General features: G+C 57.5%; 1 protein-coding gene across 1 annotated transcript; it reads left to right on the plus strand.

The window, feature by feature from the left end:
- Nucleotides 1-4,600: 4,600 nt before the first annotated feature.
- On the plus strand, nucleotides 4,601-12,563 carry LOC142818417 (uncharacterized). The gene is made up of 10 exons (XM_075897787.1): nucleotides 4,601-5,322; nucleotides 5,608-5,711; nucleotides 6,024-6,146; nucleotides 6,699-6,766; nucleotides 7,171-7,276; nucleotides 7,549-7,644; nucleotides 7,808-7,912; nucleotides 8,301-8,436; nucleotides 8,666-8,760; nucleotides 12,528-12,563. Exons 1-10 carry the CDS (start codon nucleotides 4,896-4,898, stop codon nucleotides 12,561-12,563), a joined length of 1,296 nt encoding a protein of 431 aa, XP_075753902.1. The 5' UTR covers nucleotides 4,601-4,895.
- Nucleotides 12,564-61,953: the final 49,390 nt, after the last annotated feature.

Here is a 61,953-nt window from a genome sequence, read left to right on the forward strand (position 1 = left end):
CTCCCTGGGGACACAGTAGATGATGCCCAGCCCCCTCCCCCCGCCCCGCAACGTGAGGGCGACCATGCCCTGCACCGTCAGAGCCGCTGTGCTTGTACAGAGGCCATGGTCAGGATGTCTTGCTCTCCCCGGGACTGGGAGCTGCCCCAAGACCGCACCCATGTCCCTGTGCCATGTATAGTGTGGCCGGGGCGGTGGGCGGGCGGGGGGGGGGGGAGATGTCCCCTGCCTCCATGTAGAGGAGACGTGTGGAGGGAAAGCATCCTGCTGGGTCCCGCCCCAGGGTCAGGAGCATGTCAGGTCTCTTCAGACATGCATGTGCCTATTGGGCCACGGCCCCTGGGTGTCACGCAGCTGGAGCGTGGCATGGCATGTGCTTGCACGTGCACAGGTGTCTGTGTGATCCGTGGGAGGCATGGCCCACGTGCGCGGCCCCTGGTCTCCCTCCCGCCTCCTCCCCCGAACTACTTAATTGGAACTACTTCCCCGGTACGGTCTCCCTGGATGACCCTGCCGACTCCAGTGCTGGAACTCCTTGTGGTGGCCCCTCGGTGTGCCCAGGTCAGGGCCCTCCAGTCCCGGCTCGCTGCCTCCCGGGCTGGCACGGACCGCCCCGCCCCGCCCCCCAAGAGTCGGTCGAGGGCAGGGAAGTAGGGGCAGGTGGCAGCCCCTGCTGCGGCGCCGCCCCTGGTGGCCCTGGCGTACGCCTGCCGCAGCTGTTTTACTTTCAGGTGCACCTGCTCCTGGGTGGCCTGTGTCCCTTTCGGGCCATGGCGGCCGCTATGCGCCCGTAGACGGCCACGTTCCTCCTCCTAGTACAGAGATCATGGACGCTGGGGGCCTGCCCCCAAACCTCAATGAGGTCCATGACCTCCACACTAGACCAGGAGGGTGCGCGCCATCTACGGCCCCTGGCTGGCCCCTGGGTGCTGGGGGACTGGGCGGGGGGACGGCTCGCTGGCACCGGCTGCCTGGCTCATCCTGCAGCCGCTGGTTCGGGGCAGAGACTGCTGGCAGGGCTGGCTCTGGCAAGTGCCGTCTGGCCAGAGTCTACCCCTTTAAGTGCCCCGGGGCTGGGGAGAGGAGAGGAGTTTTCCTGGTTTGGCCCAGAGCAGCCACCAGGGGAACCTGGGAAGGGCTGGCCTCCAGCTACTTCGAATTAAGTGGCTACACAGCCCTTAATTCCAACTACTGAATTCGAATTTGGCGTTACTCCTGGTAGAATGAAGTTTACCTAGTTCGAATTAAGTCCAAACTAGCGGTTTGTATGTGTAGCACCTATGAAAGTTACTTCCAACTAACGGCTGTTAGTTCGAATTAACTTTGTAGTGTAGACATACCCATAATTCCTATACAACTAACAGCTAATGGGTAGTCTCCAGTAGTTTAAATCTTGGGGCATTTGGAAAAGGAGGGGGAGCTACATGTGTGCGGAGTGTATTGTTGCCCTCTGCTGGATGGACTGTAAATGCTTTATGTATGTATCATATGCCCTATAGTGCTAACAGTTAATGGAGATTCTCCTCTAGCTCACACCTGGCATTTTCTAAAGTAATATATGTGTGTGTATGTGCGAGAAAGAGCAAGAGCCTGGGGGCTCCCTCATGTCTCCTCCCCATCCTGATCTGCTTGGCTTAAGTGCAGGAAAGAAGAAGTAGTGAGCTTTGTGTATTTGACATCAGGTGGAAGCAGGGAAATGGAGGAGTAGTGGGAACAAGAGCACTTGGCTTCTTTTCCTGCAGACCGAGAGGGGTGGGGACTGGCTTGAGCTATATAAATCAGATGCCGCTCCATGCCTCAGTTTCCCCCTTCATACAATGCCGATGACACAGAGAATGTTTGTAAAGTGCCTTGTTGTTAGCCCATGGGGCAGAGGGGGAAACTCGGTCTCAGAAGCAGACTGGGGGGAGGTCAAACCCTACCTAGGCAGCGCTGGTTCCACTACGTCACGCTGCCAGACCGGTCTGAGTGGGTCCCTCTCTTGGCTGCTCCTCCCCCCAGGAGGAGTGGGTTCCTCTCCATCGGCTGCAGGAACCAGCATTTCAAGGTCTTTGCCAATGGGCAGCCGTTCTGCAATTCAGCTCTGCCGCGGCTTCCAGCAGATCGATACACTGGAGATCGATGGTGCCGTGGTCGGGTCCTGTGCCCAGTTCTGAGCCCGACAGGTGCCGCTGCCCAGACGGAGATGAGTGGCACACACACCACACCCCCCTACGGCCGCCCTCGCAGACCCAATAAACCTCTCCCTTTCGCAGAACGACTCTGCTCCTGCGTGGTTCTGGGGCTACTTGTGTGTGTGTCCTAGACCCCCTTTCTGCTCACCGCAGATAGAGACTCCTCTGCAGGTAGAGCTGAGTGCGACGCCTGCACTGGGATGGCGTATTGGGATAATGTACTGACAGCTCCTCTGCGCCACCCCCCCTTTTCCTGCCGCTGCAACATCAAATTAATCTTCCTGGTCTGCCCCCGTCCTCCCTCCGGTACCAGGAGACCCCACGCATGATGGGAGGGGCTGCAAACTGGGGAGCAGGCTTCTGGAGGGCTGAGGGCAGCAGACCAGCCCCCAGAGCCCTGCAGGGCCTGGCCACGGGGAAGGGGAACTGATGTGAGCAGCATTTAGAGCGGGGGGGGGGGGCTGCGGGGAGGAGGACAACGGAGCCACGAGCAGGACAGGGGGTGAGCCAGCACCAGTGAGTCTCAGGGGGTATGTCTACACTACCCCGGTAGTTCGAACTAGGGGGGTAATGTATGCATACCGAACTTGCTAATGAAGCCCGGGATTTGAATTTCCCGGGCTTCATTAGCATAAAGCCGGCACCGCCATTTTTAAAAGCCGGCTAGTGCGAACCCCGAGCCGTGGAACGAGGAGTACAGATAGTTCGGAATGGCTACGTAGTTCGAACTATCTAGCCCGTGCCGCGTGTAGCCGCGCGGCACGGGGTTCGCACTAGCCAGCTTTTAAAAATGGCGGCGCCGGCTTTATGCTAATGAAGCCCGGGAAATTCAAATCCCGGGCTTCATTAGCACATTGTCTCATAGGGTATGTCTACACTACCCCGCTAGTTCGAACTAGGAGGGTAATGTAGGCATACCGCACTTGCAAATGAAGCCCGGGATTTGAATTTCCCGGGCTCCTTTTGCATAAGCGGGGCGCCGCCATTTTTAAAACCCCGCTGGTTCGAACCCCATTCAGCGCGGCTACACAGGGCACGAACTAGGTAGTTCGAACTAGCCTTCCTAGTTCAAACTATCGTTACTCCTCGTGGAATGTAGCCGCGCGGCACGGGGTTCGCACTAGCCGGCTTTTAAAAATGGCGGCGCCGGCTTTATGCTAATGAAGCCCGGGAAATTCAAATCCCAGGCTTCATTAGCAAGTTCGGTATGCATACATTACCCCCCTAGTTCAAACTAGCGGGGTAGTGTAGAAATACATACCCAGGGGGACTAGAGCCTCCAGGCCTGGCCCCCGTTGAGAGAGAAGCTCAGAGATTGGAGCTGGGGCAGCCAGGAGCCCCCCACTGCTTTGTGGGGTGCAGAACAATGACTGCTCCCGAGGGGGGAAAGGAAGGTGCCTGCACTGCAGGGCCTCCCTGGAGAGACAGTATCGGTCCCTGGCAGACAAAGGTGGAACCAGTTCCAGGGCCTGGCCAGGAAAGAGCCCAAGTCCTGGGAGAAATCAGGCTCCATGCTCAGCTGTGAGTCCGAGTCCCATAGACAAAAGCGCCCCAGGGCAGTGGTGGATTCTCCACATGTCAATGGGTCTAGTGCAGGCCAGAGGCCTTGCTGGGATGCGCTAGGGCAAAGCCCAGGGCTGGGGCCGGACGGGAGCCCGTGAGAGGCAGCGGGGCGAGTGGGAGGCTCTAACTCTTGCTCCTGGCCAGGAAGTCCAGTGCTGGGTGACACCAAGGCCACGTCTGCACTGCAGGCATTTTGCTCAAGAACAACTGTTCTTGTGCAAAAACTTGTGGCGCGTCTACACTGCACGTGAATTCTTGTGCAAGTAAATTTGCGGTAAAGCATCAGAAAAGAGGGCTTCTTGCACAGGAGTTATTCCTCTCCCCACGAGGAATAAGCCCCTTTTGTGCAAGAGCTGTTGTGCAAGAAGGCAGCGTGGACGGGCACCAGGGGCTTCTTGAGCAAGACACTTTTATGGCTAAAATGGTCATCAGAGTTTTCTTGCACAAGAAAGCGTTCACAATGCCATGGACACTCTTGTGCAAAAGCACATGGCAGGGTGGAGGTGCTCTTGCACGAGACCTTTTGCGCAAGAACTCCGGTGTGAAAGAGTTCTTGTGCAAGAAGCCTGCAGTGTAGGGCAGGGAGCAGCCTATGGGGCTACTGGAGCTGCTGGCTGCAGGATGCCCAGTCAGGGAGTGGGGGGGACCCCTAGGAATGGCTCCAACTTCCCAGAGGGGTGGCCAGAGGCAGGACATTTGCCTGGCAGGGTGAGGTGGGGGGGGCAGTGACCTCACAGGGGCTTTGGGCAGCCCTCAGCAAATAAGGCAAAGGGCAGGTGGGGAGGTGGTGACCTCACAGAGGAACCCACATCTCAGGCTGAGAAAAGGGGGGGCGGGCCCAGGGGACTTTGGAGACCCCCGGTTGCTTTAGCTCTGGTGCGTCTCCTGCTCACAGTTGCTTTGTCCTCTGTGAGTTCCACATCCGGACAGCGTTTTGCAGAAGGTAAGAGCCCCCAGGGGTTTGGATCCCGCCCGGGGCCGGCTGGGTTCCAGGCAGGCCCAGCCCTCGGTCAAGGGCCAGAAGTGCCTGTGCAAGACCGAGCCGATAAGCAAGGGGCCATTTGGGGGCTGGGGGCAGTCGCTCTGGGGCGCTGGAACCCCTGGATTTCGCTCTGCAGGCTGCGCCCCAAGCTCCCCTTTGCTCCCCTCATTTGCAGCATGGCCAAACACATCAGGCTGTGGTTCCGGAAAGCCCTGAAGATGGCCCCAGGGCCGGTGGGAAGCAGCTCCTCCGTCCCCGCGGGTGGGGAAGCTGAATCCCACCAGCTCGGGGCGACTCGCCCACCGGCCAGGCCCCTCCGGACCTGGCTCCAGAGGCGGCTGGGAAGGCGGGACCCAGCCCAGCGGGGCAGCCGGGTAGGGGGGCTCTGGGGCCTCCTCTGTGGAGAGAAACACCTGCCCCAGGAGCCCAGCCCCCATTACCACCAGGGGGCATCGCCCTGCCCGGCCCCCGGGGACCTGCCAGTCTCCGGGAGCCCCCAGCCTCTCCGCACCAGCCCCTGCAGCTGTGGGTCCAGCTCAGTGAGCAGCAGCGCCTGGGCCTCCAGCTGCAGCTGGGCCACCTCCTGCAGCCGCTCAGACCCAGGTGAGGGGCCGTGAACATGCTGGGCCCAGGGGCTCACCCAGTACACGGGGGGGCAGCCCCAGTGTCTGCCCCGCAGCCAGGGCAATGGATGGGGGCGGGAGCTGCTGCTTGGCTCTCTTGTTCCTGGTGGGGGCTCTGCTGAGGGCGTTGGCAGATGTGAGGGTGGAAGGGGGATGGGTCCCTGCGAGGGGCGTGTGGGGCCCACCCTGCCCTGGGTCCCTGACATGGGGGCGCGTGACCCCTGCTGGCCGCTGGAGTCACCCTGGTCCCTTCCCTCCCGCACAGAGCCCCCCTGCGCCTCGGCGGAGCTCTGCCAGGAGCGGATGGACTCCCGGGTGGAGGAAGGGGCCATCTATGATATTGAAGAGCAGCTCCACACCCGGGACACGGTAGGAACCTTCTCCGCACGGGGGGGACCCGAGATTGTCCGGCCCCTTCCCAGCACGTCCCCCCCTCCGGGAGGGGCTTGTCCCTGGGGATCCCCCTGGGGCCCCTTCTCCTGCATGACCTGGGCCCCCCAAGCTGAGGTCTCTTGTCATGCACCAGCTGGGCCCCCAGAAGCCTGAGGCAGCAGTTGGGGGGGGAGTGTGGGTGCTTGGACAACCGGCAGCTCCCACCTCCACTCCTGGGAGGCCTGAGCCCTGCAGCTGTCCGTGGGGGGCAGGCAGGCCCCAGGCTCACAGACTCTCTCTGGGGTGCAGAGCCCAGCCGCCCTGCAGCGGTTCCTCCTGGCCGTCCCCCCCGCCTGCCTCGCCGCCCTCCAAAGGGGCGAGGACACCCTGGCGCCGCGCTGCTGCAAGGACACCATGATGGCCAGGATCGTGGTGAGCGAGTGGCGGCGGCCGGGAGGAGGGGAGGGGATACGTGGGGTGGACAGGGGTCTGCCTGGGCCATGGCGGCGGGTGGGGGTGCTGGAAATGGGATGGGTGGGGCCAGGAGTGCTGGAGGGGGAGGGGGAGGTGGACATGGGGAGGGTGGGTGGGGATGCTGGAGGAGGGAGGGACACAGAAATGGGGCAGGTCTGGGGTGCTGGACAGGGAGGGGGATTCGGAACAGGGAGGGGTCTCCCCGGGCCATGGGGGGGGAGCTGGAAGGTTAGCAGAGCGGGCTGCTGAGGATGCGCCTGGGGAGCAGGGATGAGGAGGTTCAGAGGCTGGTCACCAGGGCAGTGAGGGGCAGGAGACGGCCTGGGGACAAGGATTGAGCTGGTCCCGGTTTGGGAGGGGGGTGCTGGGAGGGGCCCTGTGCCAGGCAGGGGGGCTACAGGCCAGCGGGAGGCAGTGGGGTTGGATCCTGCAGGGTGGGGGCGCTGGCCGTGTGAGCGTCTCTTGGGGGCCCCAGCCTCACACGCCCCTTTGTCTCCTTGGGTCTCACAGGAGATCATGGAGGACTCCCCCCCCCCACTGGTCTTGGCCGACTGCCTCAACGCCGCCTGCAGCCTCAGGTACCGACCCCCCCCCCCCCCGCCGACTCCCCCCCAGAGCAGATCCCCTGACCAGGGAGTGGGAAAGTCTCTGTCTCCTGGGCTATGTCTAGACTGCAAGCCTCTTTCGAAAGAGAGCACCCAGTGAGTCTGGATGCTCTCTTTCGAAGAAGCCCTAGTTACATTCAAGAACGCCTTCGTTCGAAAGAAGCACTTTCCAAAGAAGGCGTTCTTCCTCGTGAAATGAGGTTTCCCGCCGTGGAAAGAAAAGCCGCGTTCTTTCGATTTAATTTCGAAAGAACGCGACTGCAGTCTAGACGCAGGTGAAATTTTTTCGGAAAAAGGCTACTTTTCCCGAAAAAACCCCTGAGTCTGGACACAGCCCTGCTGCTGAATTAACAGTCTCTGCCCCTCTCTCCTGCCAGCACCTTGCAGCCTCCCCTACAGGCCCAGCTCCTGAGCCCCCTGCTGAGGGCGGCCGTGGGACAGACTGTGTCTGGGGACTGGCAGCAGGAGCCCATCCACACGCAGGTACGTCCCTCCGGGCCCTGCTCCCGGGCTGGGCTGGAGCTCCAGAGAGGAGTGGGGGTGGGGGCAGAGGGAGAGAAGAAGCTGCAGGTTTGGATCCTTCCCTCCAGGTTTCCCGTTGCTCTCCCTGGGGGCCCGTCCCTTCCATGCCCAGCCTGGGCTCCTCCCTGCTCTGCGAGGCGGCTCAGACCCTGCTCAAGGCTGCACCCCGGGGCCAGCGGGTGGCCTGGATTCCCCAACCCCCCTCTGACCCAGGGCTCCCCCTTGTCTTGCAGCAGTTCATCCGGGCCCTTCCCGTCGACCTCCAGGCCCTACTGGCAAGCCTCCTCGCCGAGTCCCCAGACACCGCCAGGCTGCAGCTGATCATGGAGGTGAGCCCCGTGGGGGGGACGGGGCCATTGTCCCTGCTTCCTCGGGGGGCCGAGAGAGGAGCTGTGTCAGTGGCTGGGGGGGGGCACAGTCTGAGAGGAGCCCCAGGCTCTGCCCAGAACCGGCGCCTCCCTACGGGTCCTGACCTGCCTCTTTCCCCCCCAGCACCTGAGCCCGTGGCTGGAGTCCCGCCTGCCCCAGGAGCGAGCCAGGGCCCTTGGCAGCACCACGGCCCTGCTGGGAGTCGCCACCACCCTCCCGGGGTTTGAGGTAAGTGACCTCGGAGCCGGGAGCTCTGGGGCTGCAGGGCGCGGGGCTGGGAGCGTCCCCGGGAGGCAGAGCTGGGAATGGGCCGGGAATGGGCCGCGTTCTCCTTTCCCCGGGGAGGGGCGACCCTGGGCCTTTCCGGGGGGCACCTGGGCCCCAGACTGGGGAGTGGCCGTCAGTGGATCCCCTTGTTCCACCCCCGGAGTGACCCGTCAGTCGGGGCCATTGCTCAGGGTTGTCTCCTCGCAAGGCCGGCCCCGCCCCGCCCCGCCCCGCCCCGCCCCGGGAGGTGTCTCTGTCCGTCCCCGAGCTCAGAACCGCCTCGGCGGCCGTTAGCATGGGACGTGCAGCCCCAGGATGCTGAGGGACCCCCCCTCTTCTCTCCCCGCAGAACTCCGCCGACTGGCCGAGGATGGGTCACCACGTGGCCCAGCTGGGCCTTTTTATTTCGGACCCATCCGAAGACGTCAGCCGGCTGGCCCGGGAGGGGGTGCACAGCCTGTACCGACTCCTCCTGCACCACAGGGGTAAGGAACCCAGCCGGGACCTGGGCCCCAGGGACACCCTGAGGGTGCCGGCGGCGGGGGGAGGGGACCCAGCCCTTTTCCCCCAGACTGGCCCAAGGGGGGATGCGTCCCTCTGTGGTCCCCTTCTGCCCCCTGTGCCCCTCCATTTGCCCAGGGATGCCTGCAGGGACCCGTGGGAGGGGAAGGGCTCAGACCTGCCAGCAGAATCACCCTGGTTTGTCTCTTGCAGGCCTCAACATCCACCAGGCAGAGGACCTGTGGTGCAGGCACTACTATAAGGAGAGATGGGTCCTGGCGCATAGCAACACCGTCAGGGTGGGAGAGGTAAGGACGCGCTGCCAGGGCAGGGCAGGGCTCGGGGGTGGGGCTGGCTGGGGCCCTCGTGCGGGTAGGACGCGGGGTGGGAAGCAGGGAGTCGCTGATCGAATGGTCGATGCATTTTCCCTCGACTATTCGAGCCGTGGACAGGGCGGCGCTGCCCCTTTGTGACGCTGTCCCGGCGTTTCAAAGGGGCGGCGCTTCCTAGGGGCAGCGACGCACCTTGCCCCGGATCTCCCGCAGAAGGGGAAGCAGGGCGGGGGGGGGGGCAACACTTTTTGATGGAGGTCGCTCCAAGATGTTGGCCAGTGGCCTAGGGCTGCTCTGTTGTGCGGAGGGGGGTGAGGTCTGGGAGGGTCTTGGGGGCAGGAGGAAGGTGTGACCTGGGGCAGGGGTTAGGGTGCAGGGTGAGGAGAGCGTCTGGGTGCAGGGTCTGGAAGGGAGTTTGCAGAAGGAGGAAGCTGTTTTAGCCCCAGGAGTTGGGGCCGGGCTCTGGGCCATCAGCTGAAACCTCCCGTGCTCTTGATTTCAGGTCTTTGGGCAGCTCTTCACCCCAGAGCAGGAGAACTGCTTTTTAGACAAGGCTCTGCTCGCTGCCCGCTCCCCCCTGAGGCGCCCCAGCCAGGCCGGGCTGGTCCTGGCCCACGCCCTGCATGGGCAGGCCCATCAGCTCCTGGGATACATGGTGAGCAGCCGGAGCAGATGCAGGAGAGTGGGGCAGGGCCAGGGTCTCCTTCCCATCCCCTCAGGGAGCCCCCCGCCCCTTTCCTCATGCTGCCCCCACCCCACGTCCCTGCTGGGTGGGTCAGAAGCTCACCCTGCGGGCCTGACGGGGGGTGAGCAGAGAGCAGAACAAGTCTCAGCGCAGGGGGGAGGAGGGTGGAAATGCTGGGGGGGCCCAGTACCCCTGAGTCCCCAGGGATGAATGTGACGGATTCTGCTTCCCTTGCAGCAGGAAGACAGCCAGTGAGAGCACAAGGAGCTGAGGAGCCAGCAGCTGCGTCCCCCTCCCCCCAACCCTCCCAATTGTATAGAATGTATTTAAATTCGGATTAAAGAACGTTTCAAAAAACATTTGGATCAGGCTTTGTCAATAATTTTTAATGGGGGGGGGGCATTTTGGCAAGTGGTCAAGGGCCACATTTCTACCGAGGAGTTTGGGGTCTGGGACGGGGCGGTTGGGTGCAGAAGAGAGCTGAGGGTAGGAGCCTGGGTGCGCACCGTCCATTGCATCATCACGCGGCGCCATTGTGCTAGTGCTGGAGCTTGGGTGACTGGTTTAATTTGAATGTTTACACAGATTAGGTGTTTTAACTTTAGGAAACTTCATTTTAAATAAGGTAAAATGTTAATTTCTGTCTACCACAAAGGGTTTCAAAGTTTTCTTTATTAAAGGCAGGGATGAGGAACCTTTTTTGTCTCCAGGGCAACTGACCCCCAGAAAAACCAGTTGGGGACCACACACAAGAAAAGCAAAATACAAAAACCCTTCTTCCAAAACCCACAAGCCTCACTGAGATGGCCCCCAACTGGGGCACCTCACTGCTCTGGCGCTTCAGCCCCACTGGGGTGAGGGGAAGGGACAGGGAGGACTGAGGTTCGGGGATCCCTCATTTTTGGCCCCCCCTCAGATTGAGAGGGACCCGCAAATGCCACTCTCCCTGGAACCCAGGAGAGTTAATCTGTGCTGGGGCTGGAGTGCCAGGGGAGTGAGATGTCTCAGTCGGGGCCACATTCGTGAGGCTTGGGGGGGTGGAGGCGCCAGGGACGCATTCAGATAGAGCAGGGGAGCCGGCAGGGACCCTGAGAGGAGAAGTGGGAGTGAGAGCCCAGCCGGGGAGACACAAGGAAACCAGAGTCAGTCTAGTATCTCTCAGGCAGCTGGGGTAGACACCCCTCACCCCAAACCCCAGCCTCCTGTTGGATCCTCCTCCCACAGTTAACTGCCTCTGAGTCTGCACCCAAACTCCCATCGCTGCCCTGAACCTGTCCCAGAGCCTGCAACCCGCAGCCTCTCCCGCGCCCCACTCCCCAGCCATCCTGCACCGTAACCCCAGCCTCAGGCCAGCGAACCTGAGTGAGGGTGGGGGAGCCCAAGCAGGAGAGGGAGGGGGGAGTGGAATGAGTGGGGGCGTGGCCTCAGAACAGGGGCAGGGGTAGGTGCGGGGAAGGGGGCGGGGCAATGGTAGTGGCCTCTAATGCCCACACCCCTCCCTTCGGCATCGCTTATGTCCCATGTCCGCCCCCTCCTGAGCCCACAGCCGGTGCCAAGGCCTCGTGCCCAGGGCGGGGTCGCCCCTGTGAGCTGCCAGCCATACTGGGGAGAGGCGAGAGGGTCTGGGCTGCTGTGTCCGTTGCTGGCTCCTGTCAGGCCTTTGCACCGAGTCCTGGTGCAGCCTGAGCAAACCTGGGTCCTTCCCTGCTCCTCCAACACAACCTGGGCAAAGGGAGGAGAGTCCCCAACAGCCTCTGTCATTTCGGCCTCCTGTCGGGGGAACATGCCCCCTGCAGCATGATCCCCCGTAGATCTAGCCCTCTGGGCACTCACACAAGGTCTCTACACGGCAGCTGCTCTGTGCCTAGTGCTGGCACTGCAGAGCCATTTGCCACTTTGCACCCGACTGTCACCAGGTCCTTTCCATTTGCAGGGCCGGCCACATCTCCTGCCCCCTAGGCCATTGGCTGCACCCTCGTCTCGCTCCTCCTGGTGTCTGTATCCGTCATCACCTTGGTGCTGGAGAGATGGGGCCTGCCCCAGCCTGCTGGGCTGCAAGGGACTCCTGTTGGGAGCAGCTGCATGGGAACCAGAGGCCCAAGAATGGGAGAACCCTATTGACCTGCTGTGAGCAGGAGACGGGGATGGGGAGGGGGCTGGGGAGGTACCTGTACTCAGCTCTGAATGGGGGCTGGGGAGACACAGACACTGCTGATGATTGCTGCACTGTGGGCCCCTGGGTTACAGTCTATGCCCAGGCAGCTCCTCCAGTCACTGCCTGTCACATTACTGGATCTAGAGGGGAGCAGCCAGATCACTGCTGCACCCATAGGTGGGGGTGTTGGCCCCAGAAAATGGTAGAAAAGGGGGCCATGTGGGGTGCTGAATAGAAGCTTATTATCTGATAGTCCTATGTAAGCTATTTATGTGGTTGTATAACGTCTGTGTGTGTAGTTAGGAATCTGTAGTCTGTGTGGATCCTGAATATTTCTCTGCATGTGGTTGAGCATTGGGCAGAGCCCGGCCTGTGGACATGCTAATTAGCGAGGCCCTGTGGGACAATGGCACTGAATGGGCCAAGGACACACCTAAAGCATGAGGGCGGACACCTAAGAGCGGCCAGCAGAGAGAGGCTGAGGACCAGGTGATCTCCTGCAGCCAAGAAGAGGCCAGGAAGGAGGGATAAATAGGCCATGTGGTCGATGCCATCTTGGTTCTCAGCTCAGCACTTCATCCCAGAGGCAGCATTGCAGGGATCGAAGAGCCTGGAAGACCTGTGAACCCATCCTGACCCTAGGATGTGCAACAAGAACTCTTAAACCAGCAGCTGTAACATCTCTGCTAGAGGCTGCATCGAGAACTGGGAGATTCGGTGCATGTAACATACTATTCCTTTAACAACTTTACTCTCATGCTTTTCTTTATTGTAATAATAAACCTTTAGGTGTTAGATGCTAAAGGATTGGCTCAGCGTTATTTGTGGGTAAGATCCAGAGGGTAAATTGACCAGGGATCTGTGGCTGGTTTCTTGGGACCAGACAGAACTTGTTCGGGGTAGGTGGGATTGGGTGCTAGGACCTCCACCGGTGTCTGAGTCCCGGGGCCATCGGGGGCATGGATATTGCTGGGGTGCCGGAGGGGTTTTGCTCGTGAGGCTTCAGGCAGGCAGCTGAAGCGCTCTGTGGGACTGGTTTGTGGCCTGTGTGGAGAGGTCACCAGTCTGGGGGCTGTAAGGAGCCCCAGATTTGAGCAATTCGCCCTGAGCAGACGCCCTCAGCTGTGCCCAGACACGGCTCGGTCCGTCACACTGCCCCTCAGCCTGCAGGCCTCTCCTCGCTCTCAGCCAGGCCAAGGGCTGAGCCGTGCTGTGGCCTGCCCCAGCCAGCCAGCCAGCCCAGCTCCTCCTCCTCCTCCTGCACAAACAGTCCCGCCTGCTCCTTTAGCAAAGCAGAGCGGGCTGGTTGTGGAACTTCTGGGAGACTGAGGTTCAAGTCCCAGGTCTGCTGCAGAGCCCTTGGCCCTGCCACTCCCCTGAGTGGGCCTCAGCTCCCGTCTGTGAAATGGGGACACTGATTCTAACTCGTCTAAGGGGAGCATTTTCAAAGCCCTAAGGGAGTTGGGAGCACAAGTGTGTGACTGTGCTTTGTGCCCACTGCTTGGTGCTCCTAAATCCCCCAGGTGCTTAGCTTGGGAGCTTTTCCGGGCAGGGGCTGCGGCTAGGGTTGCCAGGTGTCCCGTTTGAACCGGACAGTCCAGTATTTGAGCTTTCTGTCCAGGAGATAAATTGAGAAAATATCTCAATTTTCTAAATAAGATGTACTCTAGGTTGTGATGCAATGGCAAGTATGTCTGGTATTTTTATTGACCATCTGGCAACTCTGGCTGCGGCTGCCTCTCACTACTCTGGTGTGGACAAAGCACTGCAGTCATCCTGGGACAACGCCCCCAGAGACGCTCTCCCTCTGGGGCAGGGTCCTTTAATGCTTTTCACACTGACATAGGCTACGGGACAGCCCCTTGGACACGGGCATGAGTGTCCCCGCGGGGCGGTATCCCCCGAACGCTGCGCAATGCAGAGAAGAGGGGTGAGTCCTGGGGGTTGGTGGGACAAGAGACGTTCCGTTATTTTAACCCCACCCGCTATAAAGCAGCAAAACCCTGGGTCCAGGTACTCAAAAGTGCAGGGCTCTGCTTCTGCGGGATTAGCCGCCCCTTCTCGGCTGGGAACACGCAGGCGAAGCATCAAAGGGCTCCCACCTCACTGAGATGGTGACTGCATGTCTCGGGAAGGGAAGAATCCAGCCATGGGGGGGGGGAGGGATCCCCTCTGGCACTGACAGAGAGGCCCAGAGACATGCAGAAGGAAAGTTCGGGAGGGAGGGGGCAGAGATACCAGGTAGGGAGGAGGACGGAGGTGCAGCTAACTCTGGTACTCGTTAGGCCAGGGGTGAAGCAGGAGCCATTCTGCTGGGCACTCTGCAAACACCGAACAAGGACAGTCCCAGCCCCACACATCTGGCCCTTGAAGAACAAACCCAGAGGCAGAGGGATCTGGACAGACGGGATGGTGGGGGGCAATTTCCCTCAGCAGCTTGGGCCGTCCTGGCAGAATGTTGTCTCAGTCTCCTAGGAGATCACGGTAGTGGGAACCAACTGTCCATGATGTGCTAGACAAGGGCGATAGGAAGCCGCTCTGGGGTGCCCCACTAAGCCTGGCGGGCTGGGGGCGGGGCTTTGGGAGCTGTCAGCACGCTGGGCTTCACAGCCACAGTGTACTCCAGGGATCTGGTGGCCAAGTAGTGTAGTGGCTGCACTCCCAGTCCCCTGCCCTGAGCCTCCAAACACCCCCCCCCACCTACCCCTGACTCCTTCACCACAATCCCTGCACTGCGCCCCCCCTCACTCCTGGACTCCCTGCCCTGAGCTCCCCACACCCATACACTCCCCAGCCCCTGTCCTGAGCTCCACCATACCCCTGCCCTGAGCTCCCCATCCTCCCACACTCCCCACACCCTGCCCTGAGCACCCCACATCCTCACACTCCTCATCCCCCGCCCTGAGCTCCCCATACTCCCACATTCCCCATCCCACTGTTCACCAGGTCCTGATGAAGTGCATCCCAGGATACTCAAGGAGCTGATAGAGGAGCTATCTGAGCCTTTAGCTATGATTTTTGAAAAATCATGGCAGACAGGGGAGATTCCAGAAGACTGGAAAAGGGCAAATATTGTGCCCATCTATAAAAAGGGGAATAAGAACAACCCAGGAAACTACAGACCGGTCAGTTTAACGTCTGTCCCAGGGAAGATAATGGAGCAGGTAATTAAGGAAATCATATGCAAACACTTGGAAGGTAATAAAGTGATAGGGAATAGCCAGCATGGGTTTGTGAAGAACAAGTCATGCCAAACTAATCTGATAGCTTTCTTTGATAGGATAACGAGCCTTGTGGATAAGGGAGAAGCGGTGGATGTCATATACCTAGACTTTAGTAAGGCATTTGATACGGTCTCGCATGATATTCTTATTGATAAACTAGGCAAATATAACTTCGATAGGGCCACGATAAGGTGGGTGCATAATTGGTTGGATAACCGTAGTCAGAGAGTTGTTGTTAACGGTTCTAAATCCTGCTGGAAAGGGATAACAAGTGGAGTTCCTCAAGGGTCTGTTTTGGGACCCGTACTGTTCAATATCTTCATCAATGATGTAGATATTGGGATAGAGAGTACGCTTATTAAGTTTGCAGATGATACCAAACTGGGTGGGGTTGCAACTTCTTTGGAGGAGAGGGACATAATTCAAAATGACCGTAGCAAGTTAGGGAAATGGTCAGAGGTAAACAGGATGAGGTTTAATAAAGAGAAATGCAAAGTGCTCCACTTAGGAAGGAACAATCAGTTCCATACATACAAGATGGGAAGCGACTGTCTAGGAAGGAGCATGGTGGAAAGAGATCTAGGGGTCATAGTGGACCACAAGTTGAATATGAGTCAACAGTGTGATGCTGTTGCAAAAAAAGCAAATATGATTCTAGGTTGTATCAACAGGTGTGTTGTAAGCAAAACTCGTGAAGTCATTCTGCCGCTCTACTCTGCACTAGTTAGGCCTCAGCTGGAGTACTGTGTCCAGTTCTGGGCGCCACATTTCAAGAAAGAAGTGGAGAAATTGGAAAGGGTACAGAGAAGAGCGACAAGAATGATTAAAGGTTTAGAGAACATGACCTATGAAGCCAGGCTTCATGAACTGGGCTTGTTTAGTTTGGAAAAAAGAAGATTAAGGGGGGACATGATAGCGGTTTTCAAATATCTAAAAGGGTGTCACAAGGAGGAAGGAGAAAATTTGTTCCTCTTGGTTTCTGAGGACAGGACAAGGAGTAATGGGCTTAAAGTGCAGCAGGGGAGGTTTAGATTGGACATTAGGAAAAAATTCCTAACTGTCAGGGTGGTCAAATATTGGAATAAATTGCCAAGGGAGGTGGTGGAATCTCCCTCTCTGGAGTTATTTAAGAACAGGTTAGATAGACATCTGTCAGGGATGGTGTAGACTGAGCTTGGTCCTGCCTTGAGGGCGGGAGGCTGGACTCGATGACCTCTTGAGGTCCCTTCCAGTCCTATTATTCTATGATTCTGTGATTCAAGCTCTTGCCTTGACCTCCACAAAGGGAGGTGTGGTACCACAGTACCTGTAAGAATTTTAAGTTGCTTTCACTCCTGACGCTAGACACAGAAAGTGAGGGGGGATTTTTAGGAAACAATGTGGGGGAGGGGAAAGCAACTTTTCCTCCCTGCCCCCAGTCATGTTACTGGATGTTGAGGGGAGCAGCCAGATCACTGCTGCACCCATGTGGGGGTGTTGGCCCCAAAAGTGGCACAAAGGGGGGCCACGTGAGGTGTCCAGTAGAAGCCTACTTTCTTCTGATTCCATATATGCTATTCATGTGATTGTATAATGTTGGTATGTGAAGTTATAAGCATGTATTTTGTGTGGATACCAAATGTTTCTCTGTATGTGGTTGAACTATGGGCAAAGCAGCTCAGCCTATGGATATGCTAACGAGTAAAGCTCTGGAACAATAGCCCTCTTTAGGCCAAGGACACACCTCAAGAGTGGTGACTCATACCTAGTGGCTACCAGCAGGGAACACAGGGATAGGCCATGGGCCAGGTGACCTGCTGTAGCCAAGAAGAGGCCAGGAAGGAGGGATAAATAGGCCATGTGGTCGACTCCATCTTGGTACTCAGCTCAGCACTTCATCCCAGAGGCAGCAGTGCAGGGATCGAAGAGCCAGGAAGAACTGTGTGCCCATCCTGACCCTAGGATGAGCAACAAGGACTTGTAAGCCAGCAGCTGTAACATCTCTGCTAGAGGCTGCATCCAGAACCGGGAAATTTGATGCATGTAATGTACTATCCTTTAACAACCTTACTCTCATGCTTTTCTTTATTGTAATAATAGACCTTTAGATGTTAGATGCTAAAGGATTGGCTCAGCATGATTTGTGGGTAAGGTCCAGAGGGTAAAGTGACCAGGGATCTGTGGCTGGTTTCTTGGAACCGGACAGTACTTGTTCGGGCTAGGTGGGATTGGGTGCTAAGACCCCCCCACCGGTGTATGAGGCATGGGCCATCTGGGGCATGGATATTGCTGGGGTTTCGGAGGGGTTTTGCTCGTGAGGCTTCAGGCAGGCAGCTGAAGCACTCTGTGAGACTGGTTTGTGGCCTGTTTGGAGAGGTAACCAGTCTGGGGACTGTAAGGAGCCCCGAAGTTGAGCAATTCGCCCTGAGCGGACGCCCTCAGCTGTGCCCAGACACAGTCCGGTCTGTCACAGCCCCAGCCAAGCCGTTTGCTGCGCCGTGAGGAGAACCGCCCTGTGCTGGGCACCTGATCAGTGAAGAGAAGTTCAGCGCCCAGACTGCCTGGGAGGGCAGCACAAGGAGTCATCGTCTCCAGGAAAGGCAGTGGTCTCATCACACCATCAGCCCCACGGTTCTCCTGGCTTTGCAGGCGTCATGGAGACGGGGAGTGCTACGGAGGGAAGGGATGATGAGGCAGCTCAATGGATGTTTTCGGGGAGTTCGTTCAGAGCAGCGAGGCAGAAAGCACAGAGCCCTGGAGGGGCAGGGCGTCAAGAAACCCCCTGAAATCTTCAAGTCTGAGCTGTGAGGGGAGCACGTCACCCTGGACCATTCCTCACAGGTGTCTGCCCAGCCTCTTTTTAAACGCCTCCAGCGACAGCGATTCCACAGCCTCCTTTGGGAGCCTCTTCCAGAGCTTAACTGCCCTTAGGGACAGAAAGTTCCCCTAAATCTCCCTCGGTGCAGGTAAAGTCCCTCACACATTGTCCAACTTCAGTGGACATAGAGACAAGTGATCATCAGCCCCTTTAGAAGAGCCCGTAACACACGGGAAGGCCTGTTATCGGCCCTCCCTACCTTTTCTTTTCTCAAGACTGTCTATGGCGTTCTCATGGGTCAGGTATTTTACACCTTTTATCATTTTTGTGACTCTCCCCTGGACTCGCTCCACCTGGCCCACATCTTCCCTACAGTGTGGCAGCCAGAACCCAACAGAGTCCGTCAGCTGAGACTGGTGGAGGAGGACAGGCACCGCCCAGGTCTGACAAGCCAGAGCCCTGTTTAGACAAACCCTTTTTTGCAGCTGTATTACCTTGTTGACTCATATGCCCATTTGTGATCTTGGATAACCCCCAGATCGTGTTCAGCAGCACTGTCCCCAGCCCATGGGCCATCCTCAGCTGGAGCAATTGCACAATCTGGCCTGGGACTTCCTGTCCATTACTGCCCCATGCCCTGCTCTTTCCCACCATCACCCCGCCCTCTCCCTGCGTGGCATCTTGTACCCTAGGATGCAGCTTTGGGGATCACTGGGGGGCTGGCACCACATGGAGGCAGCAGTCATGCCCCCTCTCTTCTCTGTGTGGCAGGAGCCATGGCGGAGTCAGACAGCACTGGACAAATGCACTTGCTCTGTTGTGCTCTGCTTCCCCGTGGCTCCTACTGATGTGGGGAGTGTGTGTGGGGCCCGACTGCTGCCTCTGCACAGCACCAGGCCCCCCAGTGACCTCCAAAGCCACGTCCTCCCTCTTCCCAAGCAGAGATATCCGATCCCAGACAGGAGATGCCACGGCTGAGGATGGCACAACTATGAGGAGCTGCCGGTGTGGGATGCTGGCTCCTGGGAACTTCTTCAGAGGGGTATCCCAAGCTCTGCTACCACTAGCAAGCTTGAAGAAAACCCAATAATCTCTGATAGCTGACCTCTCAGTCTTAGTCATGCACTCACCCACCTCCTATTACTTTCCAGGACACAAGAATCAGATCCTAGTCTTTAAAAGGGTGTTCTTATTAACAAAACAAAAAGATATTCTTGATAAAGGATACTTCATTGCTAGGTGTTATAGAGCAGCTGAGAAAAGAATAGATTAAAACACAGAGAATTGCTTCCCTGGGATTCAGTTTTAGTTACAGCGTAAGGGGGGTTTAACTAAACACCAAAACAAAGAAAATTGTGTATAACTATAAACATTCCCTATCTACTCACATGTTTGTACTTCCAAAGTCTAGTCCATTTCTAGGCATGGGTATTCATCTCCCTTCCCCCCAGTTCTTGGTTTGAATGCCCAAAGGAAAAGCAGCAGGCAGATTCCCTTTCAAGCCAACTCTAACACATTCTTCCTATTGGTTCTCCTGGCTACCTGCCAACACTTCCTGGTCACCCACTTTCCATGGTGAACCCTTTAGTTACTGAATGCTGAACTGTTTCTGCAGACAACGAGGGTGAGAAAGGCCAATCTGTACCTCTCTCCTTCACTCTCTTACCAGAACATTGCTTCTCTTTTTAAGCTGTAATATTTTACTAGAAGACTTACTTGGCCTTGCTCGGGTCCTTCAGGGCAGGGGGCTGGCGGTGTGGGGAGTGCAGGAGTCAGAGCTAAGTGGGATGGGCCCTGCCAGCAAGGAGGAGACAGGAAGCCTGCACCTCGTACTCCTGCGAAAAGCCTGCCTGGGGGAAACTCAGCTCTGGAGGGAAGAAGGAAGCCACAGGCTGGCGCACACAGGGCTCTGTGGGCTTGTCGGAGGCTATGGGTGTCAGGCTGTGAGCCCAGCAGCAGAGCATTTAAGGCACCCAGAGTTCCAGGGCAGACGATGACACAACACCTCACTCCCAGAACATGCACCTCAGTCTGTAGAGCGGTGCCGGTAAGGTTCAGGGAGGTGTCACAGGCCGAGGGAGCGAGCTGCAGTGGCTGGAGGCTGACCCTGGAGGTGCTCCCTGTGGCAATAAGAGGCCAGGCTGATTATGGAACCTGGTGGGAGGGAGGGCAAGGGCATGGCAGGTAGCACTGGCATGAAATGCCCAAGCCAGGCAACGCTCCTCAGCCTGGTCCATCCTGCCAGGCCGGAGCCATTCCCTCCCATAGGCTGTGTGAACCACGGCAGCCAGCCACTCCCAGCAACTCAGCCCTGGCTCCTCGTGGTCTCCTGGATGCTTTATTCCCTCTGTTCAATCCCAGGGCGCATCCCAGGGGAACGCCCCCAGGAGGCCTCCCATGCGGTCCCGGTAGATCCCGTCAAAGGCCTTGCTCTGCGCCGCTGTGAAATGGTTCTTCCAGTCCCCACAGATGCCTGTGGAATGCGAGTGGCGCTGCTCAGGATTCGCACCATGGCCATCGTGGGGACTGGGACTCGCCTCCCACCCTGCAGATCGCGGGGCGCTTGCTGCTGCAAGGGGGGTTGAGCCCACCCTGCTCCCAGTGCACAATCCTGGCTCTGCCCCCGGCTCATCCCCCACAAGGGCTCGATGGGATCTGTGAAGCTTCCCAATGATGGGGCTGCCTGACAGCAGCCTCCTCACTATAATTTTTTGCTGGGCCCTGACTGAGCTCCCAGGCAGCCTTCTTATAGTCCTAGTCCCGCCCTTTGACTTCCGGTCAGGTGAGGGGGCGGGGCTAGGCTGGGCCCAAAATGGCTCCCAGAGGGGTTCCTCCGCCTCCGGCTCAGTGGGTGGCCATTCCACCCCCCTACACTCCTCCCCCCTTAAGTCCAGCTCCCAATCTCCGGGACCGGGATTCTGCTCTTCCTCCCTGCGGGACAGGACATCGACATTGTCCCTCCCTGCTCGGTGTTTCACTGTGAATACATACGGTTGGAGGGACAGGTACCATCTCATGATGCGACTGTTGGTATCCCGCATCTGATGGAGCCATTGTAGGGGTGCATGGTCTGTAAAAAGAATAAAAGAGTCTCCAAGGAGGTAATACCGCAGCGCCTCGATGGCCCACTTTATCGCTAGGGCCTCCTTCTCAATTGCGGCGTAGCGGCGCTCTCGAGGAAATAGCTTTCGGCTGATATACAGCACTGGGTGTTCTTCTCCCTCAATTTCCTGGGACAGTACTGCCCCCAGTCCGCAGTCTGACGCGTCCGTCTGGACAATGAAGGGCCGGGAGAAATCGGGGCTGAACAGAACTGGCTCGCTGCACACAGCGGCTTTTAGGTCCTGAAAAGCTGTCTCGCATTCCGGCGACCACCTGATCCTTTGAGGACTGTCTTTCTTGAGGAGCGCCGTGAGAGGCGCGGCTCGAGTTGCAAAGTGTGGCACAAAACGGCGATAGTAGCCTGCCAACCCTAAAAACTGTCTTACTTTCTTCTTGGAGTTGGGTGCCGGGTAGTTTTGGACCGCCTCCACCTTCCCTACTAGAGGCCGGACTAGGCCCCACCCCAGCTGGTACCCGAGGTAGGTGGTTTCCTGCCAGCCAAGTTTACATTTCGTGGTCAGGCCGGCATCCCGCAATGTTCGCATTACGGCCGCTACCCGCTCGAGATGTTCCTCCCAATCTTGGCTGTAAATTACCACATCATCTAGGTACGCGGCGGCATACGCCGTATGCGGGGATAGCAAGCGGTCCATCATTCGCTGAAATGTTGCAGGGGCCCCATGGAGTCCGAATGGCATCCTTATACAATGGAACAATCCCGGGGGAGTTGAAAAGGCAGTTTTTTCTCTCGATTCGGAGTCCAGGGGGATCTGCCAATATCCCTCTGTAAGATCTAGGGTGGTTATAAAGTCGGCTCTCCCCAAGCGTTCTAACAGTGCGTCTGTTCGCGGCATGGGGTAGGCGTCAAATTTTGAAATTTCATTTACTCGTCTGAAATCGATGCAGAAGCGGACACTGCCATCTGGCTTCGGCACCAAGACGATTGGGCTACGCCACTCGCTCTGGGAGCGCTCTATCACTCCCAGTTGCAGCATCGACTGGACTTCCTCCTCGACTACCTTCCACATCTGGCGGGGGAGAGGCCGAGTACCTTCTCGTACCACTTAGCCTGGAGGGGTCCAAATGTTATGTGTTATTACCCCAGTATGGCCGGGTTGGGTTGTGAAGGTCTTTCGAAATGTCTCTCTGGGTATGTCTACACTACCCTCCTAGTTCAAACTAGGAGGGTAATGTAGGCATACCGCACTTGCAGATGAAGCCCGGGATTTGAATTTCCCGGGCTTCATTTGCATAAGCGGGGCGCCGCCATTTTTAAAAGCCAGCTGGTTCGAACCCCATGCAGCGCGGCTACACGGGGCACGAACTAGGTAGTTCGAACTAGGCTTCCTAGTTCGAACTACCGTTACTCCTCATTCCACGAGGAGTAATGGTAGTTTGAACTAGGAAGCCTAGTTCGAACTACCTAGTTCATGCCCCGTGTAGCCGTGCTGCACGGGGTTCGAACCAGCGGGGTTTTAAAAATGGCGCCGGCCGGCTTATGCAAATGAAGCCCGGGAAATTCAAATCCCGGGCTTCATTTGCAAGTGCGGTATGCCTACATTACCCCGCTAGTTCGAACTAGCGGGGTAGTGTCGACATACCCTATGAGATAATGTGCTTGTTTCACCTGGGTTGCAGAGAGGGTGTTTCCCAGCTGTGGCTCTCTTTCCTCCCCCAGATCAGGTATTTCCGGCCCTAGAGTGGGCTCCGCTGGCTAGGGGGTAATGATCAGGGCCTCCCGTTCTCGCCAGTGCTTCAAGAAATTTACATGAAATATTTGGGTTTTCTTCTTCCGATCCGGTTGATAGATCTTGTAGTTCACCGGCCCGACCAGACGAGTGACCTCACCGGTGTATGAGGCCCGGGGCCATCTGGGGCACGGATATTGCTGGGGTGTCGGAGGGGTTTTGCTCGGGAGGCTTCAGGCAGGCTGCTGAAGCGCTCCGTGAGACTGGTTTGTGGCCTGTTTGGAAAGGTCACCAGTCTGGGGGCTGTAAGGAGCCCCGAATTTGAGCAATTCGCCCTGAGCGGACGCCCTCAGCTGTGCCCAGACACGGCCCGGTCCGGTCCGTCACACATGGCAATGGATGCCAAAGGAAATATGATGACGCAACAGGGGGGGGCGGGCTTGTCCAATGAGATGCTTTGTCTCCATGCCCCTTTCCTAGGCTTCGCCCAGCATGACTGAGCCTGGAAATGTCTTTTCAGGGCAGGAAAGTGGCTCTTTCCGAGGGGGAATCCCAAACCCTTCTGCTGGGCGAGTTTCTTCTGGAATTCCCTGCCCCTGTCGTAACCCGGCAGCCAGTGAGTTATTGCCTCCTCTGCACTCACTGGGTGGGGGGTTGCTGTGGCAGGAGGCACCAGACGTATCATCCCACCTGGGCTTCTATTTGACATTTTCCTTTGTTTTGAGTTTTTTGCAAATGAAAGGAGACAGAACGGTCAGTTAGAAGCACAAATGGCTTGTGTGAGGTTTAGTTTCAAATAGACATTTTCCTGCCAGTTTGGATTTGGATGCCCAAATCCAAATTGTCACCGCAAAGCACAGGAAAAGATCGCCTTTCAATGCTAAATTATTGTGTGGAATGCCCAAGATCATTGCACGTGAAGTGTTGAGGGCAAAGATTTAACTTAAATTAAACGATTTGTGCTTTAAAAATGTTGGTAAAATATTGTAGAAAAACTTCAATAAGCTTTTTTTTTCATACGCAACGTTTTCGGTGCAGTCTGTTGCCCTCTGTTGCATGGCATCAGAACTGCAAGAGTGTGTCATTAATGGGAATGTCTACACTACAGCACTAATTCGAACTAACTTAATTCGAATTAGTTCATTCGAACTAAGCTAATTTGAACTAGTGTATCTAGACCTAAAAGCTAATTTGAATTCAATCGGGGGACTGTCAGGATCCAGGAGGCCCTGCAGGAGAGCTTCCACCCCAAGGAGCCCGCAGAGCTACCCTAGTCCTCCCCATCGGGGGCTCATGCCCCATTCCTCCCTCACCTTCTTCCACTTACCCCTCCCTAGCCCCCCTTCCTGATGTAAAAAAATAAAATACAAACTCTCTTTATTTAACAAAACTGGGGAGGGGAAATAAAACTGTGGGGAGACGGGGGAAAGGAGGCAGGAAAGGGCAGGAGAGAGTGTGGGAGAGGGGAGGGGGAAAACTGGGAGGAGGGAGCTGGAAGGGGAAAGCAAGGGGAAAGAGGGGGAGGGGAAACTCAGGGATCGGGGTGGGGGTGTCGCCGGGCCAGCCGCCTCCCAGCACGGCAAGGGAGGGGGCCTCGGCGTCCCCGGGGGGATGGGGTGGAGGGTGCAGAGGTTGAGGTGGGGGGTGTGGACATTGAGGAGGAGGAGGGTGTGGGGGTTGAGGAGGAAGAGGTGGGAGGGGGGCAGGAGTGGGAGGAGGGACAGTTGTTGGGGGGGCAGCAGGCGCAGGATCAGCACAGGGCACCATGCTCTGCAGCAGGGCCTGCAGATTTGCATTTCTGGCTCGGTCCTCAGCCAGCTGCTCCTGGCGGAGCTGCAGGTCTTCCCACATCCAGGCCTTGACGGTGTGGTGCAGGGCTCGCAAGGACCCCAGGTGCTGGTCCCAGTACTCCTGCTCTGTGGTGGCGGACCGGAGCAGGCCATGGGTGCGGGAGCATGTCCCGGGTGGGGTGGTGCGCCCTGCAGGAGCAGCTGGTGCAGCTGTAGAGAAAGAGAGTGGTCACTTCTCCCTGGGGACACAGTAGATGATGCCCAGCCCCCTCCCCCCGCCCCGCAACGTGAGGGCGACCATGCCCTGCACCGTCAGAGCCGCTGTGCTTGTACAGAGGCCATGGTCAGGATGTCTGGCTGTCCCCGGGACTGGGAGCTGCCCCAAGACCGCACCCATGTCCCTGTGCCATGTATAGTGTGGCCGGGGCGGTGGGCGGGCGGGGGGGGGAGATGTCCCCTGCCTCCATGTAGAGGAGACGTGTGGAGGGAAAGCATCCTGCTGGGTCCCGCCCCAGGGTCAGGAGCATGTCAGGTCTCTTCAGACATGCATGTGCCTATTGGGCCACGGCCCCTGGGTGTCACGCAGCTGGAGCGTGGCATGGCATGTGCTTGCACGTGCACAGGTGTCTGTGTGATCCGTGGGAGGCATGGCCCACGTGCGCGGCCCCTGGTCTCCCTCCCGCCTCCTCCCCCGAACTACTTAATTGGAACTACTTCCCCGGTACGGTCTCCCTGGATGACCCTGCCGACTCCAGTGCTGGAACTCCTTGTGGTGGCCCCTCCGGTGTGCCCAGGTCAGGGCCCTCCAGTCCCGGCTCGCTGCCTCCCGGGCTGGCACGGACCGCCCCGCCCCGCCCCCCAAGAGTCGGTCGAGGGCAGGGAAGTAGGGGCAGGTGGCAGCCCCTGCTGCGGCGCCGCCCCTGGTGGCCCTGGCGTACGCCTGCCGCAGCTGTTTTACTTTCAGGTGCACCTGCTCCTGGGTGGCCTGTGTCCCTTTCGGGCCATGGCGGCCGCTATGCGCCCGTAGACGGCCACGTTCCTCCTCCTAGTACAGAGATCATGGACGCTGGGGGCCTGCCCCCAAACCTCAGTGAGGTCCATGACCTCCACACTAGACCAGGAGGGTGCGCGCCATCTACGGCCCCTGGCTGGCCCCTGGGTGCTGGGGGACTGGGCGGGGGGACGGCTCGCTGGCACTGGCTGCCTGGCTCATCCTGCAGCCGCTGGTTCGGGGCAGAGACTGCTGGCAGGGCTGGCTCTGGCAAGTGCCGTCTGGCCAGAGTCTACCCCTTTAAGTGCCCCGGGGCTGGGGAGAGGAGAGGAGTTTTCCTGGTTTGGCCCAGAGCAGCCACCAGGGGAACCTGGGGAGGGCTGGGCTCCAGCTACTTCGAATTAAGTGGCTACACAGCCCTTAATTCCAACTACCGAATTCGAATTTGGCGTTACTCCTGGTAGAATGAGGTTTACCTAGTTCGAATTAAGTCCAAACTAGCGGTCTGTATGTGTAGCACCTATGAAAGTTAATTCCAACTAACGGCTGTTAGTTCGAATTAACTTTGTAGTGTAGACATACCCATAGTTCCTATACAAGTAACAGCTAATGGGTAGTCTCCAGTAGTTTAAATCTTGGGGCATTTGGAAAAGGAGGGGGAGCTACATGTGTGCGGAGTGTATTGTTGCCCTCTGCTGGATGGACTGTAAATGCTTTATGTATGTATCATATGCCCTATAGTGCTAACAGTTAATGGAGATTCTCCTCTAGCTCACACCTGGCATTTTCTAAAGTAATATATGTGTGTGTATGTGCGAGAAAGAGCAAGAGCCTGGGGGCTCCCTCATGTCTCCTCCCCATCCTGATCTGCTTGGCTTAAGTGCAGGAAAGAAGAAGTAGTGAGCTTTGTGTATTTGACATCAGGTGGAAGCAGGGGAATGGAGGAGTAGTGGGAACAAGAGCACTTGGCTTCTTTTCCTGCAGACCGAGAGGGGTGGGGACTGGCTTGAGCTATATAAATCAGATGCCGCTCCATGCCTCAGTTTCCCCCTTCATACAATGCCGATGACACAGAGAATGTTTGTAAAGTGCCTTGTTGTTAGCCCATGGGGCAGAGGGGGAAACTCGGTCTCAGAAGCAGACTGGGGGGAGGTAAAACCCTAGCTAGGCAGCGCTGGTTCCACTACGTCACGCTGCCAGACCGGTCTGAGTGGGTCCCTCTCTTGGCTGCTCCTCCCCCCAGGAGGAGTGGGTTCCTTTCCATCGGCTGCAGGAACCAGCATTTCAAGGTCTTTGCCAATGGGCAGCCGTTCTGCAATTCAGCTCTGCCGCGGCTTCCAGCAGATCGATACACTGGAGATCGATGGTGCCGTGGTCGGGTCCTGTGCCCAGTTCTGAGCCCGACCGGTGCCGCTGCCCAGACGGAGATGAGTGGCACACACACCACACCCCCCTACGGCCGCCCTCGCAGACCCAATAAACCTCTCCCTTTCGCAGAACGACTCTGCTCCTGCGTGGTTCTGGGGCTACTTGTGTGTGTGTCCTAGACCCCCTTTCTGCTCACCGCAGATAGAGACTCCTCTGCAGGTAGAGCTGAGTGCGACGCCTGCACTGGGATGGCGTATTGGGATAATGTACTGACAGCTCCTCTGCGCCACCCCCCCTTTTCCTGCCGCTGCAACATCAAATTAACCTTCCTGGTCTGCCCCCGTCCTCCCTCCGGTACCAGGAGACCCCACGCATGATGGGAGGGGCTGCAAACTGGGGAGCAGGCTACTGCAGGGCTGAGGGCAGCAAACCAGCCCCCAGAGCCCTGCAGGGCCTGGCCACGGGGAAGGGGAACTTATGTGAGCAGCATTTAGAGCTGGGGCGGGCTGCGGGGAGGAGGACAACGGAGCCACGAGCAGGACACGGGGTGAGCCAGCACCAGTGAGTCTCAGGGGGTATGTCTACACTACCCCGCTAGTTCGAACTAGGGGGGTAATGTATGCATACCGAACTTGCTAATGAAGCCCGGGATTTGAATTTCCCGGGCTTCATTAGCATAAAGCCGGCGCCGCCATTTTTAAAAGCCGGCTAGTGCGAACCCCGTGCCGTGGAACGAGGAGTACAGATATTTCGGAATGGCTACGTAGTCCGAACTATCTAGCCCGTGCCGCGTGTAGTCGCACGGCACGGGGTTCGCACTAGCCGGCTTTTAAAAATGGCGGCGCCGGCTTTATGCTAATGAAGCCCGGGAAATTCAAATCCCGGGCTTCATTAGCAAGTTCGGTATGCATACATTACCCCGCTAGTTCAAACTAGCAGGGTAGTGTAGAAATACATACCCAGGGGGACTAGAGCCTCCAGGCCTGGCCCCCGTTGAGAGAGAAGCTCAGAGATTGGAGCTGGGGCAGCCAGGAGCCCCCCACTGCTTTGTGGGGTGCAGAACAATGACTGCTCCCGAGGGGGGAAAGGAAGGTGCCTGCACTGCAGGGCCTCCCTGGAGAGACAGTATCGGTCCCTGGCAGACAAAGGTGGAACCAGTTCCAGGGCCTGGCCAGGAAAGAGCCCAAGTCCTGGGAGAGATCAGGCTCCATGCTCAGCTGTGAGTCCGAGTCCCATAGACAAAAGCGCCCCAGGGCAGTGGTGGATTCTCCACATGTCAATGGGTCTAGTGCAGGCCAGAGGCCTTGCTGGGATGCGCTAGGGCAAAGCCCAGGGCTGGGGCCGGACGGGAGCCCGTGAGAGGCAGCGGGGCGAGTGGGAGGCTCTAACTCTTGCTCCTGGCCAGGAAGTCCAGTGCTGGGTGACACCAAGGCCACGTCTGCACTGCAGGCATTTTGCTCAAGAACAACTGTTCTTGTGCAAAAACTTGTGGCGCGTCTACACTGCACGTGAATTCTTGTGCAAGTAAATTTGCAGTAAAGCATCAGAAAAGAGGGCTTCTTGCACAGGAGTTATTCCTCTCCCCACGAGGAATAAGCCCCTTTTGTGCAAGAGCTGTTGTGCAAGAAGGCAGCGTGGACGGGCACCAGGGGCTTCTTGAGCAAGACACTTTTATGGCTAAAATGGTCATCAGAGCTTTCTTGCACGAGAAAGCGTTCACAGTGCCATGGACACTCTTGTGCAAAAGCACATGGCAGGGTGGAGGTGCTCTTGCACGAGACCTTTTGCGCAAGAACTTCGGTGTGAAACAGTTCTTGTGCAAGAAGCCTGCAGTGTAGGGCAGGGAGCAGCCTATGGGGCTACTGGAGCTGCTGGCTGCAGGATGCCCAGTCAGGGAGTGGGGGGGACCCCTAGGAATGGCTCCAACTTCCCAGACGGATTCTGCTTCCCTTGCAGCAGGAAGACAGCCAGTGAGAGCACAAGGAGCTGAGGAGCCAGCAGCTGCGTCCCCCTCCCCCCAACCCTCCCAATTGTATAGAATGTATTTAAATTCGGATTAAAGAACGTTTCAAAAAACATTTGGATCAGGCTTTGTCAATAATTTTTAATGGGGGGGGGCATTTTGGCAAGTGGTCAAGGGCCACATTTCTACCGAGGAGTTTGGGGTCGGGGACGGGGCGGTTGGGTGCAGAAGAGAGCTGAGGGTAGGAGCCTGGGTGCGCACCGTCCATTGCATCATCACGCGGAGCCATTGTGCTAGTGCTGGAGCTTGGGTGACGGGTTTAATTTGAATGTTTACACAGATTAGGCGTTTTAACTTTAGGAAACTTCATTTTAAATAAGGTAAAATGTTAATTTCTGTCTACCACAAAGGGTTTCAAAGTTTTCTTTATTAAAGGCAGGGATGAGGAACCTTTTTTGTCTCCAGGGCAACTGACCCCCAGAAAAACCAGTTGGGGACCACACACGAGAAAAGCAAAATACAAAAACCCTTCTTCCAAAACCCACAAGCCTCACTGAGATGGACCCCAACTGGGGCACCTCACTGCTCTGGCGCTTCAGCCCCACTGGGGTGAGGGGAAGGGACAGGGAGGACTGAGGTTCGGGGATCCCTCATTTTTGGCCCCCCCTCAGATTGAGAGGGACCCGCAAATGCCACTCTCCCTGGAACCCAGGAGAGTTAATCTGTGCTGGGGATGGAGTGCCAGGGGAGTGAGATGTCTCAGTCGGGGCCACATTCGTGAGGCTTGGGGGGGTGGAGGCGCCAGGGACGCGTTCAGATAGAGCAGGGGAGCCGGCAGGGACCCTGAGAGGAGAAGTGGGAGTGAGAGCCCAGCTGGGGAGACACAAGGAAACCAGAGTCAGTCTAGTATCTCTCAGGCAGCTGGGGTAGACACCCCCCACCCCAAACCCCAGCCTCCTGTTGGATCCTCCTCCCACAGTTAACTGCCTCTGAGTCTGCACCCAAACTCCCATCGCTGCCCTGAACCTGTCCCAGAGCCTGCAACCCGCAGCCTCTCCCGCGCCCCACTCCCCAGCCATCCTGCACCGTAACCCCAGCCTCAGGCCAGCGAACCTGAGTGAGGGTGGGGGAGCCCAAGCAGCAGAGGGAGGGGGGAGTGGAATGAGTGGGGGCGTGGCCTCAGAACAGGGGCAGGGGTAGGTGCGGGGAAGGGGGCGGGGCAATGGTAGTGGCCTCTAATGCCCACACCCCTCCCTTCGGCATCGCTTATGTCCCATGTCCGCCCCCTCCTGAGCCCACAGCCGGTGCCACGGCCTCGTGCCCAGGGCGGGGTCGCCCCTGTGAGCTGCCAGCCATACTGGGGGAGGCGAGAGGGTCTGGGCTGCTGTGTCCGTTGCTGGCTCCTGTCAGGCCTTTGCACCGAGTCCTGGTGCAGCCTGAGCAAACCTGGGTCCTTCCCTGCTCCTCCAACACCACCTGGGCAAAGGGAGGAGAGTCCCCAACAGCCTCTGTCATTTCGGCCTCCTGTCGGGGGAACATGCCCCCTGCAGCATGATCCCCCGTAGATCTAGCCCTCTGGGCACTCACACAAGGTCTCTACACGGCAGCTGCTCTGTGCCTAGTGCTGGCACTGCAGAGCCATTTGCCACTTTGCACCCGACTCTCACCAGGTCCTTTCCATTTGCAGGGCCGGCCACATCTCCTGCCCCCTAGGCCATTGGCTGCACCCTCGTCTCGCTCCTCCTGGTGTCTGTATCCGTCATCACCTTGGTGCTGGAGAGATGGGGCCTGCCCCAGCCTGCTGGGCTGCAAGGGACTCCTGTTGGGAGCAGCTGCATGGGAACCAGAGGCCCAAGAATGGGAGAACCCTATTGACCTGCTGTGAGCAGGAGACGGGGGTGGGGAGGGGGCTGGGGAGGTACCTGTACTCAGCTCTGAATGGGGGCTGGGGAGACACAGACACTGCTGATGATTGCTGCACTGTGGGCCCCTGGGTTACAGTCTATGCCCAGGCAGCTCCTCCAGTCACTGCCTGTCACATTACTGGATCTAGAGGGGAGCAGCCAGATCACTGCTGCACCCATAGGTGGGGGTGTTGGCCCCAGAAAATGGTAGAAAAGGGGGCCATGTGGGGTGCTGAATAGAAGCTTATTATCTGATAGTCCTATGTAAGCTATTTATGTGGTTGTATAACGTCTGTGTGTGTAGTTAGGAATCTGTAGTCTGTGTGGATCCTGAATATTTCTCTGCATGTGGTTGAGCATTGGGCAGAGCCCGGCCTGTGGACATGCTAATTAGCGAGGCCCTGTGGGACAATGGCACTGAATGGGCCAAGGACACACCTAAAGCATGAGGGCGGACACCTAAGAGCGGCCAGCAGAGAGAGGCTGAGGACCAGGTGATCTCCTGCAGCCAAGAAGAGGCCAGGAAGGAGGGATAAATAGGCCATGTGGTCGATGCCATCTTGGTTCTCAGCTCAGCACTTCATCCCAGAGGCAGCATTGCAGGGATCGAAGAGCCTGGAAGACCTGTGAACCCATCCTGACCCTAGGATGTGCAAGAAGAACTCTTAAACCAGCAGCTGTAACATCTCTGCTAGAGGCTGCATCGAGAACTGGGAGATTCGGTGCATGTAACATACTATTCCTTTAACAACTTTACTCTCATGCTTTTCTTTATTGTAATAATAAACCTTTAGGTGTTAGATGCTAAAGGATTGGCTCAGCGTTATTTGTGGGTAAGATCCAGAGGGTAAATTGACCAGGGATCTGTGGCTGGTTTCTTGGGACCAGACAGAACTTGTTCGGGGTAGGTGGGATTGGGTGCTAGGACCTCCACCGGTGTCTGAGTCCCGGGGCCATCGGGGGCATGGATATTGCTGGGGTGCCGGAGGGGTTTTGCTCGTGAGGCTTCAGGCAGGCAGCTGAAGCGCTCTGTGGGACTGGTTTGTGGCCTGTGTGGAGAGGTCACCAGTCTGGGGGCTGTAAGGAGCCCCAGATTTGAGCAATTCGCCCTGAGCAGACGCCCTCAGCTGTGCCCAGACACGGCCCGGTCCGTCACACTGCCCCTCAGCCTGCAGGCCTCTCCTCGCTCTCAGCCAGGCCAAGGGCTGAGCCCTGCTGTGGCCTGCCCCAGCCAGCCAGCCAGCCCAGCTCCTCCTCCTCCTCCTGCACAAACAGTCCCGCCTGCTCCTTTAGCAAAGCAGAGCGGGCTGGTTGTGGAACTTCTGGGAGACTGAGGTTCAAGTCCCAGGTCTGCTGCAGAGCCCTTGGCCCTGCCACTCCCCTGAGTGGGCCTCAGCTCCCGTCTGTGAAATGGGGACACTGATTCTAACTCGTCTAAGGGGAGCATTTTCAAAGCCCTAAGGGAGTTGGGAGCACAAGTGTGTGACTGTGCTTTGTGCCCACTGCTTGGTGCTCCTAAATCCCCCAGGTGCTTAGCTTGGGAGCTTTTCCGGGCAGGGGCTGCGGCTAGGGTTCCCAGGTGTCCCGTTTGAACCGGACAGTCCAGTATTTGAGCTTTCTGTCCAGGAGATAAATTGAGAAAATATCTCCATTTTCTAAATAAGATGTACTCTAGGTTGTGATGCAATGGCAAGTATGTCTGGTATTTTTATTGACCATCTGGCAACTCTGGCTGCGGCTGCCTCTCACTACTCTGGTGTGGACAAAGCACTGCAGTCATCCCGGGACAACGCCCCCAGAGACGCTCTCCCTCTGGGGCAGGGTCCTTTAATGCTTTTCACACTGACATAGGCTACGGGACAGCCCCTTGGACACGGGCATGAGTGTCCCCGCGGGGCGGTATCCCCCGAACGCTGCGCAATGCAGAGAAGAGGGGTGAGTCCTGGGGGTTGGTGGGACAAGAGACGTTCCGTTATTTTAACCCCACCCGCTATAAAGCAGCAAAACCCTGGGTCCAGGTACTCAAAAGTGCAGGGCTCTGCTTCTGCGGGATTAGCCGCCCCTTCTCGGCTGGGAACACGCAGGCGAAGCATCAAAGGGCTCCCACCTCACTGAGATGGTGACTGCATGTCTCGGGAAGGGAAGAATCCAGCCATGGGGGGGGGGGAGGGATCCCCTCTGGCACTGACAGAGAGGCCCAGAGACATGCAGAAGGAAAGTTCGGGAGGGAGGGGGCAGAGATACCAGGTAGGGAGGAGGACGGAGGTGCAGCTAACTCTGGTACTCATTAGGCCAGGGGTGAAGCAGGAGCCATTCTGCTGGGCACTCTGCAAACACCGAACAAGGACAGTCCCAGCCCCACACATCTGGCCCTTGAAGAACAAACCCAGAGGCAGAGGGATCTGGACAGACGGGATGGTGGGGGGCAATTTCCCTCAGCAGCTTGGGCCGTCCTGGCAGAATGTTGTCTCAGTCTCCTAGGAGATCACGGTAGTGGGAACCAACTGTCCATGATGTGCTAGACAAGGGCGATAGGAAGCCGCTCTGCGGTGCCCCACTAAGCCTGGCGGGCTGGGGGCGGGGCTTTGGGAGCTGTCAGCACGCTGGGCTTCACAGCCACAGTGTACTCCAGGGATCTGGTGGCCAAGTAGTGTAGTGGCTGCACTCCCAGTCCCCTGCCCTGAGCCTCCAAACACCCCCCCCACCTACCCCTGACTCCTTCACCACAATCCCTGCACTGCGCCCCCCCTCACTCCTGGACTCCCTGCCCTGAGCTCCCCACACCCATACACTCCCCAGCCCCTGTCCTGAGCTCCACCATACCCCTGCCCTGAGCTCCCCATCCTCCCACACTCCCCACACCCTGCCCTGAGCACCCCACATCCTCACACTCCTCATCCCCCGCCCTGAGCTCCCCATACTCCCACATTCCCCATCCCACTGTTCACCAGGTCCTGATGAAATGCATCCCAGGATACTCAAGGAGCTGATAGAGGAGCTATCTGAGCCTTTAGCTATGATTTTTGAAAAATCATGGCAGACAGGGGAGATTCCAGAAGACTGGAAAAGGGCAAATATTGTGCCCATCTATAAAAAGGGGAATAAGAACAACCCAGGAAACTACAGACCGGTCAGTTTAACGTCTGTCCCAGGGAAGATAATGGAGCAGGTAATTAAGGAAATCATATGCAAACACTTGGAAGGTAATAAAGTGATAGGGAATAGCCAGCATGGGTTTGTGAAGAACAAGTCATGCCAAACTAATCTGATAGCTTTCTTTGATAGGATAACGAGCCTTGTGGATAAGGGAGAAGCGGTGGATGTCATATACCTAGACTTTAGTAAGGCATTTGATACGGTCTCGCATGATATTCTTATTGATAAACTAGGCAAATATAACTTCGATAGGGCCACGATAAGGTGGGTGCATAATTGGTTGGATAACCGTAGTCAGAGAGTTGTTGTTAACGGTTCTAAATCCTGCTGGAAAGGGATAACAAGTGGAGTTCCTCAAGGGTCTGTTTTGGGACCCGTACTGTTCAATATCTTCATCAATGATGTAGATATTGGGATAGAGAGTACGCTTATTAAGTTTGCAGATGATACCAAACTGGGTGGGGTTGCAACTTCTTTGGAGGAGAGGGACATAATTCAAAATGACCGTAGCAAGTTAGGGAAATGGTCAGAGGTAAACAGGATGAGGTTTAATAAAGAGAAATGCAAAGTGCTCCACTTAGGAAGGAACAATCAGTTCCATACATACAAGATGGGAAGCGACTGTCTAGGAAGGAGCATGGTGGAAAGAGATCTAGGGGTCATAGTGGACCACAAGTTGAATATGAGTCAACAGTGTGATGCTGTTGCAAAAAAAGCAAATATGATTCTAGGTTGTATCAACAGGTGTGTTGTAAGCAAAACTCGTGAAGTCATTCTGCCGCTCTACTCTGCACTAGTTAGGCCTCAGCTGGAGTACTGTGTCCAGTTCTGGGCGCCACATTTCAAGAAAGAAGTGGAGAAATTGGAAAGGGTACAGAGAAGAGCGACAAGAATGATTAAAGGTTTAGAGAACATGACCTATGAAGCCAGGCTTCATGAACTGGGCTTGTTTAGTTTGGAAAAAAGAAGATTAAGGGGGGACATGATAGCGGTTTTCAAATATCTAAAAGGGTGTCACAAGGAGGAAGGAGAAAATTTGTTCCTCTTGGTTTCTGAGGACAGGACAAGGAGTAATGGGCTTAAAGTGCAGCAGGGGAGGTTTAGATTGGACATTAGGAAAAAATTCCTAACTGTCAGGGTGGTCAAATATTGGAATAAATTGCCAAGGGAGGTGGTGGAATCTCCCTCTCTGGAGTTATTTAAGAACAGGTTAGATAGACATCTGTCAGGGATGGTGTAGACTGAGCTTGGTCCTGCCTTGAGGGCGGGAGGCTGGACTCGATGACCTCTTGAGGTCCCTTCCAGTCCTATTATTCTATGATTCTGTGATTCAAGCTCTTGCCTTGACCTCCACAAAGGGAGGTGTGGTACCACAGTACCTGTAAGAATTTTAAGTTGCTTTCACTCCTGACGCTAGACACAGAAAGTGAGGGGGGATTTTTAGGAAACAATGTGGGGGAGAGGAAAGCAACTTTTCCTCCCTGCCCCCAGTCATGTTACTGGATGTTGAGGGGAGCAGCCAGATCACTGCTGCACCCATGTGGGGGTGTTGGCCCCAAAAGTGGCACAAAGGGGGGCCACGTGAGGTGTCCAGTAGAAGCCTACTTTCTTCTGATTCCATATATGCTATTCGTGTGATTGTATAATGTTGGTATGTGAAGTTATAAGCATGTATTTTGTGTGGATACCAAATGTTTCTCTGTATGTGGTTGAACTATGGGCAAAGCAGCTCAGCCTATGGATATGCTAACGAGTAAAGCTCTGGAACAATAGCCCTCTTTAGGCCAAGGACACACCTCAAGAGTGGTGACTCATACCTAGTGGCTACCAGCAGGGAACACAGGGATAAGCCATGGGCCAGGTGACCTGCTGTAGCCAAGAAGAGGCCAGGAAGGAGGGATAAATAGGCCATGTGGTCGACTCCATCTTGGTACTCAGCTCAGCACTTCATCCCAGAGGCAGCAGTGCAGGGATCGAAGAGCCAGGAAGAACTGTGTGCCCATCCTGACCCTAGGATGAGCAACAAGGACTTGTAAGCCAGCAGCTGTAACATCTCTGCTAGAGGCTGCATCGAGAACCGGGAAATTTGATGCATGTAATGTACTATCCTTTAACAACCTTACTCTCATGCTTTTCTTTATTGTAATAATAGACCTTTAGATGTTAGATGCTAAAGGATTGGCTCAGCATGATTTGTGGGTAAGGTCCAGAGGGTAAAGTGACCAGGGATCTGTGGCTGGTTTCTTGGAACCGGACAGTACTTGTTCGGGCTAGGTGGGATTGGGTGCTAAGACCCCCCCACCGGTGTATGAGGCATGGGCCATCTGGGGCATGGATATTGCTGGGGTTTCGGAGGGGTTTTGCTCGTGAGGCTTCAGGCAGGCAGCTGAAGCACTCTGTGAGACTGGTTTGTGGCCTGTTTGGAGAGGTAACCAGTCTGGGGACTGTAAGGAGCCCCGAAGTTGAGCAATTCGCCCTGAGCGGACGCCCTCAGCTGTGCCCAGACACAGTCCGGTCTGTCACAGCCCCAGCCAAGCCGTTTGCTGCGCCGTGAGGAGAACCGCCCTGTGCTGGGCACCTGATCAGTGAAGAGAAGTTCAGCGCCCAGACTGCCTGGGAGGGCAGCACAAGGAGTCATCGTCTCCAGGAAAGGCAGTGGTCTCATCACACCATCAGCCCCACGGTTCTCCTGGCTTTGCAGGCGTCATGGAGACGGGGAGTGCTACGGAGGGAAGGGATGATGAGGCAGCTCAATGGATGTTTTCGGGGAGTTCGTTCAGAGCAGCGAGGCAGAAAGCACAGAGCCCTGGAGGGGCAGGGCGTCAAGAAACCCCCTGAAATCTTCAAGTCTGAGCTGTGAGGGGAGCACGTCACCCTGGACCATTCCTCACAGGTGTCTGCCCAGCCTCTTTTTAAACGCCTCCAGCGACAGCGATTCCACAGCCTCCTTTGGGAGCCTCTTCCAGAGCTTAACTGCCCTTAGGGACAGAAAGTTCCCCTAAATCTCCCTCGGTGCAGGTAAAGTCCCTCACACATTGTCCAACTTCAGTGGACATAGAGACAAGTGATCATCAGCCCCTTTAGAAGAGCCCGTAACACACGGGAAGGCCTGTTATCGGCCCTCCCTACCTTTTCTTTTCTCAAGACTGTCTATGGCGTTCTCATGGGTCAGGTATTTTACACCTTTTATCATTTTTGTGACTCTCCCCTGGACTCGCTCCACCTGGCCCACATCTTCCCTACAGTGTGGCAGCCAGAACCCAACAGAGTCCGTCAGCTGAGACTGGTGGAGGAGGACAGGCACCGCCCAGGTCTGACAAGCCAGAGCCCTGTTTAGACAAACCCTTTTTTGCAGCTGTATTACCTTGTTGACTCATATGCCCATTTGTGATCTTGGATAACCCCCAGATCGTGTTCAGCAGCACTGTCCCCAGCCCATGGGCCATCCTCAGCTGGAGCAATTGCACAATCTGGCCTGGGACTTCCTGTCCATTACTGCCCCATGCCCTGCTCTTTCCCACCATCACCCCGCCCTCTCCCTGCGTGGCATCTTGTACCCTAGGATGCAGCTTTGGGGATCACTGGGGGGCTGGCACCACATGGAGGCAGCAGTCATGCCCCCTCTATTCTCTGTGTGGCAGGAGCCATGGCGGAGTCAGACAGCACTGGACAAATGCACTTGCTCTGTTGTGCTCTGCTTCCCCGTGGCTCCTACTGATGTGGGGAGTGTGTGTGGGGCCCGACTGCTGCCTCTGCACAGCACCAGGCCCCCCAGTGACCTCCAAAGCCACGTCCTCCCTCTTCCCAAGCAGAGATATCCGATCCCAGACAGGAGATGCCACGGCTGAGGATGGCACAACTATGAGGAGCTGCCGGTGTGGGATGCTGGCTCCTGGGAACTTCTTCAGAGGGGTATCCCAAGCTCTGCTACCACTAGCAAGCTTGAAGAAAACCCAATAATCTCTGATAGCTGACCTCTCAGTCTTAGTCATGCACTCACCCACCTCCTATTACTTTCCAGGACACAAGAATCAGATCCTAGTCTTTAAAAGGGTGTTCTTATTAACAAAACAAAAAGATATTCTTGATAAAGGATACTTCATTGCTAGGTGTTATAGAGCAGCTGAGAAAAGAATAGATTAAAACACAGAGAATTGCTTCCCTGGGATTCAGTTTTAGTTACAGCGTAAGGGGGGTTTAACTAAACACCAAAACAAAGAAAATTGTGTATAACTATAAACATTCCCTATCTACTCACATGTTTGTACTTCCAAAGTCTAGTCCATTTCTAGGCATGGGTATTCATCTCCCTTCCCCCCAGTTCTTGGTTTGAATGCCCAAAGGAAAAGCAGCAGGCAGATTCCCTTTCAAGCCAACTCTAACACATTCTTCCTATTGGTTCTCCTGGCTACCTGCCAACACTTCCTGGTCACCCACTTTCCATGGTGAACCCTTTAGTTACTGAATGCTGAACTGTTTCTGCAGACAACGAGGGTGAGAAAGGCCAATCTGTACCTCTCTCCTTCACTCTCTTACCAGAACATTGCTTCTCTTTTTAAGCTGTAATATTTTACTAGAAGACTTACTTGGCCTTGCTCGGGTCCTTCAGGGCAGGGGGCTGGCGGTGTGGGGAGTGCAGGAGTCAGAGCTAAGTGGGATGGGCCCTGCCAGCAAGGAGGAGACAGGAAGCCTGCACCTCGTACTCCTGCGAAAAGCCTGCCTGGGGGAAACTCAGCTCTGGAGGGAAGAAGGAAGCCACAGGCTGGCGCACACAGGGCTCTGTGGGCTTGTCGGAGGCTATGGGTGTCAGGCTGTGAGCCCAGCAGCAGAGCATTTAAGGCACCCAGAGTTCCAGGGCAGACGATGACACAACACCTCACTCCCAGAACATGCACCTCAGTCTGTAGAGCGGTGCCGGTAAGGTTCAGGGAGGTGTCACAGGCCGAGGGAGCGAGCTGCAGTGGCTGGAGGCTGACCCTGGAGGTGCTCCCTGTGGCAATAAGAGGCCAGGCTGATTATGGAACCTGGTGGGAGGGAGGGCAAGGGCATGGCAGGTAGCACTGGCATGAAATGCCCAAGCCAGGCAACGCTCCTCAGCCTGGTCCATCCTGCCAGGCCGGAGCCATTCCCTCCCATAGGCTGTGTGAACCACGGCAGCCAGCCACTCCCAGCAACTCAGCCCTGGCTCCTCGTGGTCTCCTGGATGCTTTATTCCCTCTGTTCAATCCCAGGGCGCATCCCAGGGGAACGCCCCCAGGAGGCCTCCCATGCGGTCCCGGTAGATCCCGTCAAAGGCCTTGCTCTGCGCCGCTGTGAAATGGTTCTTCCAGTCCCCACAGATGCCTGTGGAATGCGAGTGGCGCTGCTCAGGATTCGCACCATGGCCATCGTGGGGACTGGGACTCGCCTCCCACCCTGCAGATCGCGGGGCGCTTGCTGCTGCAAGGGGGGTTGAGCCCACCCTGCTCCCAGTGCACAATCCTGGCTCTGCCCCCGGCTCATCCCCCACAAGGGCTCGATGGGATCTGTGAAGCTTCCCAATGATGGGGCTGCCTGACAGCAGCCTCCTCACTATAACTTTTTGCTGGGCCCTGACTGAGCTCCCAGGCAGCCTTCTTATAGTCCTAGTCCCGCCCTTTGACTTCCGGTCAGGTGAGGGGGCGGGGCTAGGCTGGGCCCAAAATGGCTCCCAGAGGGGTTCCTCCGCCTCCGGCTCAGTGGGTGGCCATTCCACCCCCCTACACTCCTCCCCCCTTAAGTCCAGCTCCCAATCTCCGGGACCGGGATTCTGCTCTTCCTCCCTGCGGGACAGGACATCGACATTGTCCCTCCCTGCTCGGTGTTTCACTGTGAATACATACGGTTGGAGGGACAGGTACCATCTCATGATGCGACTGTTGGTATCCCGCATCTGATGGAGCCATTGTAGGGGTGCATGGTCTGTAAAAAGAATAAAAGAGTCTCCAAGGAGGTAATACCGCAGCGCCTCGATGGCCCACTTTATCGCTAGGGCCTCCTTCTCAATTGCGGCGTAGCGGCGCTCTCGAGGAAATAGCTTTCGGCTGATATACAGCACTGGGTGTTCTTCTCCCTCAATTTCCTGGGACAGTACTGCCCCCAGTCCGCAGTCTGACGCATCCGTCTGGACAATGAAGGGCCGGGAGAAATCGGGGCTGAACAGAACTGGCTCGCTGCACACAGCGGCTTTTAGGTCCTGAAAAGCTGTCTCGCATTCCGGCGACCACCTGATCCTTTGAGGACTGTCTTTCTTGAGGAGCGCCGTGAGAGGCGCGGCTCGAGTTGCAAAGTGTGGCACAAAACGGCGATAGTAGCCTGCCAACCCTAAAAACTGTCTTACTTTCTTCTTGGAGTTGGGTGCCGGGTAGTTTTGGACCGCCTCCACCTTCCCTACTAGAGGCCGGACTAGGCCCCACCCCAGCTGGTACCCGAGGTAGGTGGTTTCCTGCCAGCCAAGTTTACATTTCGTGGTCAGGCCGGCATCCCGCAATGTTCGCATTACGGCCGCTACCCGCTCGAGATGTTCCTCCCAATCTTGGCTGTAAATTACCACATCATCTAGGTACGCGGCGGCATACGCCGTATGCGGGGATAGCAAGCGGTCCATCATTCGCTGAAATGTTGCAGGGGCCCCATGGAGTCCGAATGGCATCCTTATACAATGGAACAATCCCGGGGGAGTTGAAAAGGCAGTTTTTTCTCTCGATTCGGAGTCCAGGGGGATCTGCCAATATCCCTCTGTAAGATCTAGGGTGGTTATAAAGTCGGCTCTCCCCAAGCGTTCTAACAGTGCGTCTGTTCGCGGCATGGGGTAGGCGTCAAATTTTGAAATTTCATTTACTCGTCTGAAATCGATGCAGAAGCGGACACTGCCATCTGGCTTCGGCACCAAGACGATTGGGCTACGCCACTCGCTCTGGGAGCGCTCTATCACTCCCAGTTGCAGCATCGACTGGACTTCCTCCTCGACTACCTTCCACATCTGGCGGGGGAGAGGCTGAGTACCTTCTCGTACCACTTAGCCTGGAGGGGTCCAAATGTTATGTGTTATTACCCCAGTATGGCCGGGTTGGGTTGTGAAGGTCTTTCGAAATGTCTCTCTGGGTATGTCTACACTACCCTCCTAGTTCAAACTAGGAGGGTAATGTAGGCATACCGCACTTGCAGATGAAGCCCGGGATTTGAATTTCCCGGGCTTCATTTGCATAAGCGGGGCGCCGCCATTTTTAAAAGCCAGCTGGTTCGAACCCCATGCAGCGCGGCTACACGGGGCACGAACTAGGTAGTTCGAACTAGGCTTCCTAGTTCGAACTACCGTTACTCCTCATTCCACGAGGAGTAACGGTAGTTTGAACTAGGAAGCCTAGTTCGAACTACCTAGTTCATGCCCCGTGTAGCCGTGCTGCACGGGGTTCGAACCAGCGGGGTTTTAAAAATGGCGCCGGCCGGCTTATGCAAATGAAGCCCGGGAAATTCAAATCCCGGGCTTCATTTGCAAGTGCGGTATGCCTACATTACCCCGCTAGTTCGAACTAGCGGGGTAGTGTCGACATACCCTATGAGATAATGTGCTTGTTTCACCTGGGTTGCAGAGAGGGTGTTTCCCAGCTGTGGCTCTCTTTCCTCCCCCAGATCAGGTATTTCCGGCCCTAGAGTGGGCTCCGCTGGCTAGGGGGTAATGATCAGGGCCTCCCGTTCTCGCCAGTGCTTCAAGAAATTTACATGAAATATTTGGGTTTTCTTCTTCCGATCCGGTTGATAGATCTCGTAGTTCACCGGCCCGACCAGACGAGTGACCTCACCGGTGTATGAGGCCCGGGGCCATCTGGGGCACGGATATTGCTGGGGTGTCGGAGGGGTTTTGCTCGGGAGGCTTCAGGCAGGCTGCTGAAGCGCTCCGTGAGACTGGTTTGTGGCCTGTTTGGAAAGGTCACCAGTCTGGGGGCTGTAAGGAGCCCCGAATTTGAGCAATTCGCCCTGAGCGGATGCCCTCAGCTGTGCCCAGACACGGCCCGGTCCGGTCCGTCACACATGGCAATGGATGCCAAAGGAAATATGATGACGCAACAGGGGGGGGCGGGCTTGTCCAATGAGATGCTTTGTCTCCATGCCCCTTTCCTAGGCTTCGCCCAGCATGACTGAGCCTGGAAATGTCTTTTCAGGGCAGGAAAGTGGCTCTTTCCGAGGGGGAATCCCAAACCCTTCTGCTGGGCGAGTTTCTTCTGGAATTCCCTGCCCCTGTCGTAACCCGGCAGCCAGTGAGTTATTGCCTCCTCTGCACTCACTGGGTGGGGGGTTGCTGTGGCAGGAGGCACCAGACGTATCATCCCACCTGGGCTTCTATTTGACATTTTCCTTTGTTTTGAGTTTTTTGCAAATGAAAGGAGACAGAACGGTCAGTTAGAAGCACAAATGGCTTGTGTGAGGTTTAGTTTCAAATAGACATTTTCCTGCCAGTTTGGATTTGGATGCCCAAATCCAAATTGTCACCGCAAAGCACAGGAAAAGATCGCCTTTCAATGCTAAATTATTGTGTGGAATGCCCAAGATCATTGCACGTGAAGTGTTGAGGGCAAAGATTTAACTTAAATTAAACGATTTGTGCTTTAAAAATGTTGGTAAAATATTGTAGAAAAACTTCAATAAGCTTTTTTTTTCATACGCAACGTTTTCGGTGCAGTCTGTTGCCCTCTGTTGCATGGCATCAGAACTGCAAGAGTGTGTCATTAATGGGAATGTCTACACTACAGCACTAATTCGAACTAACTTAATTCGAATTAGTTCATTCGAACTAAGCTAATTTGAACTAGTGTATCTAGACCTAAAAGCTAATTTGAATTCAATCGGGGGACTGTCAGGATCCAGGAGGCCCTGCAGGAGAGCTTCCACCCCAAGGAGCCCGCAGAGCTACCCTAGTCCTCCCCATCGGGGGCTCATGCCCCATTCCTCCCTCACCTTCTTCCACTTACCCCTCCCTAGCCCCCCTTCCTGATGTAAAAAAATAAAATACAAACTCTCTTTATTTAACAAAACTGGGGAGGGGAAATAAAACTGTGGGGAGACGGGGGAAAGGAGGCAGGAAAGGGCAGGAGAGAGTGTGGGAGAGGGGAGGGGGAAAACTGGGAGGAGGGAGCTGGAAGGGGAAAGCAAGGGGAAAGAGGGGGAGGGGAAACTCAGGGATCGGGGTGGGGGTGTCGCCGGGCCAGCCGCCTCCCAGCACGGCAAGGGAGGGGGCCTCGGCGTCCCCGGGGGAATGGGGTGGAGGGTGCAGAGGTTGAGGTGGGGGGTGTGGACATTGAGGAGGAGGAGGGTGTGGGGGTTGAGGAGGAAGAGGTGGGAGGGGGGCAGGAGTGGGAGGAGGGACAGTTGTTGGGGGGGCAGCAGGCGCAGGATCAGCACAGGGCACCATGCTCTGCAGCAGGGCCTGCAGATTTGCATTTCTGGCTCGGTCCTCAGCCAGCTGCTCCTGGCGGAGCTGCAGGTCTTCCCACATCCAGGCCTTGACGGTGTGGTGCAGGGCTCGCAAGGACCCCAGGTGCTGGTCCCAGTACTCCTGCTCTGTGGTGGCGGACCGGAGCAGGCCATGGGTGCGGGAGCATGTCCCGGGTGGGGTGGTGCGCCCTGCAGGAGCAGCTGGTGCAGCTGTAGAGAAAGAGAGTGGTCACTTCTCCCTGGGGACACAGTAGATGATGCCCAGCCCCCTCCCCCCGCCCCGCAACGTGAGGGCGACCATGCCCTGCACCGTCAGAGCCGCTGTGCTTGTACAGAGGCCATGGTCAGGATGTCTGGCTGTCCCCGGGACTGGGAGCTGCCCCAAGACCGCACCCATGTCCCTGTGCCATGTATAGTGTGGCCGGGGCGGTGGGCGGGCGGGGGGGGGGGAGATGTCCCCTGCCTCCATGTAGAGGAGACGTGTGAAGGGAAAGCATCCTGCTGGGTCCCGCCCCAGGGTCAGGAGCATGTCAGGTCTCTTCAGACATGCATGTGCCTATTGGGCCACGGCCCCTGGGTGTCACGCAGCTGGAGCGTGGCATGGCATGTGCTTGCACGTGCACAGGTGTCTGTGTGATCCGTGGGAGGCATGGCCCACGTGCGCGGCCCCTGGTCTCCCTCCCGCCTCCTCCCCCGAACTACTTAATTGGAACTACTTCCCCGGTACGGTCTCCCTGGATGACCCTGCCGACTCCAGTGCTGGAACTCCTTGTGGTGGCCCCTCCGGTGTGCCCAGGTCAGGGCCCTCCAGTCCCGGCTCGCTGCCTCCCGGGCTGGCACGGACCGCCCCGCCCCGCCCCCCAAGAGTCGGTCGAGGGCAGGGAAGTAGGGGCAGGTGGCAGCCCCTGCTGCGGCGCCGCCCCTGGTGGCCCTGGCGTACGCCTGCCGCAGCTGTTTTACTTTCAGGTGCACCTGCTCCTGGGTGGCCTGTGTCCCTTTCGGGCCATGGCGGCCGCTATGCGCCCGTAGACGGCCACGTTCCTCCTCCTAGTACAGAGATCATGGACGCTGGGGGCCTGCCCCCAAACCTCAGTGAGGTCCATGACCTCCACACTAGACCAGGAGGGTGCGCGCCATCTACGGCCCCTGGCTGGCCCCTGGGTGCTGGGGGACTGGGCGGGGGGACGGCTCGCTGGCACTGGCTGCCTGGCTCATCCTGCAGCCGCTGGTTCGGGGCAGAGACTGCTGGCAGGGCTGGCTCTGGCAAGTGCCGTCTGGCCAGAGTCTACCCCTTTAAGTGCCCCGGGGCTGGGGAGAGGAGAGGAGTTTTCCTGGTTTGGCCCAGAGCAGCCACCAGGGGAACCTGGGGAGGGCTGGCCTCCAGCTACTTCGAATTAAGTGGCTACACAGCCCTTAATTCCAACTACCGAATTCGAATTTGGCGTTACTCCTGGTAGAATGAGGTTTACCTAGTTCGAATTAAGTCCAAACTAGCGGTTTGTATGTGTAGCACCTATGAAAGTTACTTCCAACTAACGGCTGTTAGTTCGAATTAACTTTGTAGTGTAGACATACCCATAGTTCCTATACAACTAACAGCTAATGGGTAGTCTCCAGTAGTTTAAATCTTGGGGCATTTGGAAAAGGAGGGGGAGCTACATGTGTGCGGAGTGTATTGTTGCCCTCTGCTGGATGGACTGTAAATGCTTTATGTATGTATCATATGCCCTATAGTGCTAACAGTTAATGGAGATTCTCCTCTAGCTCACACCTGGCATTTTCTAAAGTAATATATGTGTGTGTATGTGCGAGAAAGAGCAAGAGCCTGGGGGCTCCCTCATGTCTCCTCCCCATCCTGATCTGCTTGGCTTAAGTGCAGGAAAGAAGAAGTAGTGAGCTTTGTGTATTTGACATCAGGTGGAAGCAGGGGAATGGAGGAGTAGTGGGAACAAGAGCACTTGGCTTCTTTTCCTGCAGACCGAGAGGGGTGGGGACTGGCTTGAGCTATATAAATCAGATGCCGCTCCATGCCTCAGTTTCCCCCTTCATACAATGCCGATGACACAGAGAATGTTTGTAAAGTGCCTTGTTGTTAGCCCATGGGGCAGAGGGGGAAACTCGGTCTCAGAAGCAGACTGGGGGGAGGTAAAACCCTAGCTAGGCAGCGCTGGTTCCACTACGTCACGCTGCCAGACCGGTCTGAGTGGGTCCCTCTCTTGGCTGCTCCTCCCCCCAGGAGGAGTGGGTTCCTTTCCATCGGCTGCAGGAACCAGCATTTCAAGGTCTTTGCCAATGGGCAGCCGTTCTGCAATTCAGCTCTGCCGCGGCTTCCAGCAGATCGATACACTGGAGATCGATGGTGCCGTGGTCGGGTCCTGTGCCCAGTTCTGAGCCCGACCGGTGCCGCTGCCCAGACGGAGATGAGTGGCACACACACCACACCCCCCTACGGCCGCCCTCGCAGACCCAATAAACCTCTCCCTTTCGCAGAACGACTCTGCTCCTGCGTGGTTCTGGGGCTACTTGTGTGTGTGTCCTAGACCCCCTTTCTGCTCACCGCAGATAGAGACTCCTCTGCAGGTAGAGCTGAGTGCGACGCCTGCACTGGGATGGCGTATTGGGATAATGTACTGACAGCTCCTCTGCGCCACCCCCCCTTTTCCTGCCGCTGCAACATCAAATTAACCTTCCTGGTCTGCCCCCGTCCTCCCTCCGGTACCAGGAGACCCCACGCATGATGGGAGGGGCTGCAAACTGGGGAGCAGGCTACTGCAGGGCTGAGGGCAGCAAACCAGCCCTCAGAGCCCTGCAGGGCCTGGCCACGGGGAAGGGGAACTTATGTGAGCAGCATTTAGAGCTGGGGCGGGCTGCGGGGAGGAGGACAACGGAGCCACGAGCAGGACACGGGGTGAGCCAGCACCAGTGAGTCTCAGGGGGTATGTCTACACTACCCCGCTAGTTCGAACTAGGGGGGTAATGTATGCATACCGAACTTGCTAATGAAGCCCGGGATTTGAATTTCCCGGGCTTCATTAGCATAAAGCCGGCGCCGCCATTTTTAAAAGCCGGCTAGTGCGAACCCCGTGCCGTGGAACGAGGAGTACAGATATTTCGGAATGGCTACGTAGTCCGAACTATCTAGCCCGTGCCGCGTGTAGTCGCACGGCACGGGGTTCGCACTAGCCGGCTTTTAAAAATGGCGGCGCCGGCTTTATGCTAATGAAGCCCGGGAAATTCAAATCCCGGGCTTCATTAGCAAGTTCGGTATGCATACAGTACCCCCCTAGTTCAAACTAGCGGGGTAGTGTAGAAATACATACCCAGGGGGACTAGAGCCTCCAGGCCTGGCCCCCGTTGAGAGAGAAGCTCAGAGATTGGAGCTGGGGCAGCCAGGAGCCCCCCACTGCTTTGTGGGGTGCAGAACAATGACTGCTCCCGAGGGGGGAAAGGAAGGTGCCTGCACTGCAGGGCCTCCCTGGAGAGACAGTATCGGTCCCTGGCAGACAAAGGTGGAACCAGTTCCAGGGCCTGGCCAGGAAAGAGCCCAAGTCCTGGGAGAGATCAGGCTCCATGCTCAGCTGTGAGTCCGAGTCCCATAGACAAAAGCGCCCCAGGGCAGTGGTGGATTCTCCACATGTCAATGGGTCTAGTGCAGGCCAGAGGCCTTGCTGGGATGCGCTAGGGCAAAGCCCAGGGCTGGGGCCGGACGGGAGCCCGTGAGAGGCAGCGGGGCGAGTGGGAGGCTCTAACTCTTGCTCCTGGCCAGGAAGTCCAGTGCTGGGTGACACCAAGGCCACGTCTGCACTGCAGGCATTTTGCTCAAGAACAACTGTTCTTGTGCAAAAACTTGTGGCGCGTCTACACTGCACGTGAATTCTTGTGCAAGTAAATTTGCAGTAAAGCATCAGAAAAGAGGGCTTCTTGCACAGGAGTTATTCCTCTCCCCACGAGGAATAAGCCCCTTTTGTGCAAGAGCTGTTGTGCAAGAAGGCAGCGTGGATGGGCACCAGGGGCTTCTTGAGCAAGACACTTTTATGGCTAAAATGGTCATCAGAGCTTTCTTGCACGAGAAAGCGTTCACAATGCCATGGACACTCTTGTGCAAAAGCACATGGCAGGGTGGAGGTGCTCTTGCACGAGACCTTTTGCGCAAGAACTCCGGTGTGAAACAGTTCTTGTGCAAGAAGCCTGCAGTGTAGGGCAGGGAGCAGCCTATGGGGCTACTGGAGATGCTGGCTGCAGGATGCCCAGTCAGGGAGTGGGGGGGACCCCTAGGAATGGCTCCAACTTCCCAGAGGGGTGGCCAGAGGCAGGACATTTGCCTGGCAGGGTGAGGTGGGGGGGGGCAGTGACCTCACAGGGGCTTTGGGCAGCCCTCAGCAGATCAGGCAAAGGGCAGGTAGGGAGGTGGTGACCTCACAGAGGAACCCACATCTCAGGCTGAGAAAAGGGGGGGGCGGGCCCAGGGGACTTTGGAGACCCCCGGTTGCTTTAGCTCTGGTGCGTCTCCTGCTCACAGTTGCTTTGTCCTCTGTGAGTTCCACATCCGGACAGCGTTTTGCAGAAGGTAAGAGCCCCCAGGGGTTTGGATCCCGCCCGGGGCCGGCTGGGTTCCAGGCAGGCCCAGCCCTCGGTCAAGGGCCAGAAGTGCCTGTGCAAGACCGAGCCGATAAGCAAGGGGCCATTTGGGGGCTGGGGGCAGTCGCTCTGGGGCGCTGGAACCCCTGGATTTCGCTCTGCAGGCTGCGCCCCAAGCTCCCCTTTGCTCCCCTCATTTGCAGCATGGCCAAACACATCAGGCTGTGGTTCCGGAAAGCCCTGAAGATGGCCCCAGGGCCGGTGGGAAGCAGCTCCTCCGTCCCCGCGGGCGGGGAAGCTGAATCCCACCAGCTCGGGGCGACTCGCCCACCGGCCAGGCCCCTCCGGACCTGGCTCCAGAGGCGGCTGGGAAGGCGGGACCCAGCCCAGCGGGGGAGCCGGGTAGGGTGGCTCTGGGGCCTCCTCTGTGGAGAGAAACACCTGCCCCAGGAGCCCAGCCCCCATTACCACCAGGGGGCATCGCCCTGCCCGGCCCCCGGGGACCTGCCAGTCTCCGGGAGCCCCCAGCCTCTCCGCACCAGCCCCTGCAGCTGTGGGTCCAGCTCAGTGAGCAGCAGCGCCTGGGCCTCCAGCTGCAGCCGGGCCACCTCCTGCAGCCGCTCAGACCCAGGTGAGGGGCCGTGAACATGCTGGGCCCAGGGGCTCACCCAGTACACGGGGGGGGGGGAGGGGCAGCCCCAGTGTCTGCCCCGCAGCCAGGGCAATGGATGGGGGCGGGAGCTGCTGCTTGGCTCTCTTGTTCCTGGTGGGGGCTCTGCTGAGGGCGTTGGCAGATGTGAGGGTGGAAGGGGGATGGGTCCCTGCGAGGGGCGTGTGGGGCCCAACCTGCCCTGGGTCCCTGACATGGGGGCGCGTGACCCCTGCTGGCCGCTGGAGTCACCCTGGTCCCTTCCCTCCCGCACAGAGCCCCCCTGCGCCTCGGCGGAGCTCTGCCAGGAGCGGATGGACTCCCGGGTGGAGGAAGGGGCCATCTATGATATTGAAGAGCAGCTCCACACCCGGGACACGGTAGGAACCTTCTCCACACGGGGGGGACCCGAGATTGTCCGGCCCCTTCCCAGCACGTCCCCCCCTCCGGGAGGGGCTTGTCCCTGGGGATCCCCCTGGGGCCCCTTCTCCTGCATGACCTGGGCCCCCCAAGCTGAGGTCTCTTGTCATGCACCAGCTGGGCCCCCACAAGCCTGAGGCAGCAGTTGGGGGGGGAGTGTGGGTGCTTGGACAACCGGCAGCTCCCACCTCCACTCCTGGGAGGCCTGAGCCCTGCAGCTGTCCGTGGGGGGCAGGCAGGCCCCAGGCTCACAGACTCTCTCTGGGGGGCAGAGCCCAGCCGCCCTGCAGCGGTTCCTCCTGGCTGTCCCCCCCGCCTGCCTCGCCGCCCTCCAAAGGGGCGAGGACACCCTGGCGCCGCGCTGCTGCAAGGACACCATGATGGCCAGGATCGTGGTGAGCGAGTGGCGGCGGCCGGGAGGTGGGGAGGGGATACGTGGGGTGGACAGGGGTCTGCCTGGGCCATGGCGGCGGGTGGGGGTGCTGGAAATGGGATGGGTGGGGCCAGGAGTGCTGGAGGGGGAGGGGGAGGTGGACATGGGGAGGGTGGGTGGGGATGCTGGAGGAGGGAGGGACACAGAAATGGGGCAGGTCTGGGGTGCTGGACAGGGAGGGGGATTCGGAACAGGGAGGGGTCTCCCCGGGCCATGGGGGGGGAGCTGGAAGGTTAGCAGAGCGGGCTGCTGAGGATGCGCCTGGGGAGCAGGGATGAGGAGGTTCAGAGGCTGGTCACCAGGGCAGTGAGGGGCAGGAGACGGCCTGGGGACAAGGATTGAGCTGGTCCCGGTTTGGGAGGGGGGTGCTGGGAGAGGCCCTGTGCCAGGCAGGGGGGCTACAGGCCAGCGGGAGGCAGTGGGGTTGGATCCTTCTGGGTGGGGGCGCTGGCCGTGAGAGCGTCTCTTGGGGGCCCCAGCCTCACACGCCCCTTTGTCTCCTTGGGTCTCACAGGAGATCATGGAGGACTCCCCCCCCCCACTGGTCTTGGCCGACTGCCTCAACGCCGCCTGCAGCCTCAGGTACCGACCCCCCCCCGCCGACTCCCCCCCAGAGCAGATCCCCTGACCAGGGAGTGGGAAAGTCTCTGTCTCCTGGGCTATGTCTAGACTGCAAGCCTCTTTCGAAAGAGAGCACCCAGTGAGTCTGGATGCTCTCTTTCGAAGAAGCCCTAGTTACATTCAAGAACGCCTTCGTTCGAAAGAAGCACTTTCCAAAGAAGGCGTTCTTCCTCGTGAAATGAGGTTTACCGCCGTGGAAAGAAAAGCCGCGTTCTTTCGATTTAATTTCGAAAGAACGCGGCTGCAGTCTAGACGCAGGTGAAGTTTTTTCGGAAAAAGGCTACTTTTCCCGAAAAAACCCCTGAGTCTGGACACAGCCCTGCTGCTGAATTAACAGTCTCTGCCCCTCTCTCCTGCCAGCACCTTGCAGCCTCCCCTACAGGCCCAGCTCCTGAACCCCCTGCTGAGGGCGGCCGTGGGACAGACTGTGTCTGGGGACTGGCAGCAGGAGCCCATCCACACGCAGGTACGTCCCTCCGGGCCCTGCTCCCGGGCTGGGCTGGGCTGGAGCTCCAGAGAGGAGTGGGGGTGGGGGCAGAGGGAGAGAAGAAGCTGCAGGTTTGGATCCTTCCCTCCAGGTTTCCCGTTGCTCTCCCTGGGGGCCCGTCCCTTCCATGCCCAGCCTGGGCTCCTCCCTGCTCTGCGAGGCGGCTCAGACCCTGCTCAAGGCTGCACCCCGGGGCCAGCGGGTGGCCTGGATTCCCCAACCCCCCTCTGACCCAGGGCTCCCCCTTGTCTTGCAGCAGTTCATCCGGGCCCTTCCCGTCGACCTCCAGGCCCTACTGGCAAGCCTCCTCGCCGAGTCCCCAGACACCGCCAGGCTGCAGCTGATCATGGAGGTGAGCCCCGTGGGGGGGACGGGGCCATTGTCCCTGCTTCCTCGGGGGGCCGAGAGAGGAGCTGTGTCAGTGGCTGGGGGGGGGGGCACAGTCTGAGAGGAGCCCCAGGCTCTGCCCAGAACCGGCGCCTCCCTACGGGTCCTGACCTGCCTCTTTCCCCCCCAGCACCTGAGCCCGTGGCTGGAGTCCCGCCTGCCCCAGGAGCGAGCCAGGGCCCTTGGCAGCACCACGGCCCTGCTGGGAGTCGCCACCACCCTCCCGGGGTTTGAGGTAAGTGACCTCGGAGCCGGGGGCTCTGGGGCTGCAGGGCGCGGGGCTGGGAGCGTCCCCGGGAGGCAGAGCTGGGAATGGGCCGGGAATGGGCCGCGTTCTCCTTTCCCCGGGGAGGGGCGACTCTGGGCCTTTCCGGGGGGCACCTGGGCCCCAGACTGGGGAGTGGCCGTCAGTGGATCCCCTTGTTCCACCCCCGGAGTGACCCTTCAGTCGGGGCCATTGCTCAGGGTTGTCTCCTCGCAAGGCCGGCCCCGCCCCGCCCCGCCCTGCCCCGCCCCGGGAGGTGTCTCTGTCCGTCCCCGAGCTCAGAACCGCCTCGGCGGCCGTTAGCATGGGACGTGCAGCCCCAGGATGCTGAGGGACCCCCCCTCTTCTCTCCCCTCAGAACTCCGCCGACTCGCCGAGGATGGGTCACCACGTGGCCCAGCTGGGCCTTTTTATTTCGGACCCATCCGAAGACGTCAGCCGGCTGGCCCGGAAGGGGGTGCACAGCCTGTACCGACTCCTCCTGCACCACAGGGGTAAGGAACCCAGCCGGGACCTGGGCCCCAGGGACACCCTGAGGGTGCCGGCGGCGGGGGGAGGGGACCCAGCCCTTTTCCCCCAGACTGGCCCAAGGGGGGATGCGTCCCTCTGTGTTCCCCTTCTGCCTCCTGTGCCCCTCCATTTGCCCAGGGATGCCTGCAGGGACCCGTGGGAGGGGAAGGGCTCAGACCTGCCAGCAGAATCACCCTGGTTTGTCTCTTGCAGGCCTCAACATCCACCAGGCAGAGGACCTGTGGTGCAGGCACTACTATAAGGAGAGATGGGTCCTGGCGCATAGCAACACCGTCAGGGTGGGAGAGGTAAGGACGCGCTGCCAGGGCAGGGCAGGGCTCGGGGGTGGGGCTGGCTGGGGCCCTCGTGCGGGTAGGACGCGGGGTGGGAAGTGGGGAGTCGCTGATCGAATGGTCGATGCATTTTCCCTCGACTATTCGAGCCGTGGACAGGGCGGCGCTGCCCCTTTGTGATGCTGTCCCGGCGTTTCAAAGGGGCGGCGCTTCCTAGGGGCAGCGCCGCACCTTGCCCCAGATCTCCCATAGAAGGGGAAGCAGGGCGGGGGGGGGCAACACTTTTTGATGGAGGTCGCTCCAAGATGTTGGCCAGTGGCCTAGGGCTGCTCTGTTGTGCGGAGGGGGGTGAGGTCTGGGAGGGTCTTGGGGGCAGGAGGAAGGTGTGACCTGGGGCAGGGGTTAGGGTGCAGGGTGAGGAGAGCGTCTGGGTGCAGGGTCTGGAAGGGAGTTTGCAGAAGGAGGAAGCTGTTTTAGCCCCAGGAGTTGGGGCCGGGCTCTGGGCCGTCAGCTGAAACCTCCCGTGCTCTTGATTTCAGGTCTTTGGGCAGCTCTTCACCCCAGAGCAGGAGAACTGCTTTTTAGACAAGGCTCTGCTCGCTGCCCGCTCCCCCCTGAGGCGCCCCAGCCAGGCCGGGCTGGTCCTGGCCCACGCCCTGCATGGGCAGGCCCATCAGCTCCTGGGATACATGGTGAGCAGCCGGAGCAGATGCAGGAGAGTGGGGCAGGGCCAGGGTCTCCTTCCCATCCCCTCAGTGAGTCCCCCGCCCCTTTCCTCATGCTGCCCCCACCCCACGTCCCTGCTGGGTGGGTCAGAAGCTCACCCTGCGGGCCTGACGGGGGGTGAGCAGAGAGCAGAACAAGTCTCAGCGCAGGGGGGAGGAGGGTGGAAATGCTGGGGGGGCCCAGTACCCCTGAGTCCCCAGGGATGAATGTGACGGATTCTGCTTCCCTTGCAGCAGGAAGACAGCCAGTGAGAGCACAAGGAGCTGAGGAGCCAGCAGCTGCGTCCCCCTCCCCCCAACCCTCCCAATTGTATAGAATGTATTTAAATTCGGATTAAAGAACGTTTCAAAAAACATTTGGATCAGGCTTTGTCAATAATTTTTAATGGGGGGGGGGCATTTTGGCAAGTGGTCAAGGGCCACATTTCTACCGAGGAGTTTGGGGTCTGGGACGGGGCGGTTGGGTGCAGAAGAGAGCTGAGGGTAGGAGCCTGGGTGCGCACCGTCCATTGCATCATCACGCGGCGCCATTGTGCTAGTGCTGGAGCTTGGGTGACTGGTTTAATTTGAATGTTTACACAGATTAGGTGTTTTAACTTTAGGAAACTTCATTTTAAATAAGGTAAAATGTTAATTTCTGTCTACCACAAAGGGTTTCAAAGTTTTCTTTATTAAAGGCAGGGATGAGGAACCTTTTTTGTCTCCAGGGCCACTGACCCCCAGAAAAACCAGTTGGGGACCACACCCGAGAAAAGCAAAATACAAAAACCCTTCTTCCAAAACCCACAAGCCTCACTGAGATGGCCCCCAACTGGGGCACCTCACTGCTCTGGCGCTTCAGCCCCACTGGGGTGAGGGGAAGGGACAGGGAGGACTGAGGTTCGGGGATCCCTCATTTTTGGCCCCCCCTCAGATTGAGAGGGACCCGCAAATGCCACTCTCCCTGGAACCCAGGAGAGTTAATCTGTGCTGGGGCTGGAGTGCCAGGGGAGTGAGATGTCTCAGTCGGGGCCACATTCGTGAGGCTTGGGGGGGTGGAGGCGCCAGGGACGCATTCAGATAGAGCAGGGGAGCCGGCAGGGACCCTGAGAGGAGAAGTGGGAGTGAGAGCCCAGCCGGGGAGACACAAGGAAACCAGAGTCAGTCTAGTATCTCTCAGGCAGCTGGGGTAGACACCCCCCACCCCAAACCCCAGCCTCCTGTTGGATCCTCCTCCCACAGTTAACTGCCTCTGAGTCTGCACCCAAACTCCCATCGCTGCCCTGAACCTGTCCCAGAGCCTGCAACCCGCAGCCTCTCCCGCGCCCCACTCCCCAGCCATCCTGCACCGTAACCCCAGCCTCAGGCCAGCGAACCTGAGTGAGGGTGGGGGAGCCCAAGCAGCAGAGGGAGGGGGGAGTGGAATGAGTGGGGGCGTGGCCTCAGAACAGGGGCAGGGGTAGGTGCGGGGAAGGGGGCGGGGCAATGGTAGTGGCCTCTAATGCCCACACCCCTCCCTTCGGCATCGCTTATGTCCCATGTCCGCCCCCTCCTGAGCCCACAGCCGGTGCCAAGGCCTCGTGCCCAGGGCGGGGTCGCCCCTGTGAGCTGCCAGCCATACTGGGGAGAGGCGAGAGGCTCTGGGCTGCTGTGTCCGTTGCTGGCTCCTGTCAGGCCTTTGCACCAAGTCCTGGTGCAGCCTGAGCAAACCTGGGTCCTTCCCTGCTCCTCCAACACCACCTGGGCAAAGGGAGGAGAGTCCCCAACAGCCTCTGTCACTTCGGCCTCCTGTCGGGGGAACATGCCCCCTGCAGCATGATCCCCTGTAGATCTAGCCCTCTGGGCACTCACACAAGGTCTCTACACGGCAGCTGCTCTGTGCCTAGTGCTGGCACTGCAGAGCCATTTGCCACTTTGCACCCGACTGTCACCAGGTCCTTTCCATTTGCAGGGCCGGCCACATCTCCTGCCCCCTAGGCCATTGGCTGCACCCTCGTCTCGCTCCTCCTGCTGTCTGTATCCGTCATCACCTTGGTGCTGGAGAGATGGGGCCTGCCCCAGCCTGCCGGGCTGCAAGGGACTCCTGTTGGGAGCAGCTGCATGGGAACCAGAGGCCCAAGAATGGGAGAACCCTATTGACCTGCTGTGAGCAGGAGACGGGGGTGGGGAGGGGGCTGGGGAGGTACCTGTACTCAGCTCTGAATGGGGGCTGGGGAGACACAGACACTGCTGATGATTGCTGCACTGTGGGCCCCTGGGTTACAGTCTATGCCCAGGCAGCTCCTCCAGTCACTGCCTGTCACATTACTGGATCTTGAGGGGAGCAGCCAGATCACTGCTGCACCCATAGGTGGGGGTGTTGGCCCCAGAAAATGGTAGAAAAGGGGGCCATGTGGGGAGCTGAATAGAAGCTTAGTATCTGATAGTCCTATGTAAGCTATTTATGTGGTTGTATAACGTCTGTGTGTGTAGTTAGGAATCTGTAGTCTGTGTGGATCCTGAATATTTCTCTGCATGTGGCTGAGCATTGGGCAGAGCCCGGCCTGTGGACATGCTAATTAGCGAGTCCCTGTGGGACAATGGCACTGAATGGGCCAAGGACACACCTAAAGCATGAGGGCGGACACCTAAGAGCGGCCAGCAGAGAGAGGCTGAGGACCAGGTGATCTCCTGCAGCCAAGAAGAGGCCAGGAAGGAGGGATAAATAGGCCATGTGGTCGATGCCATCTTGGTTCTCAGCTCAGCACTTCATCCCAGAGGCAGCATTGCAGGGATCGAAGAGCCCGAGAGACCTGTGAACCCATCCTGACCCTAGGATGTGCAACAAGAACTCTTAAACCAGCAGCTGTAACATCTCTGCTAGAGGCTGCATCGAGAACTGGGAGATTCGGTGCATGTAACATACTATTCCTTTAACAACCTTACTCTCATGCTTTTCTTTATTGTAATAATAAACCTTTAGGTGTTAGATGCTAAAGGATTGGCTCAGCGTGATTTGTGGGTAAGATCCAGAGGGTAAATTGACCAGGGATCTGTGGCTGGTTTCTTGGGACCAGACAGAACTTGTTCGGGGTAGGTGGGATTGGGTGCTAGGACCCCCACCGGTGTATGAGGCCCGGGGCCATCGGGGGCATGGCTATTGCTGGGGTGCCGGAGGGGTTTTGCTCGTGAGGCTTGAGGCAGGCAGCTGAAGCGCTCTGTGGGACTGGTTTGTGGCCTGTGTGGAGAGGTCACCAGTCTGGGGGCTGTAAGGAGCCCCGGATTTGAGCAATTCGCCCTGAGCAGACGCCCTCAGCTGTGCCCAGACACGGCCCGGTCCGTCACACTGCCCCTCAGCCTGCAGGCCTCTCCTCGCTCTCAGCCAGGCCAAGGGCTGAGCCCTGCTGTGGCCTGCCCCAGCCAGCCAGCCAGCCCAGCTCCTCCTCCTCCTCCTGCACAAACAGTCCCGCCTGCTCCTTTAGCAAAGCAGAGCGGGCTGGTTGTGGAACTTCTGGGAGACTGAGGTTCAAGTCCCAGGTCTGCTGCAGAGCCCTTGGCCCTGCCACTCCCCTGAGTGGGCCTCAGCTCCCGTCTGTGAAACGGGGACACTGATTCTAACTCGTCGAAGGGGAGCATTTTCAAAGCCCTAAGGGAGTTGGGAGCACAAGTGTGTGACTGTGCTTTGTGCCCACTGCTTGGTGCTCCTAAATCCCCCAGGTGCTTAGCTTGGGAGCTTTTCCGGGCAGGGGCTGTGACTAGGGTTGCCAGGTGTCCCGTTTGAACCGGACCGTCCAGTATTTGAGCTTTCTGTCCAGGAGATAAATTGAGAAAATATCTCCATTTTCTAAATAAGATGTACTCTAGGTTGTGATGCAATGGCAAGTATGTCTGGTATTTTTATTGACCATCTGGCAACCCTGGCTGCGGCTGCCTCTCACTACTCTGGTGTGGACAAAGCACTGCAGTCATCCCGGGACAACGCCCCCAGAGACGCTCTCCCTCTGGGGCAGGGTCCTTTAATGCTTTTCACACTGACATAGGCTACGGGACAGCCCCTTGGACACGGGCATGAGTGTCCCCGCGGGGCGGTATCCCCCGGACGCTGCGCAATGCAGAGAAGAGGGGTGAGTCCTGGGGGATTGGTGGGACAAGAGACGTTCCGTTATTTTAACCCCGCCCGCTATAAAGCAGCAAAACCCTGGGTCCAGGTACTCAAAAGTGCAGGGCTCTGCTTCTGCGGGATTAGCCGCCCCTTCTCGGCTGGGAACACGCAGGCGAAGCATCAAAGGGCTCCCACCCCACTGAGATGGTGACTGCATGTCTCGGGAAGGGAAGAATCCAGCCATGGGGAGGGGAGGGATCCCCTCTGGCACTGACAGAGAGGCCCAGAGACATGCAGAAGGAAAGTTCCGGAGGGAGGGGGCAGAGATACCAGCTAGGGAGGAGGACGGAGGTGCAGCTAACTCTGGTACTCGTGACACCCAGACCCCATCTCTCCCCACCTCCTTGGACCCAGGCAGCACCTGCTCCTTATTGTCTCCTCTCCCATTGACTGCCGCCCTCCTCACCACCAGGTCTCCCAAAAGTTCCTCTCCCCAAATGTTTCCCACTCCCCTCCCACTGTTCCTCGCTCCCAAATCCCTGGGGTCCTGTCAAACAAACGTCTCTTCCTCCCTCCTGTCGCTGGCACCTCCATGTCCTGTAGCCTGGCCCCCCTCCCTTTACTCCATCCTTCACCAACCCTTCCAGCTCCTTGAGTTCCATTTCTTCCAGCCTCCACCCCAACTCCCTACATCTGCATCTCCACCCCAGCCCTGCCTCCCAGCCCCGCCTCTTAGCCCCCGGCCCCAAACCTTCCCTTCCCTGGTTCTTCCCTCCCCAAACTGCCTGTTCTGGTTATTTCTAGGCCAGGGGTGAAGCAGGAGCCATTCTGCTGGGCACTCTGCAAACACAGAACAAGGACAGTCCCAGCCCCACACATCTGGCCCTTGAAGAACAAACCCAGAGGCAGAGGGATCTGGACAGACGGGGTGGTGGGGGGCAATTTCCCTCAGCAGCTTGGGCCGTCCTGGCAGAATGGTGTCTCAGTCTCCTAGGAGATCACGGTAGTGGGAACCAACTGTCCATGATGTGCTAGACAAGGGCGATAGGAAGCCCCTCTGGGGTGCCCCACTAAGCCTGGCGGGCTGGGGGCGGGGCTTTGGGTGCTGTCAGCACGCTGGGCTGCACAGCCACAGTGTACTCCAGGGATCTGGTGGCCAAGTAGTGTAGTGGCTGCACTCCCAGTCCCCTGCCCTGAGCCTCCAAACACCCCCCCCCACCTACCCCTGACTCCTGCACCACAATCCCTGCACTGCGCCCCCCCTCACTCCTGGACTCCCTGCCCTGAGCTCCCCACACCCATACACTCCCCAGCCCCTGTCCTGAGCTCCACCATACCCCTGCCCTGAGCTCCCCATCCTCCCACACTCCCCACCCCCTGCCCTGAGCTCCCCCACATCCTCACACTCCTCATCCCCCGCCCTGAGCTCCCCATACTCCCACATTCCCCATCCCACTGTTCACCAGGTCCTGATGAAATGCATCCCAGGATACTCAAGGAGCTGATAGAGGAGCTATCTGAGCCTTTAGCTATGATTTTTGAAAAATCATGGCAGACAGGGGAGATTCCAGAAGACTGGAAAAGGGCAAATATTGTGCCCATCTATAAAAAGGGGAAGAAGAACAACCCAGGAAACTACAGACCGGTCAGTTTAACGTCTGTCCCAGGGAAGATAATGGAGCAGGTAATTAAGGAAATCATATGCAAACACTTGGAAGGTAATAAAGTGATAGGGAATAGCCAGCATGGGTTTGTGAAGAACAAGTCATGCCAAACTAATCTGATAGCTTTCTTTGATAGGATAACGAGCCTTGTGGATAAGGGAGAAGCGGTGGATGTCATATACCTAGACTTTAGTAAGGCATTTGATACGGTCTCGCATGATATTCTTATTGATAAACTAGGCAAATATAACTTAGATAGGGCCACGATAAGGTGGGTGCATAATTGGTTGGATAACCGTAGTCAGAGAGTTGTTGTTAACGGTTCTAAATCCTGCTGGAAAGGGATAACAAGTGGAGTTCCGCAAGGGTCTGTTTTGGGACCCGTACTGTTCAATATCTTCATCAATGATGTAGATATTGGGATAGAGAGTACGCTTATTAAGTTTGCGCTGGGGGCCTGCCCCCAAACCTCAATGAGGTCCATGACCTCCGCACTAGACCAGGAGGGTGCGCGCCATCTACGGCCCCTGGCTGGCCCCTGGGTGCTGGGGGACTGGGCGGGGGGACGGCTCGCTGGCACTGGCTGCCTGGCTCATCATGCAGCCCCTGGTTCGGGGCAGAGACTGCTGGCAGGGCTGGCTCTGGCAAGTGCCGTCTGGCTAGAGTCTACCCCTTTAAGGGCCCCAGGGCTGGGGAGAGGAGAGGAGTTTTCCTGGTTTGGCCCAGAGCAGCCACCAGGGGAACCTGGGGAGGGCTGGCCTCCAGCTACTTCGAATTAAGTGGCTACACAGCCCTTAATTCCAACTACTGAATTCGAATTTGGCGTTACTCCTGGTAGAATGAGGTTTACCTAGTTCGAATTAAGTCCAAACTAGCGGTTTGTATGTGTAGCACCTATGAAAGTTAATTCCAACTAACGGCTGTTAGTTCGAATTAACTTTGTAGTGTAGACATACCCATAGTTCCTATACAACTAACAGCTAATGGGTCGTCTCCAGTAGTTTAAATCTTGGGGCATTTGGAAAAGGAGGGGGAGCTACATGTGTGCGGGGTGTATTGTTGCCCTCTGCTGGATGGACTGTAAATGCTTTATGTATGTATCATATGCCCTATAGTGCTAACAGTTAATGGAGATTCTCCTCTAGCTCACACCTGGCATTTTCTAAAGTAATATATGTGTGTGTATGTGCGAGAAAGAGCAAGAGCCTGGGGGCTCCCTCATGTCTCCTCCCCATCCTGATCTGCTTGGCTTAAGTGCAGGAAAGAAGAAGTAGTGAGCTTTGTGTATTTGACATCAGGTGGAAGCAGGGGAATGGAGGAGTAGTGGGAACAAGAGCACTTGGCTTCTTTTCCTGCAGACCGAGAGGGGTGGGGACTGGCTTGAGCTATATAAATCAGATGCCGCTTGTGACGGACCAGGCCGTGTCTGGGCACAGCTAAGGGCATCCGCTCAGGGCGAATTGCTCAAATCCGGGGCTCCTTACAGCCCCTGACTGGCGACCTCTCCACACAGGCCACAAACCAGTCCCACAGAGCGCTTCAGCTGCCTGCCTGAAGCCTCCCGAGCAAAACCCCTCCGACACCCCAGCAATATCCGTGCCTCAGGTGGCCCCGGGCCTCCTACACAGGTGGGGGGTCCTAACACCCAATCCCACCTACCCCGAACAAGTCCTGTCCGGTTCCAAGAAACCAGCCACAGATCCCTGGTCAATTTACCCTCTGGATCTTACCCACAAATCACGCTGGGCCAATCCTTTAGAATCTATATCTAAAGGTTTATTATCACAAGAAAGAAAAGCATGAGAGTAAGGTTGTTAAAGTACAGTACGTTACATGCACCGAATCTCCCAGTCCTCGATGCAGGCTCTAGCAGAGATGTACAGCTGCTGGTTTAAAAGTCCTTATTGCACATCCTACGATCAGGATGGGTCCACAGGTCTTCCGGGCTCTTCAATCCCTGCAGTGCTGCCTCTGGGATGAAGTGCTGAGCTGAGAACAAAATGGCATCGACCACATGGCCTCTTTATACTCCTTCCTGGCCTCTTCCAGTATGCAGCAAGTCACCTGGTCAGGTTTCCTGCTGGCTGCCCTCAGGTGACAAATCCCATTCTTTGGGTGTGTCCATAGCCTATTGAGAGTCATTGTTCCACAGGGCTTTGCTACTCAGCCTGTCCATAGCCATGCTTAACCACATTCACAGAAATATTCAGCTTCTACACAGATTACAGATCTACACACACAGACATTATATATTCACATAAACAGTGTACACAGGATCAGAAAACAACAAGCTCCCATTCAATACCCCACATGGCTCCCTTTCATACAGATTTCTGGGGCCAACACCCCCACCTAGGGGTGCAGCAGCGATCTGGCTGCTTCCCTCCAATTTGGTAATGTGACACCGCTCCATGCCTCAGTTTCCCCCTTCATACAATGCCGATGACACAGAGAATGTTTGTAAAGTGCCTTGTTGTTAGCCCATGGGGCAGAGGGGGAAACTCGGTCTCAGAAGCAGACTGGGGGGAGGTAAAACCCTACCTAGGCAGCGCTGGTTCCACTACGTCACGCTGCCAGACCGGTCTGAGTGGGTCCCTCTCTTGGCTGCTCCTCCCCCCAGGAGGAGTGGGTTCCTCTCCATCGGCTGCAGGAACCAGCATTTCAAGGTCTTTGCCAAGGGGCAGCCGTTCTGCAATTCAGCTCTGCCGCGGCTTCCAGCAGATTGATACACTGGAGATCGATGGTGCCGTGGTCGGGTCCTGTGCCCAGTTCTGAGCCCGACCGGTGCCGCTGCCCAGACGGAGATGAGTGGCACACACACCACACCCCCCTACGGCCGCCCTCGCAGACCCAATAAACCTCTCCCTTTCGCAGAACGACTCTGCTCCTGCGTGGTTCTGGGGCTACTTGTGTGTGTGTCCTAGACCCCCTTTCTGCTCACCGCAGATAGAGACTCCTCTGCAGGTAGAGCTGAGTGCGACGCCTGCACTGGGATGGCGTATTGGGATAATGTACTGACAGCTCCTCTGCGCCACCCCCCCTTTTCCTGCCGCTGCAACATCAAATTAACCTTCCTGGTCTGCCCCCGTCCTCCCTCCGGTACCAGGAGACCCCACGCATGATGGGAGGGGCTGCAAACTGGGGAGCAGGCTACTGCAGGGCTGAGGGCAGCAAACCAGCCCCCAGAGCCCTGCAGGGCCTGGCCATGGGGAAGGGGAACTGATGTGAGCAGCATTTAGAGAGGGGGGGGGCTGCGGGGAGGAGGACAACGGAGCCACGAGCAGGACAGGGGGTGAGCCAGCACCAGTGAGTCTCAGGGGGTATGTCTACACTACCCCGCTAGTTCGAACTAGGGGGGTAATGTATGCATACCGAACTTGCTAATGAAGCCCGGGATTTGAATTTCCCGGGCTTCATTAGCATAAAGCCGGCGCCGCCATTTTTAAAAGCCGGCTAGTGCGAACCCCGAGCCGTGGAACGAGGAGTACAGATAGTTCGGAATGGCTACGTAGTTCGAACTATCTAGCCCGTGCCGCGTGTAGCCGCGCGGCACGGGGTTCGCACTAGCCGGCTTTTAAAAATGGCGGCGCCGGCTTTATGCTAATGCAGCCCGGGAAATTCAAATCCCGGGCTTCATTAGCAAGTTCGGTATGCATACATTACCCCCCTAGTTCAAACTAGCTGGGTAGTGTAGAAATACATACCCAGGGGGACTAGAGCCTCCAGGCCTGGCCCCCGTTGAGAGAGAAGCTCAGAGATTGGAGCTGGGGCAGCCAGGAGCCCCCCACTGCTTTGTGGGGTGCA

The sequence above is a fragment of the Pelodiscus sinensis genome, chromosome 15 (genome assembly GCF_049634645.1).
Source record: "Pelodiscus sinensis isolate JC-2024 chromosome 15, ASM4963464v1, whole genome shotgun sequence".
NCBI lineage: Eukaryota > Metazoa > Chordata > Testudines > Trionychidae > Pelodiscus > Pelodiscus sinensis.

Excerpts from the sequence above, each read along its gene's own strand:
- LOC142818417 (XM_075897787.1), top strand. The coding sequence starts at position 4,896 with ATGGCCAAACACATCAGGCTGTGGTTCCGGAAAGCCCTGAAGATGGCC. Across the intron at positions 7,277-7,548 it reads AGGAGCCCATCCACACGCAG|CAGTTCATCCGGGCCCTTCC; the intron begins GTACGTCCCTCC and ends CTTGTCTTGCAG. Across the intron at positions 7,913-8,300 it reads CCACCCTCCCGGGGTTTGAG|AACTCCGCCGACTGGCCGAG; the intron begins GTAAGTGACCTC and ends CTCTCCCCGCAG.